At 57.2% G+C, this 69,372-nt stretch overlaps 2 protein-coding genes across 5 annotated transcripts in view; one reads left to right on the top strand and one right to left on the bottom strand.

Moving 5' to 3' along the window:
• The first annotated feature begins 19,563 nt into the window (after positions 1 to 19,563).
• On the top strand, positions 19,564 to 24,216 carry PCK1 (phosphoenolpyruvate carboxykinase 1). The gene is made up of 10 exons (XM_047853297.1): positions 19,564 to 19,649; positions 19,826 to 20,084; positions 20,568 to 20,749; positions 20,898 to 21,101; positions 21,241 to 21,428; positions 21,770 to 21,932; positions 22,375 to 22,599; positions 22,694 to 22,825; positions 23,191 to 23,286; positions 23,431 to 24,216. Exons 2-10 carry the CDS (start codon positions 19,861 to 19,863, stop codon positions 23,883 to 23,885), a joined length of 1,869 nt encoding a protein of 622 aa, XP_047709253.1. The 5' UTR covers positions 19,564 to 19,649; positions 19,826 to 19,860; the 3' UTR covers positions 23,886 to 24,216.
• Positions 24,217 to 57,002: 32,786 nt separating this feature from the next.
• Positions 57,003 to 69,372, bottom strand: part of ZBP1 (Z-DNA binding protein 1) — a 15,420-nt gene continuing 3,050 nt past the window's right edge. For 3 of the 4 annotated variants that reach the window (XM_047853993.1, XM_047853995.1, XM_047853994.1), the window contains 7 exons: positions 67,963 to 68,184; positions 67,361 to 67,426; positions 66,810 to 66,983; positions 65,425 to 65,589; positions 63,612 to 63,818; positions 62,392 to 62,625; positions 57,003 to 58,145 (listed from right to left, as the gene is read on the bottom strand). In XM_047853993.1, coding sequence (XP_047709949.1) covers positions 57,904 to 58,145; positions 62,392 to 62,625; positions 63,612 to 63,818; positions 65,425 to 65,589; positions 66,810 to 66,983; positions 67,361 to 67,426; positions 67,963 to 68,184 — 1,310 coding nt within the window. In that variant the 3' untranslated portion in view covers positions 57,003 to 57,903. The remainder of the gene's footprint in view (positions 58,146 to 62,391; positions 62,626 to 63,611; positions 63,819 to 65,424; positions 65,590 to 66,809; positions 66,984 to 67,360; positions 67,427 to 67,962; positions 68,185 to 69,372) is intronic. The other variant, XM_047853996.1, reaches the window with a different exon arrangement.

Below are 69,372 nucleotides of genomic sequence, written 5' to 3'. Positions count from 1 at the left end.
ACGAACAAACGCGCCCTCTCCCCGTCCCGGACACGCAGCTTTCTGGAGAACCGGAGTGGAGGCCTCGGCGTTCAAGTGAACCCGTACGCCTTTTGTCCTACGGCCTAACTTAGAGCCTTAGGAGTGCTTGCTTCCTGAGCGTTGTCTCTGGCCTGTCTCCAGCAATCTGTCAGGAAGTTATGGACCGAGTGCCCTTCAGCAATTAGGCTGGACTTGGGTTGCTTTCGAAAGATGAATTTAGAGGCAATTTTCCAAGCACCAGCAGCCGTCAAATAAACAGAGACAGAAGACTACTGACTCCTTGCCTGGGCACCGACGGGCCCTCGGGCCAGTGGGAGCTGGGTGCCGGGTCTTAGTGACGAATGCTGGGAATCGGCGGCTTAGAAACCGGTTCGCTTCCTGCTGCTTTTGCTGACACGGGGGAGTGCGGGGCAAGGTCTGGCTGCTTGAGGGTGGAGTTCGAACGGGGCCAGGCGTGGAAGTTAAGCTGAGCGGAAGCGACGGAAGGGGCAGGCTTCAAGGACATCTGTGCTCTTAGCGGCATCGCGATGTTCATCTCGTGTGATGGAACGCTTCTGAGTCTGCATTGTCAGTACAGACGTTAAGGCTGTAATGGCTATTGACGTCTATTCTAGGTAATCACGCCTGGAGATACCACGGGGCATTTTTCACAGGGGCTCTAATCTGCGAGTGGAAGTTTCTCGGTACGGTCACTATCTGCAAAAATGTCAAACTTACACGCGCTAATATTTATAAGGTGGCATTTGTGGGTTTGCATTTTTTTCTTTTTTTTTTTTTGCCGTTGTTTGTGTGACATTTTGCTTTGTTAATTGCTGCGTTTTGTCAGGGGTTGATGTCGCGGGATGACTGATGGCACAGGGTGGTGGGGCTGGGGATCACCCTGGAGCTGTTGTGCAGGCTCCGGGTCTGACTTCCAGCCTTGAATGTCCAGAAATATGATGGTCAGGACCCCATGGTGGAACATCCCAGACCCACCATTGCATTGGTGTATCGACCAGGGTGCCGATGTCTTTATTTCCAATAAATGCTCCCTTCCTAGAGGGCCAGACCCCTCTCTGCCATCCGGGTGGCCCATTCCTCACAGCTACCGGGGGTAGGGACGGCCATGATGGGATGGAAGGACAGACCTGGTACAGAATCCCAGCTCCAGTAACGACCCTGGTGACACCAAAACCTTTCCGAGCCTGTTTCCTCAGTTGCACGACGGCTACCATGCTTCCTACTCTCAGGGCAGCTGAGAAGATTAAACAAGAAGATGTGTTCAACTGTTGGGTCCAGGAAGAAGCACTGAATGGTTTTAATGTGACAGCCAGACGCAGGGGTGACTTCGGAGCCCGTGTGTGGATTCCTATCCCAGCCGCAGTCCCCTGCAATAAGCTGTTTCGTATTTCTGAGATTCGGTTTCCTCATCTAAACGTTGGGATCAAGGGGAGCCTAGGGGGCTCAGTCGGTCGAGCATCCAACTTCAGCTCAGGTCACGAGCTCACAGTCCGTGGGTTCGAGCCCCGCGTCGGGCTCTGTGCTGACAGCTCGGAGCCTGGAGCCTGCTTCGGATTCTGTCCTTCTCTCTCTGCCCCTCCCCCACTCACGCTCTGCCTCACGCTGTCTCTCAAAATACACAAATGTAAAAAAAATAAATAAAATAAACGTGGGGGTCGGGATGTTGTCTACCTCACAGACTTGCTGCTGCCTTGAACTCGATACGGTGCGGAAAGCAGGTGGCACAGTGACCGTGTCGGCCGGACCCGGTAAGGAAGGGCTCAGCTGAATGGAGGCCGCCATCGTTATCATAATACTTCCAGCTGTGGTGGTAGAAATTGGAGCAGCTTCGTGGCACCACCAGCACCAAAAGCAAAACAGCCTCGAGACGAAGGTCGCTCAGTGAGAACAGAATCGAGCAGAGAGGTGGACTGTCTAGGACAGAGCTTCCCGATGCTGGCACCATTGACGTTTGGGTTGGATGATTTTGGGGGAGGGGGACGTCCTGTGCAAAACAGACGGTTTAGCAGTGTCCCTGGCCTCGGCCCACGCGATGCCAGCGGCAGCACCCAGTTGTGACCCCCAGAGATGTCTCTGGGCACTGCCAGATGTCGCCCCACTTGCAAAGCACCGGGCTAGGCGACCACTTCACCCCAACCCCGGAGAAGCCTGTGGTCCCACTGCATTGCCCACACCTGTATACACTCTTACCTGCCCGGTGTTTTCCTCTAGACTTAACCTGTGCTCTCCTTTGTCCATTAAAAAAAATTTTTTTTTAATGTTTATTTATTTTTGAGAGAGAGACAGAGAGAGAGACAGAGCGTGAGTGGAGGGGCAGAGAGAAAGGGAGACACAGAATCCGAGGCGGGCTCCAGGCTCCGAGCTGTCAGCACAGAGCCCGACACAGGGCTCGAACCCACGAACCGTGAGATGGTGACCCGAGCCGAAGTCGGGCACCCCTGGAGTAACTTCTTTAGAGGGTGCATTCTTTTCCGTGTGTGGATGCTCACAACGGGCGGTAGCATTACAGCCTCGGGGACGGGAAGGAAGCACGCCAGACCGCAGATTCCTGTGTACAATGGGGGCCCTGATTTACCCCCAAGTTGGGCGTTTGCAAGCGGATTAACTGAGATTCCATAGTTTCCCCCCTCTTCCCTCTCCTTGCCAGTGATAATCTTATTCTAAATTGCAGAGGCACCTTGTCTGGCCTCTCGGTATTTACCGCAAAATGGCTTTTAAGGACAGACCTTAACTTAATGTGTCTAAGCTCTGGGTTTTTGCTCTATTATCCCAACGCGTTTATTTGTCTGCATTACTGTCCAATTTAGAATGTTCCTTACCAGCGGAACGCAGTGGTTTGTAACTCTCTTTATCACGACTGGAATCGTTTGTCCCATTGTAATTTGGATTAACGTCTGAGAAGGCCTGGCTCAGTGGGTACAATTTTAAATTATTTGCCAATTAAAAAAAGATATTTTATTACTTTCAAACCAAGCAAGAAGTGGCCTGGCAAACTATGACTTCATAAAATAAATCCTTTAGGGAGATATTAAGGAAACAGACAAGAGTGACTCAGAACTTCATTTTGTGAGCTCCGTGTTGATTGCTGATTCTATGTCCGTCTACGATACCCACGGAGAGAGAAGTGCGTACGTCGTCCCTGGTCTGCCTAATGTGTTTGGAGACAGCCTGTGCTCCTAAGTAGTTTCAACAGTCACCAGAAATTTTGTTGACCCTGTTAATTTGCTCAGCAAAGCCTTTCTTAAAAGATCTTAAGAAGTAAACTTTAACCCAGCCTCTGTCAGAATTACTAGCGGTGGATATGGAGCTGATGTGATTTGCCAGCTCACCGCTGTTTCGTCCTATTCTCTAGGGCAGTCGTTCCACATTTCTGAGCTGTGCAGTGTTCGTATCATGACACCATTTTTGTACCCAGTGTTAATTCGGTCCCGTGTTACCTACTGATGTTTCATTGGAAGATAAGTGATTCAAAAGGAAATTTTAATTCCCGTTCACACATACCAGCGCTCTATCTGTCCCCAGTGAGTTGAATCATTGCTGTGAGGTCCACCGGAAAGCTCGCGGGACTGGACATCAACAGACCCGGGCCAGATTCAGGTTGTGTTTCTAACAAGCCATATTAATTTCTTGGATATTCAGCTTCATTATTTTTGAACAGCTTTTGATTTTCCTACTTCTCCCAGTGGCAAAGATTGAATTTGGGAAGCGAGCGGGCGGGGGGGTGTCCAAAGACGGAAGGCAGAAACGTTCCGTACGAAACCCTGTCAACAGAGTCTCGTGGATCTGCAAAACGAGAATGGATGGGTTGGCATATCAGAATTTTAAAAAGATCTTTAAGCGGGTGTACGGAAAGGGAGCTGTAGAGGAAAAACAGAAATGTCACGGAGGACATTTCACAAAACATGCTGCCATTTAGAGATAATGTCAAGTTTAAGGCAGAAGAGCAGTGCCTGCTAAAGAGGATTGGAGAGGGGCTGGTCGACCCAGAGATACTCAGTCTCTGGTCAGGTCAGGACTTAGGGCCAGACAGGCAAGAGAAGGCTGGGCCAGCTGCAGTTGGCTAAGTTAATGGAGCATCGTTACAAGATACAAAGAGAGCGGTCTGTAACATGAACCGGTATAGCCCCCGCGTCGAAGCCACCCCAGGGCCCCTCTGCAGAGGAATGGATAAACAAAATGTGGCACATCCGTACAGCGGAATACCATCCAGTCATAAAAAAGAGGGAGGGACTAATCATGTTACAACATGGATGAACCTGGAAAATATTATGCTGAGTGGAAAGAAGCCAATCACAAAAGACCACACACCGTATGATTCCATTTACGTGAAATCTCCGGAACAGGCAAATCCATGGAAATGGAGAGTGGATTGGTGGTTGCCAGGGACATAGGGGGAAGTAGGAAGGGAGGGTGACCACTCACGGGGGAGGCGCTTTCTTCTTGGGGGACGAAATGTCCTAAAAGTGATCGGGGTGCTGGTTGTGCAGTTCTATGAATGTAGTAAAAACCACCGAATTGTATGTATACCTTTTTAAATGTTTACTTATTTAGTTTTTGAGAGAGAGCGTGCGAGTAGGGAAGGGGCAGAGAGAGGGGGAGAGAGAATCCCGAGCAGACTCTGTGCCGTCAGTGTGGAGCCCGACTCGGGGCTCGATCTCACGACCCACGAGGTTATGACCTGAGCCAAAACCGAGAGTCGGACGCTTAAGTGACTGAGCCGTGCAGGTACCGCCCCAAAATGTATAGTTTTAATGTGTTTTAGGGTGTGTGGGTTGTATCTCAACAAAGGCATTACGGAGAGAGAGGGAAGGAGAGGACAGACACCCCAGGGACGAATAAACGAGAGAAAGCAAAGGGAGCGAGCGTCATAGGACATTAGGACCAGAAACACTTGAGACAGGATTTTAGAAAATCAATAGACGTTCTTCCACATCTGACTCTTGGTTTCGGCTCAGGTCGTGATCTCACGGCTAAGAGTTCGAGCCCTGCGTCGGGTTCTGCCCTGACCACGCGGAGCCTGCTTGGGATTCTCTCGCCCTCTCTCTCTGCCCCTTCCCCACTCATGCATGTGTGTGCATGCTCCCTCTCTCTCTGTCTGTCTGTCTCAAAAATAAATAATAAACATTAAAAAAAAAAGTTCTGCCTCCAGGTGCTGAGATGCTGAAAGAGTTTGGATTTTAGAGCCAAGACAGCAGGCTCCACGCCTCATGCAAGCTTCTCACCCTCCCTGGACCTCAGTTTCCTCATCTGAATATTGGGGAGTCGAGTCCTGTGCTCCTTTCCAGCCCTTCCTACCCATCGACGTCCAAGGTTCTGTTGCCAAACTCTTCCTTCCCTAGCAGCCCCTCTCCCCAGAAAATCCCACCCCAACACCTTGTTGCTGTAGCAACAGAAAGAGAACGCACTTTGTTAGGGAACTGTGATGTTTTATATTTTGGGTTTCCTTTGCGGGGCGGGGGGCGGCATCCTTAAAACAACAAGATTCCTCATTCTTAAACTGTCGCACACGATTCTAAAAATAGAAACCCACGCTCGGAGGGACCGTTGGTATGGTGACCGTTGACCTGTACTTGCGTAACCTTCTAGGCTGCACGGTCCAGCAAGGTCAGGCTGAAAACAGCAGTGTCTTGACTTGAGTCTTGGGTCTAATACCTGCCTGTGGGACCCATCGATTCCCTTCTTTGCCTCCTTGGTTCCTGTTTATCTCTTCCGATCTTATTCGAAAGGACTTGAAAGCATTAAGTACCGAACTTCATTTGATTAAACTGATTGCTCAGTGAAAAACAAGACCGTCACCTGGGGGGTGCAGATCAGACTGTTTTCCAGGCCTTAACTGAAGCTGTCATCTGAAAGTTGAAGGTTGAGGGGGCTGGCGAGGAGGAAAGAACAACGGCGAAGGAGTTACGTTACAGCCAGTGAAGGTTAGAAATGAATCACAAGATCGGGGTAGGAAACCAAGTAATAAATTAAGTGCATAATAGCGGGTTGCCAGGTAGACAGTGGGCTAATACTGAAGTGACAATTGAATACAGCGGGGGCTGAGCGACAGAGACGAGCAGGCAAGATGGAAAGCCAGAGCAAGACGTGATAAAAGCCGACACGGAGGGGGAGAGCAGAGGAGGCTGCCACGTTGTCTTAGGAGAAATTAAGAAGCCAGACAAATTATAAGTGTACTTTCATTTTGGAAACATGATCGGAGAGCCTGAGATTTGGTGCTCCCGGGGGTGGGGGGGGCGGCGGCGGTGGCTAAGTGGTGCTGGGGGCGGGGGGGGGGGGGGTCCTGTGGGTTGGGCTCTCCGACGCGGCCGGGGGACAGTGTCACAGCTCGCAGGTGTCAGTGAAGCTCAGGGCCAGCGTGACGTCTGAGGTTGCGCTGGATCTCCTTGGTTCTCCACCGGGAGAGAGAATAGCCGAGAGAGATCAAGGCCGCGGCCATGATTGTCGGCCATGATTGCACATCCAGCACTAGGCTCCCGTGGGTGATCTCTCACCACGGCCCCACGCAGTACCTGCCGCCCCTCTCCCCGAATTTCAGATGAGGACGCTGAGGCAGCTTGCTGGACCACACAGCAAGGGCTCTGTGCTTCCAACCTCCCTGGGCCCCCTTCTGAAGCCACCGCCCACGTGGTTACATGTGCCTTTCCTCGCGAGGGCCGGAGCGGAGTTTCCAGGCACAGGGAGGGGTTTTCACGGACCGCCTAGACTTGGACGGCATCCGTGTAGCTTGGCACGTCACCAGAAAAGAAACGGGTGGGTCGCTCTCAACTCTTGGGACAAATTGCACAAAGGACCCCGCCGCCCTCCAACGCCGCCAGTGCGCCCAGCCAACCCCGGGGGATCTGGCCAAGACCTGTGGTTCAGGCGAGTTTCAGGTGCACAGAGTGGTTCAGTCATGGGGTCCCGGCAAGAGTAGGGTCTGGAGAGACGGGGGCTCCTCCGCGTGCCCTCGAACCCACACCGAGTCATGCGCCATCCGCGGCCGCAGTGACCTCTGCAGGTTGAGGAGAGACTCAGACTCCTTCTAGAAGGTTCTCTGCAGTTCTCAAAGGTCATGACCAAACGAACAGAGGAATACCGACTTCGAAATTATTGCCAACTTCTAAGCCAGCACGCTCAGAGGGGGGGGCCTGTGAGCTTCCCGGGGCAGGACCCAGTTCAGACGCCATCCCATGTCTCTCTCTGCCCCGAGGCAAGACCTCTGAGCAGGTCGGTGACAGGTCCTCACTAAAGGAGACACACAGCAGAAAGAAGGAAGTTTCCAGCGGACTGCCCAGGCCAAGTGCCGGTTTCACGAGAATAATAGAAGGCGTAATTTGTTTTCTGAGTGTAATTTTATTCTATCTTAATGCCAACAAGGTAAGATAGATTTCCTCTGATTTTGTACTCGCCCTCTTGTTTTTATAATACCGTGCTATTATAATAACCATTTTACTGCAAATGATAAAGTCCCTGCATTTCATATGTATTGTCATATTCTAATTTACCACCAAAACTTTGCTTTTCATCTCCCCTTAATTTTTATACCTTCACTGTTGAAAAAATTTTAAGTATTTTCTAAAGTGGCTCATTCAGGCCTTTTACTGTGGACTCTCTGCCACACACCCCTATTTCTGCTGTCATCTCTCTTTTCAGATGGTAAATTACTCTGAAAGTTTTAGTGAATAAATGAGTAAATTAATTAATAACGACCAGAAGAAGGTCCCATTAAAACAGCGCGTGTTTGAGGTGCTCAGCTGACATCTGGCGAGCGGTGACTGATCGTCTTATGACAAAAGATGAACTTAAGACCCCCCCCCCTCCCTCCCCCACCTCTCTCCTTCCTGACTCATAGGAGTTTTTACCGGCACGGTTATATAAGCGAACAGAGCATAAAGGAAATTGTTTAATTTCAAAAACACAAATGAATCACTAACATAAAGTGAGCTTTTGGTTTCACGTCTAAGGTGACTCATGGCCCGGTACCGTGTTTTCGGAGAGATGAGCTCAGAACAAGTTTGCGTGCCTGATGTTTGAGTCAGGGATTCTGAAATGGAACAGGTAGACAAATGAAGACACAAATGTCACGTACGTAATAAGTGGCAGGAAGGAAACACAATAAGGGACCGGGTGTTGGTGGGTGCCGCGAAGTGCTGACCCCTGAATGGCAAAAAGGCCCGGCCACGCACACCAGGGGGCAGGGCTCCTCGGGGCAGAAGGCAGAGCAGGAGCAAAGGTCCTGAGGTCAGAACAAAGGTGGCTCAAGTTGAAGCCCCAGAAGGGAAGCTGACTTGGCGGCGATGGCCCTTGCAGCTCCCGAGGACCGAACCGCAATCTGATACGGACGGTGGAGTTAGCAGACGGGCCGGGCCGTGTTACTGAAACAATGGACTGGAATGTTCAGGATTCTTCTGCTCGCTTCTTGGGGATTGTGCTCAGATCTGTACCGATAAGCATCCCAGGCACCCAGAAGGCGGAATGGAGCAGTGATGGGCGAACCCGCGGTAACTGAAATGCCTTTCTGTTACAACGCCCGCGGCCAGAGGCGACGCGGTCTCTGTGCTCACGGAGGTGACGTTCGGGCCTCCGCTTCCCGCGTATACGCTTAGGTTTCACCTGCGGACTTGGACTTTCTTTTTCAGAGGAACAACATGTGTCACTTGCAACTTTTTTTTTGACATGACAATAATGAGACACATAAAGAACAATGAAGAGCGAAGCGTTTCTGAGTATATTTGGAGCAGTCATTACCTCCACAGTGCCTTTCAAATGTCACCGTGGGGTGTTCGCCTGTGAGGAGCAAAGCCTAGAACTTCTCCCCTCCTCTCCCTCCAAGTGTCTGAGAGTCTTTGAACTCCGTGTTGAACAAGGGCAACTTGCTCCGAAGTTAAAGTGCTCTACGCCTTCGTTCCGAAAAACCCAAACTGACGGGGCCCGTCAAAGCCTCGAGGAGACCCTTCCTTCCCTTTTCGGTGCCTACCGAGCTCGCCCCTCTGGAAATGTCCGACATGCACTCATTTAGGCAATGTGACAGCTCAGAAGAAGACCCCTGATGGCCATTGCCCTCGACTGCGAAGAGTACAACAAAGAAAGTCCGAGAAGGTGTGTTTCTTTCCCCCCTCCCCCAAGAATTTAGCGTTGATCGTGCACATGCGCTACTTTCTAGTGGTGGCCTCCTGAATGCAATTATGTAATCTGGCTCTCTCTGCAAGTGGAAGCTGCGAAAACTCGTTTTAACACAAAGGGCGCCTGGGATTTTCACCTGAAAGGAAAAAACAAAGCATTAAGGCTGCTGGAACAGGCTTCACACATTCAAAACGTACGCAGCCGTGTCTAAACAGAGATGTTTTTGAGATGAATCATCAAACGCATATTTTACGGGGCGCCTGGGTGGCTCCGTCGGTTAAGCGTCCGCCTCTTGATTTCGGCTCAGGTCGTGATCTCGCGGTTCGTGGGTTCGAGCCCCGCGTCGAGCTCTGCGCTGACAGTGTGGAGCCCTGCTCGGGATGCTCTCTCTCCGATCTCTCTCTGCCCCTCCCGTGCTCCCTCGCACGCGTGCGCATGCTCTCTCTCAAAATAAATAAAATAAACTTAAAAAAAAAAATCATCAGACGCACGTATTTTAAAAACAGGTTTTGACCCAAAGCACCCGAGTCTCTCACGGACCGCCCCAGGACAGTTCACTACAAACCCAATCTTGCTTGGTCGTGGCTCCTTACGATTTTTGTTGAAAAATGCTCAATGCTCAGAATGCTTCTACAGCTCTTTGAACTTGCATCCCGAGGTTGTGGTTTGCTGAGCGGAAGTTAACGTGATCTTCCGCAGGGGCTGCTCCACGGCCAGCCATCTCGTTCCCAAGATGCTGCAGGCCTGGGGAGACTGACGGCGGGCTTTTCAGTTGGCAATGTTCAGGTTGGCTTGGGGTAACGGGCCTGTGGGCAGGGTACCGGGGGCACAAGGGGCTCCATGGTCTTTCCTTCTATAGCATCTGCCTCTTTCTTTGCTCCCTACCCTTGGGCAGAAATGTAGAGGCCACCTTGCGAAAGGCCGGCCTCGGTGTCAGGTGAATTTTAGACGCCCCTCCCCGCCCCCACCGGCACCCACGTCATCAGGGGTCTGTGGCCACCTCCGTGCTTCTGGAGAATGAGGTGGACGATCGAGAAACCCTCATTAAACCTGAATTAAGAAGCCTTTGGCACAGCCCCGGGATAGGAAGCGGCTCTCTGAAGGAGAAAGTGTCCTCTGTGGGAGGAAGTCAAGTCGGGCGAGCCTGAGTCACCGTGCGTCTTTGTGATGCAGTCAGTGTTGCTGAGTTCATTGGGGAGGAGACTTATAATGAGCTGCGATGGTTCCTCTGGCCGGGCTCAAATTAATTTCTTCAAATGTTCCCGTTAGTTAACAGTGATTGATAGAGTGAAGATATTATTAACAAAAATTAGGTGCCCAGCTCGGGAACGGACTTTGGTTCGTGCCTCAGCACTCAGCAAAGGGCAAGCGGAGAGGGGGTATTTTCGGCAGCTTGTGGTTGGAATGAGTCGGGCAGGTGGAAGATGATTCCAGCCATTCGTCAAGGCTGTCGAGACCCGTCCCTCACCAGAAGTTGTGCCACCATGCCCCAGGAGCTCCCACGTTCTGCTGATCGGAGCCAGTTCGGCCGTAACTCAGGACCTGGAAAACGGCTCGGGCTGTTTAGTGCACCTGTTTCGTTGAACGCGCGTCCGTCTCGCGGCTCTTGATGCTTGCCATTATGAGAGCGCGCCGTGGGACTTCCAGAAAAGTAAACAACACAGCTCAGAAAAATGGCTGCTCGGGGCGGCTTCGAATCGGTCCGAGCGCTACGTGCTCCGGGGAGCTGATGAGCAGGGGAACGGCAGCGTGAGCAGCGAGAAGTGAGCAGGTTATTCTGCACGTGTAATAACATAAATCTGACTCAAGGAAATGAGCGAGAGGAAGGGGAGACAGGAAAGCAGATGGAGGAAGTTAAATAGAAAGCCGAGGTGATAGCACCATTACTCTGTGGGCAGGGATTTATTAGCGAGTGGGTACATTTATTGGGTGTATTTACCGCCTGCACAGAGCACTTGGTGCTTGGTCAACTGCGTGTCGAACTGGGATCCCCAGCTGGGCTTACCGAGGGGGAGTTTGCTGTGCACCTACTATGTGCCAGGCGGGGTTTGTGGTGTGGAGGTTGTCGAAAGAAGGGAGAACACGGACTCCCAGACGTTGGGGGCTTGGCCTTGGCCTTTTTGTCCCCTCCCTGCCACGCCCAGCACCCCAGAGGGTTCCCCTGTTCCACGAATAAAAGAATTCGTGCCCGCCCGTGGCATTGGTGCTTAGTCCTTTCCAGCTACTTAGGAGCGTTTTGCTCAACCGCGCCGATCCTGCTGTCGACTTACCAGACCCGATCCTTGGAACTACCCCATGAAGCAAGTACTGGGGTTATCCTCAACGAACAGAAGAGGAAACTGAGGGAGCGAAGAGAGGGTAGGAGTGTGTTGAAGGATTTTTTTTTTTTTTACCTCGATACCCTGGGTTCGTTGTCTCCGCGTCGAAGAGTGAAGAAGAGGACAGAATTAAATGAGCAGCAGGCAGAGGTTAATCAGAATATACGAAAGTAAGAATAGCGGGAAAGCTCTCTCTTTGCAGAGAGGGGGCGTTCAAAGGTGAACGCCCCCGACTGTAGGCAAGGGTCTTTGTTTTCTAGGGTTCTGGTCACCCCCGCTTGCCTTGGCCTCGTTCCTTCTCAGGTCCAGCCTTCTTGGCTGGATCGCTCTCGGTGCTGGGTCATCCACTCCTGATTGGCTCGGCTCCATTGTGTGAGAAACCGGCCGGTGGTCATACTGTCCCTCCTATAACGTGAGTTTTATGGTTCACCTATTTTAGTCAGGTATTTTGATGGTCGGATTCCTGAGGGAAACCCGAGGGGGGGTGGGTAGTGCCTGTTACATTCTCAAGAGGAACCGCAAGGCCTAAGGGGGCTTGCTGTGGTCAGACACTCCCAGCATTGTTCCAAAATGTGTGTTTTTCCCCACCCGGGGACCTCAGGTCCTAACCTTTCCCTCTCTGCCAAATTTATCCTATCTTTGCCCTATCAGAAGTTGGCTAAGGCCACATGGTCAAGAGAGAAGGCAGGTCTCTGCCTCCTGCGTGCCGTTGGCTACGTTCTTACTGCCTCCCCAAAGGACACCACGGGCCCAACCTGCAGGTCAAAGCGCGGAGCCAGTCCCTGTTTCTGATGACCTTCACAGCCAGATAGGATCAGTCGCTCGGCGAGGTTGTCCCGCCTCTCGAGAAGTCGGTCTCTGGAAGCCCAGACCTGCCCACTGCTCCCCAGCCCCGAACAGTTGGCCTGCTAGCTGGAGAGTGAGCCCACGGGGCTCGGGAGCTGAGGCCAGCCCCGGAGACGTGCCCATGCCCTAGACCTTGCCGGTCCTGGCCGTGCCAGCTCTGGACGAGGCAGAGAAGGGCTCGGAGAGAGGACTCTTACCTCACAGCTTCCTTGTGCGAGCCAGGGAAAGAAACTGACCTGATCTGGCCGGCTTTCTGCAGAATGGCAGGCCCGAAGTCAACCTGGTTGGAAATGAAAGAATCCCGGGGTCTGCTACGTATGAGGGTCCAGAGGGACCCCCGTCCGCCCCTTGCCCTGCTCCTGCTTCACATGCCGACTTCCTGACAAGATAAATTGTCCCCACCCCCGTTTGGCTTGTGACTCCCCGCACCCACGGCCGGTTTCTCATGCCTCTGACAATTGCACTTTGTCTCTGAATACCCGAAACACGAGACCAAGACTTCTTTCCCCCTTTAGCACTTATCTTATTTGGTTATCTCTTCAAGGCAACGAAGGCCAGTTTGGGGAGGGGGGCTTGTGGGCAGGCATCTTTTTTCACCAGGCTCTGTGGTCCTTGTTTAGACAAACGGGGTTTTCTGCGTGTTTTGAGGACGTTGATTCACCCCCAAAGGAGACCCCTCTACCCAGGAAGCGGCCTTTGCTTCTGTACCAGACTAGGAGAACAACAGTCCTGAGGGGCCTCGATTTCTATATAATTCAACTTGGAAACATTTCAGGGTTCCACAGCTAAGTTAGAAGCCCCAGCCCCCGATGAGACCTGCTGGCTGGACCCCCACCCCGGGGGGCTGTCGTCACTGAGTCTCCGTGGGATGAATTCTCCCCCCCGGGCGAGAGGAGCTGGGGGCGTGTTAAGACTTACTGAGTTTCAGGAATTATTCCCAGCACGGACCAGAAAAGGCATTTTTGTTCTGAGCCACATTATAGGCAAGCGGGAGAATCTGCATCGTTATCGGTGAGCGCAAGGGGAGGCTGGTGTTCGGTTCCAGAGCAATTATCGTTGTTTCCCATAGAGTTAACTGCGCCGCAAAGTGGATCCGTTTTCTCGCTGCAAAATAAGGGCGTTGGATTGTCTTTGCGGTAACCGTGCAATTAGTTCTTTTCGCCCCGCGCTTTGCCGGGTGCTGCCGTCTTTTCTCTGCGAGTGCGTTTGCAACGGCATTTCACGGCAAATCTGCTCTCACTCTGTTGCAGAGTCAGAGGATATGCTGGCTGACTCTGTGGCACCTGAACTCAAGGGCCCCTGTGAGTCAGTGTAGAGATGAGGAAACCGAGATCGGAGAGGATAAGTGACCCGTCCAGGGACACTCCACGCCAGCCCTGGGGACATCTGTTTCTCCGGTCGTCTAGAATGAGCTCCTACGTGGGACATCCTGGGGGATGTACGAGAGTCCACACACACACACACACACACACACACACACACGGGGCCCTGCGCACCGCCAGCCCCCAGCCCCCCATCAACACTAAAAGTCGCACACAAACAAAACTTTGGAACCGAGGGAATGTTGAGACACGAGTGATTCGGGCCACAACTCGGGTCTGCTCTGTCTATAACATGCAGCTTGAGGGAGAGAACTAAGGCGGGGGTTGTAAGATCAGGGCAGACCCTCGTTTTGTCTTATCCCGATGAGCTGTCACTTTCCACCCAATGTAGTTGTGCACATATGCTACCTGGCCTGTGGCTTCGACTTCCCGCGTGGAGACGTCCATGCCTCACGGAAACAAAGACCGCCCCGGCTTCCAACAAGAAGAGAGGCTCAGCCGGCACGGTGTGGCCAGTTTTCCAAAGGAGGAGAGGGGGAGAGAAGGCAAAACCAAAGCCACCACGGACCTCAGGCTCCGTGCCAGTGAATGTGGACAGAGATACCCCAGCGGGACTTTATGGATGGAAATGGCCTTGGTATGTACCTTACCCACCTCCACGCTGTGCAGGCGAAGAGAGTGACACCGGGTTAAATTTCCGGGGGAGCTGGGACTAGAATCAACTCAGGTCTCCTGAGTCTGGGTTCTGGGTCGCCTGGGCACGTGAGCCTTGTCTCCCTGAGGACGTATTTGGCCGCAAGCCACAGGCCGCCCGATCCAAATGGCTCAAAGTGGTGTCGCTGTCTCACGCTGCCCAGAATAGAGCAACGCTGGGCACGGAGTGGGAGCGGTTCTAGACTCTGCTTGTCCCGACGTTGACGGTGAGTCTCCTGCCATCTCCTTGTGCCACAGCCTCCGCATAAGCAGCCGGCATCCTGCGGAGGTGACACTGCCCTCTGAAGGGCGAGGCCACTCCCGGGATGGATGTGGCCTGTGATGTCGAAGTCCCCCACGTGCATCAATTCTGGGTGGCGAGCGCCCCTTGTATGCCTCGCCATAAGCCTGACAGAGAAATCTCGAAAGAAAATACACAAGGTTTTATGGAGCCACTATTCCCACGGGCCACTAATGACTGAAACGGGAGATAACCAGCCCTCTAAGAAGGTCCGAGCACCTGGTTATTAACATTCACTTAACAAGCCTTACGTGCCCATCTTCGCGGCAAAGATCAGGCTTTGTGAACGTGCACCGAGCAAAGTGGTTTACCCCTAGATTCACTTTTATTTCTTCACCGTGGAAAGAATATGCCCACAAAACCGTGGCCCTCCTGAGGGAAGATTCCCTGAGGATATAATTTGCTGTCTCTGCTGGGTGAGTGCACATTCAGTCCAAGATTACGGTCTTCGGATGTTGCCAGGCTGTGGAGAGAAGCGAAAAGGGTTAGGTCACAGGGTGGTGGGTGGGTGGAGGGTGTTGGACACCTGCCCACATCCTAGGGAGGGCTTCTGAGAAGCCTCTGCTGTACATCCGCTCCCTACACCCAGCCATTGTTGGCACACCTTCAGAATAGAAGACTGGACCTCAGAATCGTCGTGGTTTCTTAACTGAGGGAAAATACACATAAGACCAACCCGTCTTACGGGGCGCCTGGGTGGCCCAGTCGGTTAAGCGTCCGACTTCGGCTCAGGTCACGATCTCGCGGTTCGTGAGTTCGAGCCCCGCGTCGGGCTCTGCGCTGACAGCTCGGGGCCTGGAGCCTGCTTCGGATTCGGTGTCTCCCTCTCTCTCCGTCCCTCCCCTGTTCACTCACTCTGTCTGTCTGTCTGTCTCTCTCTAAAATGAATAAACATTAAAAACTAAAAAACCCAACCCATCTTCAAGTGCACAATTCGGAGGCAGTCTCTGTCTGGTTTCCGACACCTTGAATCCCCTCCCCGAAGGAGACCCCCTCTCCCCGTTAAGTGGGATTAACATAATATTTTCAGGGCTTTTTCCACTACGTGATCCTATGGCTCCAGAACAGAGACTCAACTCATTCAGCTCTGCAAAAATACCCTCCAGACTGCGAAGGCATTAGGATTACTCCATAAATGCAAAACAGGTAAATATTTGTCCCGAACAAACACAACCGGGGTGGACCGCTGGGCTTGCCTTGGCAGATGATTGCGTGGCAAATCGTTGCGCAGCTGAACATGTTTTCCTGCTGTTTGGAAACCTCCATGGCTGGGCCAGTCAGCGCCCTTGGAGGCCACAGAGGCCCGAGTTGACTTGCACACATACCTTTGGATCCAGGGCGAGGCGTGGGATTCACACCGCTAGTTTCTCATCACCTTCTGGAAAACGGTTGTCCCTTTTCGTCTTTACCGAGGGAGGGTCGTGGTTCCTCCGAGTTCAGATTCCTGAACCGAGGGGCATTTTTGCGGTCACCCCGATCAGTGGGGCAGGGGGCGGGGTGGTGAGGGGAGGCCACGATCGATCGTGCCGTTAAGAGCCTCAGCTTGGGAGGATGTCCTGTTTGCAGCCTCGGAGCCTCCCCTGTTTTACGTCGCCAAGAAAAGAGTTGCTTGTGATTGGTGGATTTTGAATGTGCTCTGGCTGAGTTTCTGGTTCAAAGATCCAATCTGGACGCCCAGTAGGTGCCACCGATGGAGTCAGAAGGGCTGCCTGTGAGGAGGGCCTGAGCGCGGCCCACGGGGCCCTCCTCCGCTCAGCTGTGAGGAGGCTCAGTGGAATCCTTCCACGTCCCTCAGAGCACAGTGTGGACACCACCCATCTAGACTCGCAGGAAATCCAAGCACCGGTGGGGACGGTCTTCGGACTCTCTGGGTTTGTTTTTTGTTTTTTTTTTTTTTTTATCAGCCCTCAAGTAACCAAGAAACCACCCATGCCTGTCTCCTTCAAACTGTTCCCAGCATCCTTTGTGAGATCCTACCCAAGTTCAGGGTTTCCTCTCCCACTGTTGACCCCGAAGTCGGCCGTTCCCCACTCCCAAGCTCACCTGCCCACACCTTTTGAGTTCTGGCAAGCCCTGCCCCTGTCTCCGTTCCGTCGTCACCGCTCTGCTCTGCTCGGGCATTCCGGAGGCCTGCGCCCTCCCTCCTCACACCCTCAGACCCAGCCTGCCGCTTAACCGCCACCGCCAAGTGGGTGTGGAACCCCACGAGGAGAAGTGGAGAAGTCACTTTGGGGTCTGAAGCTTTGTTTTCCCCAGTGCCTCCTGGTTCCTTCTCCTTCTTGCAACAAAAACCAGTTTTGTCTGGGACCAACGTTTTGTGTGTTGTTAAAAAGAGGAGCAGTCTTATATCTCAGGACACAGGGGGCCAAGCCACCCCCGAAAAGTCAGGGATCCCTATGGCATTTACTCCAGAGATGACAGATGCAATTCACATCGTGAGCCCAGCAGAGGGCGCCATCCACCGTCCCCAGCCACACCGGGAGCATAAAAACTGCTTGCAGGGGGTGGACCAGCCGGTGGTCTTCCTTACAATTTAGCCTACGGGGCAAATGGGGGGAAATCCAGATGTCTCCGGCCCAGCCCCTTGAGATTATTGCGTAATGAGTCCCCTACGGGGCAGGCATCCTCCAGGGAGAGAGACAAGGCGGGGCCCCATCAACAGAGGGGTAAATGAAGTTTGTCCTTACTTCTGCTGTGTCCTCAACACCTCAGCTTCTGTCCGCAACACTGCTAACAAACTCAGTGCTTTCAGGTAAATCCGCAACCCAGTTTGCCTTTTCACATCTTGATGACGGACGGTTGCAAAGGGATAATGCCAGCCTTCCCTGAGGCAAATGTGGGTAATTCGACAACGGGCTGGAGGGTGGCAGTGACCGCTGCTCCTACATTTTTTTTTAATAATTTTTTTTTAATATTTATTTTTGAGACAGAGAGAGACAGAGCATGAACGAGGAAGGGTCAGAGAGAGAGGGAGACACAGAATCGGAAGCAGGCTCCAGGCTCCGAGCTGTCAGCACAGAGCCCGACACGGGGCTCGAACTCACGGACCGCGAGATCATGACCTGAGCCGAAGTCGGCCGCTTAACCGACTGAGCCACCCAGGCGCCCCAATGCTCCTACATTTTAATCGAGCTAGCTACTTCTCTCCAGGAAGACTCAGAGCATGAACACCTTGAATTTACGGGGAGCATTTAGAAACGCGGGTAAGTTCTGGCTTCTCAAGTTTGTGTTCAACCTACGTGCTCTTTGAGGGAATCAAACCTGTTAAGGTTTTATCAGCAAAATGGGAATCTCTACCCATTTGGTGAGAGGAACCGCACTGGCATAAATGTGCGTGTTGCGTGTTTATGGTTGTGCATTTGAATGGCTAATCTCACCGGTGTCACATGCTCAGAAAGTGTCCCTTGGTCGCTGAGCACTACTTGTGCTTGAATTCAGATATGACACAAACTTAGACGGCTGACCGCACCTCTAAGAACGAATTCCAGTGACCTAAGCAGGAAGTAATTTTAAATAAATGAAAACCCTTTTTTCCTGAACGTTTATTTATTATTAAGAGACAGGGGGAGACAGAACACGAGCGGGGGAGGGGCAGAGGGAGGGGGAGACACAGAATCCGAAGCGGGCTCCATCCAGGCTCTGAGCTGTCAGCACAGAGCCCGACGCGGGGCTCGAACCCACGAACCATGAGATCGTGACCTGAGCCGAAGTCGGACTCCCAACTGACTGAGCCACCCCGGCGGCCCATCTCAGGATCTTGTATTTCTACAGTTCCTTACAGACACAGTCACGGAATTATCTCTGTACCCCCCATGGTGGAGGCAGGTAAATCCCTACCCACCCTCATCCGAGGGGCAGGGCACCCCCTGACCGTGCCGGCGGGTCCCCTGTGGAGAGTCGGGGCCTGGCTCCGTGCTCCCGACTTCTCACCCGGTGATCTCGAAATGCCAGCAAGCGGCTTCCGAGTTCATTAAATTGGACCGAAGCTCCTACAGCTTGCAAAGCACATTCTTTACAGCTGTTATAAAGGTCTCATTGCTCAAGGGTAATCTAGCGAAACCACCAAGCCCCCTTCACTCCCCAGGCGCTCAGAATTGCAAGGGCAAAATGAGAAGCATGTAGTCATCTCCACGAGGAACTGCACCCAGCCCGGACCTGCTTGGAGAGTACGCGGAAAGTTCCAGAAAAGGGAATGGCACCTCACAAGGGGCGGTACGGGGTGGTACTCCAGAGCCCCGCGTGCTTAGGCTCCAATCTGCCCTCTCTCGCCCTACAGCCAGGAGCTGGGAACAGCCGCTGGGCCTCTCTGGGCCTCGGTCTCCTTGTCAGTTCGTACCTACAAAAATTAACAAAAGAGGCGGAAATCCCTGCCCTCACAAGTTTATATTTTGGGCGGGGGGCCTACGGGGGACTCTCTGGAAGGTTATTTGCCCCCCGTTAGGTCTGACTTTTCCCAATGAGCCACGCGTTCGCTTATACTTGGGCGCTCTCTTTCCTTAGGTTTTGACTGTGGGGTGACACCTCACCGTGGCGGCGTTCTGCCAGCCAGAGGCCATCGGTACACGGAATGTGCTGCCCGGAGCCCTGGGTGTCCGGGAGGAGCTCCCGCCAGGCCTGCAGGATCCCACCTGCCCGTCAGTGGAAGGACGGACTGTTTTACATCAGCAGAGCGAACTGGGTCAAAGTTTAGTCAATCACAAGTTGTGCAAGGACTTGTCGCGGCCGGTCTGCGACTCTAGGCCGCCCAGCACTCATTAACAGCTATCTGTTCAATGATTATCTCCCTTGGGGGTTGTGGTGGTAAGCCCGTCCAGAAGCACAATGGACTGGGGCCGCGATCCAAAGTCCTGCCCCTGACGTCAGAGACGAGCCTCCCCGGGTGTAGCCGAGGGGCGGGGCCCTCCTCCTCAATGGGATTTAAGGCCGGGAGGTCCGGCCTCCAAACAGCGAACGCGGCCTTCCCATTGGGAACGGTTGTCCACCGGCCGGAAGCACCTCGTGGGAAACCCTTGGATCTCTCATCGAGATCATCCGAGAAGGAGAAAGGTAGGTAGAGCTTTTTAATTTGCGTGTCTAAAGGTTACGGAGCCGACGCAGCGCAAACTCGTTTCCTTTTTCCCGCAGCGCTTCGACTCTCTGGTGAGGTGCCACCAAAGAGACGGGCTGAGTTTCCCTGGGGGCCTCTGTTAAGTTGTTCAAGGGGCCTATGTTTTCTATTTCAGGGAAGCGTCGTGGCCCTTAGCGCAGCCCTGCAGAAATGCCTCCTCAGCTCCCCAGCAGCCTCAGTTTCTCGGCCAAGGTCGTCCAGGGCACCCTAGACAGCCTGCCCCAGGCGGTGAGAGCATTCGTGGAGAGTAGCGCCAAGCTGTGCCAGCCCGACCATATCCACATCTGTGACGGCTCCGACGGCGAGAACCGGAAGCTGCTGGACCAGATGGAGGCCCAGGGGGTGATCAAGAGGCTGCGGAAATACCACAACTGGTAAGCCGGCCCCCAGCCCCGCCGTTCCCACCGTCCCCGCCAGCAGAGGCGGACCCGAGACCCAGCGGGGGCCGGGGTGGGCCGTCGACTCTTGAAAAACTTAGTGAAATGGCCCGAACCATAGAGACTGCAGTTTAATGACATTCATAGAGCGGCTCAAGTCGGCCGTGAGATAGCATCATAGGGACACTCCCTGCGAACTCCATCCCTGACGAGGACGACAGCCAGACCCGCCCTCTCCTGAGAGACAAGCTCAGTCTAGTAACATCTCCTCGGCTGCGCCCCGGTTGGTGCGGTTGTCCACACGGGTGGGGCACCGTCCGTGCGCTGGGCACCTGTGAGGTGCGGGAAGGCACGGTGCTGCACGGGACTGGTCCGTTCCCCCCTGACGCCTGGCGGAAGGGAATCCGGTGCGCAGAGGCAGCGGGGGAGGGCGACACTGCCCCCTTTGTTCCTAACCAATTTTTTCAAAATTTTTTGCAGCTGGCTGGCTCTCACTGACCCCAGGGATGTGGCCAGAATTGAAAGCAAGACGGTCATCATTACCCAAGAGCAAAGAGATACCGTGCCCATCCCCAAAACCGGCCCTAGCCAACTAGGTCGCTGGATGTCCGAGGAGGACTTCGAGAAAGCATTCAATGCCCGATTCCCAGGGTGCATGAAAGGTGAGGGAGACAGTTGCTTGACTGGGAAAAATCAAACAGAAGCAGAGGGCGGGTGCCGGTAGGAAGGGCGATGTCGCCGTGTTGTCGTCTGTGATGCTGGGCTCATTTCTCACCCCTTCTCCCCACCCCCCCCCACCGGCCCCTCCAGGTCGCACCATGTACATCATCCCATTCAGCATGGGGCCGCTGGGCTCCCCTCTGTCGAAGATCGGGATCGAGCTGACAGACTCCCCCTACGTGGTGGCCAGCATGCGCATCATGACGAGGATGGGCACCCCGGTCCTGGAAGCGCTGGGCGACGGGGACTTCGTCAAGTGCCTCCATTCCGTGGGATGCCCTCTGCCTTTAAAAAGTAAGTGTACCCTTTCCGGGTCCGAAGTTGCGACGGCAAATGAGCCTCGCCTCGAGCCTTGGGCCTTTGCCCCGGGGACCCCCCCCCACCCCCGGGTGGGGAGGCAGCACGCTCACCCGGGCTGTGTCCTCCTGCGCAGAGCCCCTGGTGAACAACTGGCCTTGCAACCCAGAGATGACCCTCATCGCCCACCTGCCCGACCGCAGGGAAATCATCTCCTTCGGGAGTGGGTACGGCGGGAACTCGCTCCTCGGGAAGAAGTGCTTCGCCCTCAGGATAGCCAGCCGGCTGGCTAAGGAAGAGGGGTGGCTGGCAGAACACATGTTGGTAAGTTGCAGGAAGTCGTGCACCCGCACGGCGGGGACCTGGGGGCGGGGGCGCGTGCGGAGGTCCGAATGCCCACGCGTGTGCTGTTCCCATCAGGCAAGGCCAGTGTGCCCCGAGGACAGGTTTAGAAACCCCACCGAGGATTGTTAATGCCTCTTTTGAATCACTTCAAACCAGAGCTCCCTTAGACTTTCTTATTTAAAATGTTCGCTTTGACAGCTGAAGACATAGGTCTTGGGAACCTACCCTTTTGGGGCTTCTGGGCACTCTCCCAGACTGAACCACTGGCCACCGGGAGGGACCGGAGGAAGCAGACTAAGGAGGAATCTTGTCCCCAACAGATCCTGGGCATCACCAACCCCAAGGGCCAGAAGAAGTATTTCGCAGCAGCCTTTCCCAGTGCCTGTGGGAAGACCAACCTGGCCATGATGAACCCCAGCCTCCCAGGGTGGAAGATAGAGTGTGTGGGAGATGACATTGCCTGGATGAAATTTGACCAAGAAGGTGACTCTCTTAGACCTAACCGTTGACGATGATCGCACCTAGGTGAACTTTTGGCTTTCAAAGCGTGCCAGAGTCTCCACGGTATTGGGCTTTTTGAGTCTGTTCTTTCGGATCTTGCAAAGCCCTAGGGATATGTTTTCTGCGAGCATTCTTTAATTTAATATAGGATCTGGATTGAAATGGGGCCCCATATGCTGCTGCTTGTTTATACAATAAATGTGTTAAAACACTCTTGGTGGAAAACCGACGAGGAAGGAAGGGTTGTAAAGGTGTCAAAGTGGAAAATCATGCTCGGATGAGAAAAGAGGAATCTCTTCTAGGGAGGAAGAGGAAAAGAAAATATTTGAGAATTCAGTGCAAAGATTAGCCTGGTCAGAGCTAAGAATATCCGTTACGTTTTGTTTGGCATTCATGTCTACCTTTCTGGTTGACAACTTTCCAGGTAACCTAAGGGCTATCAACCCAGAAAATGGCTTTTTCGGGGTGGCTCCTGGAACCTCTGTGAAGACCAACCCCAACGCCATCAAGACCATCCAGAGGAACACCATCTTCACTAACGTGGGCGAGACCAGCGATGGGGGCTTTTATTGGGAAGGTATCGACGAGCCGCTGGCCCCGGGCATCAGGCTCACATCGTGGAAGAACAACGAATGGTCCCCCCAGGACGGTGAGCCCCCTCCTGGAGACCCCAGGGCCCCAGCCTCTAAGCACTACTGGTTTGGGCGAGATGCTAAGGGGTGCCTCCTCTGTTGCTGTTGCAGGGGAACCTTGCGCCCATCCCAACTCACGCTTCTGCACCCCTGCCAGCCAGTGTCCCATCATCGACCCTGCCTGGGAGTCTCCGGAGGGGGTGCCCATCGAGGGCATCATCTTCGGAGGCCGCCGGCCTGCCGGTGAGTCTCTCCTTCGTTCAGGCTGGGAGCATGGGTGTGTTGGCTTCCAGAAAGCGTCCATGGAACCTCTCCTTTTTCGTGACCTCGCCAGAGGGCACCAAAGATCTCCAGCTTCCAAAAATCCGGGATAATTGGCAAGGCTGGATCCTTGACGGGCTGTGGCTCTATCTAATTAAACTTCCAGCTGCGTGGCCTCGGTGGTGTAACTTTGACAGCGGTTTTGTGCGCGTTGGCTTTGGGAGGACAAAAGCAGCTCAAGGAGAAAGATACCGTTCCTCTGTGTCTTTCCATTTCGGGAGATGCCATCGCCAGCCCAGGGGTCTGTGTCAAAGCCTTTACGGGGTGTTCCTTTTCTCCTGCTACAGGGGTCCCTCTGGTCTACGAAGCTCTCACCTGGCAGCATGGAGTGTTTGTGGGGGCGGCGATGCGATCAGAGGCCACAGCAGCTGCGGAACACAAAGGTAAATCTGAGTGAACGACTCAAACCGCAGACCAGAGGGACTGGTGTGCTCCCTGTCTCCGCGTGCTGGTGCCAACGATAAATGGCGCCAGTATTGTCCCATAAGAGCATGATTTACCAGCGGGATCCCCCCCTCTGTTCATAGGCAAGGTCATCATGCACGACCCCTTTGCCATGCGGCCTTTCTTTGGCTACAACTTTGGCAAATACCTGGCCCACTGGCTCAGCATGGCCCAGCGGCCAGCAGCCAAGCTGCCCAAGATCTTCCACGTCAACTGGTTCCGGAAAGACGACGAAGGCAGATTTCTCTGGCCGGGCTTCGGGGAGAACTCCAGGGTGCTGGAATGGATGTTCAACCGGATCAACGGGGAAGCGGGTGCCAAGCTCACACCCATAGGCTACATCCCTGAGGAGGGTGCCCTGAACCTGAAAGGCCTGGGGGACGTCAACGTGAAGGAGCTCTTCGACATCCCCAAGGGGTTCTGGGAGAAGGAGGTGAAGGACATCCAGAAGTACCTGGAGGAGCAAGTTAACACCGACCTGCCCTACGAGATCGAGAGAGAGGTCCTTGCCCTGAAGCAAAGGATCAGCCAGATGTAATCAGACCCGAGAGCTTTCCTTTCAAGATCAGCCCCCTTTCCAATGCAACCGGGAGCAAGAGAGAGTGGGATTTTCTCAGTGGACACCACCCATACCACTGCCATGACCACACCCATGGGCCGATTCAAAAGACACACTGTAATTTTTCAGATAAGACCACAAAGTACGGGCTGGTAACTATGGGATCGGGAAGGGAAGTCTCAGCAGGTCTCCAAAATTCACTATCCAGTGCATGTTGGTTCAACCCTAAGGACACCAGGCATTCAGTCTTTCCTGTTTTTATCTCTTTAGCTGTGTCAGTTAGCTGGAATGCACAGAGAAAACTACTTGAACTGTGTGTGTGTGTGTGTGTGTGTGTGTGTGTGTGTTTCTTGTTATCTGAGATGTATATAATACCTTTGGAAAAATCGCGGGCAAGATTACCTACTAGTTGTGGCTAGAAAGAAACGCTGCTTTATTATTAATATGCACGTTTAAATTATTTTTATATACCCCTGGTTACGTACCTTCACGCGATTTCAATGTTTGCCCCTAACACTTCTTGGAAAAATCACAAAATAAACTTTTATAGAAAACATGGATTCGTTCACTTGGTGTTTCTGATCTGAACGAGCGAGAAGCAAGGACTCTCTGATGAAACACGTTGGGGTCCGAATCCCCTCCAAAGGAGGTGGGGACATCAGGGTCATCCCTGGGGAGGGAGGGAGCTGGGGGCGGGGGGAGGGAGGGGACAGAAAGGAACCAGTTAGGAGAGATGAGCAAAGAAGATGTCACCCACAGGTGGCATAGTATCACGCTTGGGGCTTTCTGAATTAACCCCAGATAGTATCTAGAAGCCACTGACCAGTGGGTTTTAACACTGCAAACCTTGAAGTGAATGGTAGGCCTTGTGTAACTGAGTGGGAGAGTTTAAAACGTGCTTCCTGGCAAAACTTTGGGTCTGGGGGTTCAGCCTTCCCCGTTACATTGAGGCTAATTTCACGCACTTTTGTCGCTACACTCTTGTCGACCAACACTTTTCTCAACTGCCATCCACGAGGGAGGAGAGTAGAGAGAAAGCCGAGGGGAGCTCTGTGGCACAAGCATTAATTGAGCACCTTCTGTATACAGAGCAGCGTGCCCACAGCGGGCCACCCTGAGGAGAGCGGGTGGTGTGGTTTGGCCTCAAGCCCCTCCCCGCCCCCCCCTCCCCCCCAGACTCGGGGTTGGCGGCATTTACTGGGGGGTCAGGAACAGTGCAGACCCGAAGCTGGATTTGCACCTGCACAGCACACATGCGTTGTGCAGGCAAACACAGCACCCTGCACCTGCCGTCCCCCTCCCAGGGCGCAGCTGGTTAGAGTGACTTCACCCCTCTGAGCGTCCGTCGGAGCTGGGAGATCGCAACCAGAGTTGTCTTCCCCTTTAAAGAGCTGAGAGCTGGCCCGGCCCTCCCGACAAAGTGTCATGTTCCAATACCAAAGCCACTGATGGGGAAAAAAAAAACCACTTCATGGAATTAAGTGTCATCTGCTGTATTAATTTAAATCGGTGGCTTTCAAACTTGTTTTTTCTTTTCGCTACAGAACCCTTGCTTGACGCGTGCTCTGACTCAGACACCGAACGCCGGAGGGAGACAAAGCAAGGGAGCGTCCACCCCCGGGTTGGGGGGGGGGGGGAAGCTGGGACCCAGGTTCCCGGCTTCTGTTTCCCTGCCCGCCTGGTAGCCTCTGAGGCAGTTCCCTGGACCCCCCAGAGGGGCTGACAGGTACAGTGGGGGCGTCTTTGTGAAGATGTGTGTCCTGGGGCCCAGGGTCCTGTCCTAGGCCCCCAGCAGGCCTCTGGTTTTGTGGCCAAGCTGGCCCTCCTGGAAGTTTTTACGCTCCTGCACGGCATCACCCACGTGCCCCGGGGACTGGCATGTGAACCTGTTCCCGCCAGGCCCTGGAAGCCTGGGGATCAGCCTAGAGGAAATGCCTTAAAGAGAATAGAGGTTTTCAGGGGACCACAAGGACTCAACAGTTGCCATTGGCCCTTGACTTGTTTTCCCCAAACGGCCAAGCAAGTGCTCCGTCCACCTCCAGGTCCTGGTTTCTATGCCGGGAGCTCTGGCTGTCGTGGTCAGGATGCTGTGACCTTATTTGCCAATGTCACCTTGCGGTGCCCCAGTCCCTGCGGGGCGGAAAGACGGGCAGACCGGGCCAAGTCGGTTTCGAGGTGCTGATTCCTGCTCAGCCCCCACCCTCCCCCCGGCACGCAGGAGCCCAGACCACCGCTGGGGCCGATGTCTTCCACCGGAATCTACCACAGGGGCTGTCCCCCGACTGGCACGCGTCTCGGGGGCTGTGCTGGAGTCTGGGTTAAGGACTAGAACCCGGTAGGCACACAGCAAACACTGAGGTGGGACAACAGACCTGCCTTTGAGCTCCCTGGAGGCACCCGAGGACCACGTGGCAGGTGGGCGGGGGCTGGGGTGCTAGGCAGGGGCACATTTGGGGGTCGGCGGTTACAGGTCTCGTTCTTCTTGCTTTCTCTCCTCAGGCCCACCCTAACCCGGAGCCCCTGGGGTGCCACACGGCCTGTCCTTTCCAGAGCTTTAAGACTACCAGGCACAGGCCCCAGAGGGCTCCCTTGACCCGCTCCCCTGCAGAGGGCACCGGATCAGCGACCTTGGCCGTCACGGTCAGCAGTTGCAGTAAATAGGGGACCAGGTTCCCTCATCCATGGGAAAGGGCCTGCCTCCGCCACGGCCGCCCCACCCTCCCACCTTCCCCCCCCCCCGGGATAGTAAACACTGACGACCTTGGACCCGTCCCAGCTCCGCCTCTGGCCAGCAGTGTCACCCGAAGTGACCCTCACCTGTGTCATGGGACAATAACACCCCCTCTGGGGGCCGATGAGGATAAGACAAAATAGCCCAGCTCTGGACTCGGGGGTCCAGAGAGTCTGGAGTGAGGCCCCACTCCACCCCTTCCTAGCAGCGTACTCTCAAGTGATTGCACGAAACTCTGAGCCTCAGTTTCCCCAGCTGTTAAATGGGCATAATAACCATAACTTCTCAGGGGGTTGGGAAGGTCAGACGGGATGCTGTGAGCAAGGCATCTGGCACCCAGCGGGGACACGTTTGCTCTGTCCCGGGCCTTCCGTGAGGCTGTGTTGGCACAACAGGTGGGCGGGGAGCTCACTGCCCCCCACGGCAGCTGGCCCCTGATGCCCAGCCCTGGGCTGGCTCCGGGGAGAGCTATCTCTGGGAGCTACACAGGGCAGCTGGGGGGCAGGATGGGGGAGCGCACAGTGACCCAAGCAGCCCTCACACAAGGTCAAGGACACGCAGTCACCCAGACCAAGGTGGAGAGAGGATTAGCCCTACACTGCCCTCAGGGCTGACCTTCAACACAGCCGGGCTGGAGCCTAGAAGCTGAAATCACCCCACCCGGCCCCTTGACTGCCTCCGGCTCACCCATCCTGGGATGGTGCGACCCCCAGACCTTCCCACCCCGCCGAGGGGCTCCCAGACCTGGGTCTGGATTTCTCTCTGGTCATTGCCCCCGCCGGTGGGACCCGTCCTCCCCCAGTGCTGACGCCCTAATGCTACACAAACTCTCCCCCAGAGCTCTGCTGCTGGGCAGGGGCAGAGGATCCCCTCAAGCTGAGAAAACCCTGAGTCAGCTGACCCCATCCCAGTGAACTACCGGAAAGCTTCCTCCTCGGGGTGAAAAGGGAACTTGAGATGGAGATGACGTCCAGAGGGAGTGAAATAAAGAACGTGACTTTTTCCTGCTTTTTCTCAAGTTTCGCCTCGTGTTTTCCCACCCGGACTCGGACAGCAAGCTGAGCACAGGGGGCCCCTTGAGAGAGGTGCCACACACGGGTTCTTTCAGGGACCACCTCCCAGGACGGCTCTGCGGATGACAGGACGTGAGGGGTGCACTATGGACGTGGCTCTGATTCTTAGAGGGCTGGTCCCCGCACAGTGTTCTCTCCGCCATCCGTGCCCCCCCCCCACCCAGCAGTGGGACAGAGCCCCGAGGTTTCTCTGATGCCACAGAGCCGGGATTTGGGGCTGCCGCAAATCACCAACGGACGTCACCGGTCCGCACAGTAGCACCGTGGCGGGGCCAAGAACACATTTGCTTTGCTGACACCTGTCACCGTGTCTGCACGGACGTTCGTTCCTGGGGGCTTGCTTGTCTGACACCTGCTCGGTGCCGTGCGGCCCCCTGGTAATGGGGCGTGTAAATGTGTGAATGCATGCCGGGCTCGTCAGCCCGCCGGGCAGAACCTTTCTCCAGGCGAAGCAATTTGCAGCAAAATGTGCTGTAAATATTTGTTTGGCCCAGGAAAATGACTTTAATTGCATAATTAAACTCGTGGTAGGTGTTTCTTCCGGACAAAACGACTGGGGAGAAGCTGAGACCACAGCTGTCCCTCTGAGTGCGTTGAAGACAGGGACTAAACGTCGGTTTGCAAAGATTTGGCTCTGCGTGCACCGCCCCCCCCACCCCGCTCCTTCATGCGATGGGGGTTTTGAGAACAGTCAGGGTGGATGAAGGAAGGGGCTTGGAGGCTGTTGGAGAGAGGAGGGGACGAAAAGTTCCCCAAATCAGAGAACCAACAGCAGAGGTACCCCGAGGCCCCCCGGACAGGAAGTGCACTGAACAAAAGTTCTAGTGAGCATCCCACCTCCCACGGAAAGCTGGTAACTCGAGCAAATGATCGATTAATTGGAAAAACAATAAGCAGACTGAAAGAAGTTTGTTCCAGAAGAAAATAGTGCCTCCCAACCACTGATTAAAACCCAGCATTCTTTGCTAAAGTAACCACATCAATTCAACACTAAGTGAAAGGTGCCCGCCACGAAAGACACGGCCACTGATTGATTCCGTTTATAGTAAATGTCCAGCACAGGCGAACCCACAGGGATAGAAATTAGATTTGTGTTTGCCTGGGGCCAGGCAGGGGGAGGCATCGAGGAACGAGGAGGGATTGCTAACAGGTACGGGCTTTGTTTTCGGGGTGCCGAAGATTCTCAAATGAGATTTCCACGAAGGTTGCAGACCCTGTGACTATATTAAAAACCGTGGAATTGTGCGTTTCAAGTGGATGCATTTTCTGGTACGTGAGTTACAGCTCAAAAGGTGGTTTTTTTTTTTTTTTAAAAGAATACACTCAACGAAAACAGAGGTGTCTCTTAACTCACCTTAGAAACCTGTTGTCTGCCAGAGGGCCTGAGTCGGAGGCCCACGCTCACCTTGTCAAAAGGGGACACGAACGAGGAAGAGGGAGGCAGGGTGGCAGGAGCAGCCCGGGCAGATTCCGAGAAATTGGAAAAAAAAGGACAGACTGTTTTTATTATGGAGTTCAATGTCATTTAATGCCAGGCCCGTGAACCTCTCCCAGTTATCAGGAGCACCAGAAGAATCATTTCTTTCACCGACTTCCAGGAGACGCGGGCCAGAGGACAGAAGCCTGGCAAAGCCATGAGGCCAGCAGGTGGCAGTGCTGGCACCACCAGGAGCCTCGGATCCCAGGCCGGCTTGCGTTGGCATTGAGTCCAAGGCCGTAACCACACACATCGGCACAGAGAAGAACCCCGGAGTCAGGAGACCCGAGACCATCCCAGCTCTGAGAGCAGATCAGGAAACTCACCCAAACTGACTTGGCAATGGGAGGGAGGGTTTGGCTCATGTCACCACATCAGGGAAGGTCTAGACACAGGTGCTCCCCTGAACACCTAGGGCTCCAGCCATGTAGGAGGGTCCACTTTCCTCCCCCCTCCCCACCACCACCCCCCGTAGCAGAAGCGCTTGGAATGAGATCCGGGTCACGAAACCAGTACCCGCCGCAGCCACTAGAATCCTGGGACGGTCCCTTCCTCTCTGAGAGCTACCCGCCCCCCCCCCCCCCCCCCCCCGCACAGGAGGGCCCTGCCTTGCCCCCTGGAAGTCTTTCTTCCTCCCACCTGTCATGGAGCTGGGGCCTGGTGGCTCTTCGGAGGGACCCTAAACTTGGGGTTTAGGGAGCCCAGGTCCAGGTGTGGGGAGAAGGACAAGGCGGAGAGGACGAGAGGCCCTGGGGGGCATGAAGAACAAGGTCGGCCCACAGAGAGTTCACCCGAAGCCCCTGAGCTGGCCTGCGGTCCCACCCCGGGAACGCCCGCTGCTGCCTGTTCACGCTCCATCGCACCATCTGCCCCTCACATGCTGCTCAACGCAGCCGATGCCAAGTCCCCAGGAAGGATGGAGTGACACCAGACACCCAAACTCACCGGCGCCCCCCAGCTTCCCATCCCCCCTCCGTCTCCCCACGGGCCACGGAAGGGGGGTGGGAACTCCCAGCCTGTAGCTGGTTTTGCCTTCAAGGACACGGGGAAAAGCCCAGGCGGGGAGTTGAAAGAAGCCCTCAGCATCCCCCGGGAAGACAAAGGGGACCCACTCAGGGGCCCAGGGGCAGTTCCAGGACCACAGCAGTTACAGGCCACCCAGCGGCTGGAAGCCTTGGCTGCCATCCAAGCACTGACCCCTGCAGGGTTCAAGGCTGCTCTTTGGGTCCGGGTGAACACAGCTCGCCCTACCCAGTGGGAGCCCCTGGCTCACGGTGGAGTTCTCTGCCAGGGGCTGAGGGCCACGCACCCCCCGGCCGCCCAAAATGGCCCCGGGGGACGGGTCTCTCCAGGTTTGAGCCTCCAGGCTGAGCACGCCCCCGGGATTAACATAAACCTTCCTCCCCTCAGTGAGTAAAACTCCCTGCCGCTCCCCCTGCGCGCCCCCCCCCCCCCCCCGCCCCAGGTGAACTCCAGTCTGGCCTCGGCAGGCACAGAGGCTGCGGCGGTCTCAGGCCTCAGCGAGGGCTGCGTCACCACCAAGAGCAGAGACCAGGGGCACCAGAGGCCCCGGTGACTCATCAGGCAGCTGCTGTCCCGTTACGTAAAGCAGAGCTCAGAGCCATTAGCCGATAGGAGATGAAATTTACATTTTGAATTAACTTGGATCATCAGAACGCTTCCTCTCGACCCAGGGAAATTAAACATCAAGTCGGAGGGGCTGTGGGCTGGGGAGGTAGAGGCCCGGCCAAGCATGCTAGATTGGCTTTTGGTTTTTCTTTCCTTTTCTTTTTTTTTTTTTCAACAGGCTGCAGGCAAAAGGGGACAGGAGGACACCACCGCAAAGTCAGCCTCGGAGGCAGAGGGAGATGGAAAGTGGAGATACTCTTTCGCTCTTTTTCCCTGGACAGAAGCACAACAGACCTGCGTGGCAGAATTAAATTCTGACCTGTCTGGTTTCCTCTGTCTCTTCCTCCTCTAATAGTGGTTATTTATTGAGCACTTATTATGTTCTGGCACTTAGCTGAACGCTTTGGAGATAAGGCAGAGTGAATCTGTCTTCCCCTTGCCCCCCCTTCCTGATTCCCTCCCGCCCCCCCACCCCCCGCCGCCCGCATCCCTCGTGGGGAGGCAGCTGGAGGGAAGAAGTAAAGAGACAGTTTTATTAACAATCAAGGCTCCCCGAGTTATGTTAGGAAATTTGTGAGCTTTTCAGACGCACTGCTCAGGAATGAGAGGCCCCAAAGTCCCGTCTGGCAACCAAGCTGCCAGCTGCCGGAAGCCCACTGCCCTCCCCCCGGTGTGTGTGAAGGGCCCTCCCTGGGGTTTGCACCGTCCTCTCTCCCAGCTGCCCGCGAGAGTCTGCATGGCTGTCCAAGTCAGAATGGCCCTCGCAGGCTGGGGTGAAGACAGCCGGCAAGCTGGAGATGTTGGCACCTTCCCGTGGCCTCTGGGTGTGTCTGTGACGGGCATCTCGCAGGATTGGTCCTTCCTGGAAAGAGACGGTATTCGCATGTCCTTCTAGCTTCGAGCTGTCCCTCACCGCCACCCCCCCCCCCACCAACAGCTCCTTGGGGTAGGTCCCTGATCTATAGGGCCTTCCTGGATTCGGGGGCGGATTGATCCCCAGGACAGGCTTATCGCTCAAGTTGCCTTGGGTTGACTTGCTCCAATCTGAGGTCCTTCACATCCCGAACCCAGATGGTTGAGGAAGTTCAGCCTCCCCTGTGCCATGGGTGCTGGTTCTCGTAGGGAGGCATGTGCCCCGGGCCCCTCTGTGGTGTGGGTTCTGTCACGGCGCGAACATGGGAGCGAGACCGGAGGCCGGAGGCTGGGCTGCTCACTGCTCACCGGAGGGTCGGTTTTTCCCGCTGTCGAATATGAGAGACTGTGCTCCTGATGAGCGAAATGCCTATGCAGCTCCCAGCTGGCCAGGCCTCCCTAGAATGGCAGGCCTCCAAAATCAATCCGTCACTTTCCAATGAATAGTTATTGAACGCCCTCTGACTGCCTCACATTTAGAGCCGGCCCAAGTGCTTAGGTGAGCTGATCAGGACTGTCCTTCCTAATGAATTGGTCCCACAGGAGCCTCTGTCCTTTTCCCAGGGTCACTGAAAAACTTCAAGCCTCCAGTTATCAGGAGCGCTATTTCCTGCGACCAAGAATCCACAGGCACGTTTTTTGCCCCGTCCAGAATTCCTGGATGGCCAGCCTCCTGGTCCACCCCCCAGACTGTGTAATTCTGCCTGGGCAGCCGGGCACGTTTGCAGTTTGCATTTGCCTCCCTCCCTCCTCCCTCTTTGTTTCCATCCATCAACCCAGCCCCTTATCCTTCTGCTTAACTATCTGTTCCTACACCCTCCAACCATCTAGGCCTCCACACGTCCTCCTCCACCCAATGGACCACCCACCCTCCACTTAGGGGCTCATCTGGCCTCCGTGGGGTCCATTAGACATAAACTCTGCAGCCGCCCTGATCCATCCTTCCATCTTCTCAAGGTGACGCAGCCACCAAGCTGTGGGGGCCAGAATCTGAATGAGCTCTGCCTCGTGTTTCCACTCTGCCCTGCACCCCCAAGACAAAGTAATGGCTAAGCCTCACAGAGCAGAAACACCGGATGGCTCCCAGAGGTGTAGACACATTGCCACAAAGGTTCAGAGGAAGCGGCAGTTGAGCGGTGCTCACGACATGAAGTCAAGTTTGGAAAGCCGGGATCTAAAGGGCAAAATAGAGGGGCTCCAGGGGGACTCGGTGGGGGAGGATGTGGACAAGGATCAAGGTGGGTGGAGGGTGGAACGTTGGGGGACGGGTGCACTGTGACTAGGGAGTAGGTGCCGTCTAGACGGTCGGGGGCTGAGCGGATGGAAGTGTGGCTTGGTCAGAGCAAAAGGTGTGGATGGTGGGAAGAGGGCCGCCCCCAGGCTGGACCAGATTATGGAAAGCCAGGTCGTGCACCTGAGCTGGGATTCATTTTGTTAGTGCAGGGGGGAGACGGGAAGCTGATGATAGAAAGTTTGCAGTGGGAGAAGCCACGACGCAGAGCAGACCTTGAACTTATTTGCTTTGGGGTGCTGGCTGGTGCCATCCTCCTCGGCCTGGGGAGATGGGCGCAGACCCATCTGCTGGCCCAGGGCTCTCCCCGTCAAGCCCACATGGCAGAACTCGGCCAACAGGGATCTTGAACGACCCGAGCCCAGAACACGGGTTGGCGTCGGGAGCGGGACTGACCGTGGGCTCGCAAAATGCCGCTGTCCGTGGTCATTCCATAATGGTCATTGCAGTCCCTGCCTACATCCACCAAGAACAAAATGGCACAGGAAATTGAACAGCTTCCCAGGGTCTTGCCTCTGGCAGGGGAGAAATCTAGGTCTTGTATGGTCTCAGACATAAGTGCTGGCCTGCTGCTATGCTAAAAATTTCAGCATCCGAAAAGTTCCAAGCTAATTTTCAGGGGGGAAATTAGGGGAGAAGTGTCTTTTAAAACTCAGAGAATCTTGTGTTTAAAAACTTGGTTGCCAGGGAAACTCTTTCTCCAATACTTCCTTGCCACTATGTTATAAATGAAACCCCCTAACTGAAGGGTAATTAAGGTAATTGGTAACACTGCTTGCAGAGAGAGAATGTGGCACAGCAGTTGGGGGGGAAAGGGGCCCCCAACTTTTTAGGGCACACACACCCCTGAGCCCTGGGGAAGCTGGGCTCATTACGGCACACAGGGGGCTTGATGGCACCTTTGGAGGAGAATGTAAGCCAGGGAACAGCTGCACGCTGTGTTCTGTGAAAGGCCAAGCAAGTGATTGCTGAAAGGAAATCTTAAATGTCATGCTGCTACCCCGTTGGCTTCGAATAGGTGAAAAGCTCCGTGAGTCAGCTAATGAGCAGATTGTGAAGGCCGCAGTGTTCCGGCCCCCTGTGGCCGTGTTAATGTATGTGGTACCAGGCAGGAGCTGAAGCAATTGTTATCTGCCACCTTCGGGAGGGAGGCAATTTAGCATTTAGTTTTTGGTCCCAGCCATCCAGCAATCCATCTGTCCATTCATCTAACTCTCCATCTGTTCATTCATCCAGTTGTCCGTCGGAACGTCCATCCACCCACCATCCATCCACCCATCAGGCCCGCCAGCCACCCATTTGTTCATTCATCTACCCATCCGTCTGTGTATCTGTCTTCCTGTCTGTCCCACTCACCATCCACCCAGCCATGTGCACATGCACACATCCAACAGAGATGGTAGGAAGGAAGAATGGAAGGAAGGAAGGAAGGATGGATGGATGGATGGATGGATGGATAAGTGGTTGGATGGACAGATGGACAGATGGACGGACGGATGGATGGAAGGATGGATGGATGGATGGATGGGCGGATGGACAGATGGACGGACAGATGGATGGATAATGGATGGACAGAGGATGGATAGATGGATGGATGGATTGATGGACAGACAGATGGGTGGATGGATAGAAAGATGGGTGGGTGGATGGATGGATGGATGGATGGATGGATAAATGGTTGGATGGACAGATGGACAGATGGACGGATGGACAGATGGATGGATGGACAGATGGGTGGATGGATAGAAAGATGGGTGGGTGGGTGGATGGATGGATGGATGGATGGACAGACAGATGGGTGGATGGATAGAAAGATGGGTGGGTGGGTGGATGGATGGATGGATGGATGGATGGATAAATGGTTGGATGGACAGATGGACAGATGGATGGATGGACGGATGGATGGATGGACAGATGGGTGGATGGATAGAAAGATGGGTGGGTGGGTGGATGGATGGATGGATGGATGGATGGATGGGTAAATGGATGGGTGAGTGGATGGGGGATGGAGAGATGCGTAGAAAGATGGGTGGGTGCATGGGTGGGTGGATGAATGGGTAAGTGGATGGGTGGATGGGTGGGCAGGTGGGTGGGTGGATAGATGGATAAGTGGATGGATGGATGGACAGACAGATGGATGGATGGGTGGATGGATGGATTGATGTGTGGATGGATTGATGGATGATTAGATGGATGGATCAATGGACAGATGGATGGATCAATGGGCAGATGGATGGATGGACAGATGGATGGATGGGTGGATAGATGGATGGATGGTTGGATGGTTGGATGGATGGATGATGGATAGATACTCATTAATGAATGACTGAACATCCACTATCCATCTATCCACCTACCGTTATTTACTTGCGTAGGTATCTGTTCATTTATACATTCATCCATCTGTCCCCCACCCATCCATCCATTTACCCTTTCCTCCCTCCCTCCCTCTAGTTAGTAAACATGTACTGAGCACCCATATGGCTGGTGACAACGGCTGCCACTCACTGAGTGCTTACAGCATGACAGGCACTTTCCAGGCATGCTACGTTAGCAGCCTTGGGTGTTATTATGATCCTCATTCTATAGATGAGGCAGTAGGGGTGTTCTTAGCGCTGGCAAGAGAGGGAGCTTGGATCTTAGCCCTTGTCTCCACCCCGGGTGCAAATCCCTAGAGGGGGGGCCGTGGGTTTGGCATCATCCGTCCACCAGCTTTACAACCCTCAGAGCAAGAGGTGAAGGAGGGCGGGGACGCAGAGCAAGAATGGAAGACCAGGAGGGAGACCTCCGTCTGAGGTTCCAGGAGCCAGAGGCTCTCAAAGACCCGGATCCAGCTGGCTGGCTCTGACCCTCCCCTCTAGTGCGCGTGCACACATATGCACACCACCCACCCGGCCCCCTCCCCCTCCCTCAGGGTAAATACTGCCAACGTGGTCAGGGAGCTGGTGCCAAGGTGAAAAGTCCATAGATTACAAACCCTCGAGGTGGAGGCCAAGCCCCCGGGAAATGTTGTTCTCAGAAGCTGAGACCTTTTCCCCAGTCAGCTTCCGGCTAGTCCCTCCACCCCTTCCCAGGGAATGCCAAGTAGGCGAGCTGGTGCCCCCAGCCTTGGCCTCTGCCTCCCGCTTCACCGCCTTGCAAGGTACCTTTCCCCCAGAGCGGGGCTGCTTGTTGGAGGACTTCCTAAGTACCAGGGGGCCCGGGGCCACGCCAGAGTGGGGAGGGTCGGCCCAGCCAGCGTTCCACTGGGAGGGGGCTCACTGTTCTCATTCTCATTCACTTCTCTGTGCCTCGGCTCCCTCTTCTGTACAAGAGGGACAAAACCTACCTCTTAGTGGGAGTTCACAGAAGGGGCGCACGTCCGGTGTTCCGAATGAGCTTGGCACACAGTAAGCGCCTAATAAATGTCAGCTCTTTACGGCGATGGCCTCCTCTGTTCACTGCAGGCCTGTGGGGGAGAGCGTGTTGGACAGAGGGGCCCAGCCGTTGAGTCCGGCTGCGGGGCTGCTGTGCACGTAGGCGGCCCGGGGGCCCGCTGAGCACCGGCACCTTGCAGAGGAGAGGGTCGGACTGCGGTCGTGTAGATCTGGGAAGGGCACCCTGAGCCGACGTGGCAAGCCGCAGTCCTGGGGGACACTGCCAGGTTGCAGACACTGGTGGGAGCCGAGACCCGGGGAGGGGACGCCCCTCGGCGTGTCTTTGGGAACAGGTGTTAAGAGCCCTACGTGGTCTGAAGGGACTGATGAACATTTGTTGAGGGAGCCACTGAAGAAGAGGGCTGACCTGAGCCAGCTCCCCGCCGCCAGTGACCCGCGCGGTGCCCCGTGTCGGGCAGACATTCAGTGCCACCCGTCGTCACAGCCCGTACAGCAGGCCGCCTCTCTGGGCCCCCCAGGCTCCCCTCCGCCGCAGCCGTGACATCAGTGTCCAGCTTATGGGGCTCGGGGGGTGGGGGACTTGCCAAGGTCCCCGGATGCCAAGGGCAGGGCCGCGTTTGAACCCCGGTGTGTCTGAGCCCAGAGGGGCTCTCTGCCTTCCAGCCGTCTGCGGACCCCGGGGAGACAGGCCTGGATCCCCCCAGCGCTCCGCAGACGCTTCCAATGGTTGGGTGGCGGTCTGAGCGCCCGGCCACCGCTTGCTGAGTGTTAGCCCCAGGGCAGGCTCCGGGGCTCCTGGGCAAGCCCGCCATGCGGCCCTGGGCTTCGGGCAACAGTCTCCGTCGGGGGTCCCTGCCCAGGGGTGGGCTCTGAGGACGCCTTGGAACTGCTTCCCGAGCCCAGAGCTAAGCCTGGAACATTTGTCCCTTCCTGGATAAGCAAGCCTAACACCTGCCCCCTGGTGGGTGCTTGCCAGGGGCACAGCGCTGTGCTAGTTGCCCTCAGCGCCCCCGTGGGTCCCCCGGAAAGTCAAATGTGCCTTCGTTCTCACGTTGTGTACGAGAGACAGAGGGGAGTTGGCCGGGGGGACCCCCTTCTCCGTCCTTCCTGCATCCATCCCCAGATGATGCCACGTCCCTCCTGCCTCCGCTCCCCCCGCCTCCCACCCAGGTAGGCAGGCAGACGGGGCGCTGCACCGCGTCTCTCCAGGCGGGGAAACTGAGGCTCAGAGCTGGGAAGAGGCAGACCTGAGGCTCCCAAGTTTTCTCTTGCTCGCGCTGCAGACAGTCTGGGTGAGTCATCCAAGGTCACCCAGAGCCTCCGCCGCAAGACGACAACAGTGTTTTGACTTCGGGTCAGGCCCTCCTTCCATCCCGCCGCGCCGTGAGGGGAGGGAGGCGTGGGGGCCGCCGGGGGCCTCTTTAATTCATGAGTTACTGGCAAAGGCACAATCTCGGGGGAAGATTGATGACTGGCTGCAGGTATTGGTGGGCGGATTCATAAAGCTGTCTGCAGCGGGCCGTAAATCAGATGAATATTCAAGATTCCGCCTCGGGAGCAATTCTCCAGCTCTGGCAATAACAAGACAGATATGCCGCAGGAAGGCGGGCGCGGTGGCCTCAGGAGCCCCCGCGCGAGGCTCTTTCCACTTGCACAGAACTTCTGCTTTGCCTGGGGAGCTTGGGCGGCTCGAGACAGAGAGGAGATCGTGGGCCCCAACCCCAAAAAGCAGACCCCTTTTTACAGATACGGTTTTGGTTTTTTCTTTAATCACTAAGGTCTTTACATGCAGTGAAATACACAGGTCTTAAGGGGAAAGTGGGCTGAGTTTGGACACCTGTGTGTGACCACCACCCGGATCAAGATCTAGAACATTCCATCATCACCCCCCAGAAAGTTCCCTTGGGCCCGACGCTATGCACCCCACCTCCCCGAGCCCCTAGGCAACCACTGAGCTTCTTTCTGTCACCGGTGGAAGGTTGTGCCTTATCCAAGGCGGACAGACTTCTGGGGTCCCTGCCCAGGGGTGGGCTCATTGCCCACCTGGGTTCCTTCTCCGGGTCCAGGTTAGTGTTCTGCTCAGCCTTGTGGGGGGGGGGGGGCGCGGAACGCATTATCGGGACCCTCTCGTGCATGGCTGCGTGGCCCCCTGGAAGCCTTGGCCATGGCGGGTTGAGCCGTTCGCCCAGCGTGGCCGCCTGGCCTGTTCCCAGCTCTGCCCGTGTGGGGCAAGGCGACTGGATGCCCGTACTCAGCTCTCTGGGGACCTCCTCCTGGAGGTGGCGCTGCTGGGCCCAGGGGCACATGTCTGCTGACCTGTGCAGGGAAGCGCCCCACGGATTTCCAAGTGCGTGAGATGTTGGTGCCCGCCGGCCCAGACCAGCATCTCACGGGCGCTTGGCGGTCTGTTGTTGGACCCCCTCTGGCAGGTGTGTGGGGGCATCGGCACGGGACCGTCCTCTGTGTGATTCGGAGTCTCCACTGGTCCCGCGGAGGCAGGATTTCCCCTCCCCTGACCAGCCGATGGGGACGCAGCTCGGCTCCGGCTGAGTTCAGGGGCTCAACGCCTAGGCTCCACCTTCCACGCGAGGCTGAAGCTTCTTCCCGGGGGCCGCTGAGGCCCAGCTCAGACGGGTCCTTACAAAGCTGTCCCCCGGCTGCCCACTGCACCCAGGATGCAACCCCGACTCTTCCTGTGCTTGGCCGCAAGGCCCTGGGGCATCCCACCCTGGCCACCCCTCTGCCCTCAACTCAGGCCACAGTCCCTCCTGCCAAGCTGGCTGCGGCCTTCTGCCTGGAGAGTCGTAGAGGTGGGGTCTGCGTTTTCACCCCTGCCCCATTCTGGGGTCCCACAGCCTTGTTCTCAGGGAACCCCTGAGGGTGTAGAGGCTTCAGAGAGCTCTTCTGCCCTGCCATCTGCCGGTCCCGTCTGTCTGTAGACACGGGAGGGGGGGGGGGATGGGGGGACCCTGGGAGGGGTCACCGTCGCCTCCTGCAGCAGTCAGCTTGCTGGCTGTGGGTTAGGTGCCGTGTGCCGTCGCTGCCCCCACCGTGATCTTCACCTGGAAACTGAGGTCACCGTAATGCCAAAGACCCCCCCTCCCCCCCCCCCCCCCGCCCTTCCCAGTCTCCAGCCTCTCTGAGGACTGGAAACCCTGAGTGGTCTGGCATCTTGCCTGGTAAGGGAGCCCTGGGCCGGCTTCGGGCAGAGGCCAGCCTCCTTGAAATGCCTCCCTCTGGGGATTCACACCCTCCCAGTAAGGCAAAAGGAAGGCTCTTGCCATTTCCTCCTCTGGAGAACATCTCCCCGCTCGCCGGCTGCCAAGATGAACTTCTCTGCTAATTCTGGGCTCTATTATTTCATTGGTATCAGCTGGCACCATAGGCAGATATGAAGTTCATACTTTGGAAGGACCCGTCGGCATCCCAGAGGCCAGACCCGCCCCCCCCCCCCCCCCCAGGGCGGGGAAAGCCAACACTCACTTTGTCCGCAGCAATGCCCTCCCCCTGGTGTTCTGTCCTGGGGTGGGCGTGTTGACAGAGGACCCTCTCCCCACCACCCCCGCCCCTGCAATCTCTCCCCAGGGCTGCAGGCACTAACACCCTAGTGCCCGGGGAGGGAAAATGTCCCGGGTTATCCCTCCCCGGCCCTTCCAGCAGCCCCGATTTCTATGCATGAACCCCGGTGCCACCCACCAAGCCCTCGGACCAGCTCCCCAAAAGGCAGTCACCCCAGCTTTCTCCCCACCGAGGGAAAAGTTTCTTGTCCTAGACTTTCAAAGTCCGAGAAAGAACCTTAGCAACACAGGCACGTCCACGGGCAGACATGTGCGTCATGGAAAACTTGGAGGCTGGTGATTGGGACATCTCTGCTGCAGCGAGCCAGGCCCCCGAACGCTTGAAAAACAACATAATGTATTCCTGTCTGCAGCTCTGAGCAAAAGCTCATTTCGTGTCTTGTGTTTCCATTTCCTGAGGATTAATAGGTGTGGAGGGGGACTCGGGCTTCGTGCCGAATATTTATTTAGTCAATATACACATCAATTTAGCAAATTAGAGATTGCAAGCCATTTCTAAGCAATGCTGTAAAAATAATAGCTGTACTTTAAACTTGTAATGGATTTTGGTGTGGGTGGGGGGGTGACTACGTGCCTGGTACTTTATAAGCACAGAGTTTAGTTCTCCTTAAACTTCAGCAAATGTCTGAGTCATTGTGGGTGTTTGTTAAGAAAGCAGACATCTCAAGCCCGTCGTCTGGGGTACGCGGAAGGGGGTCTGGGGTGGGGGCTCTGAAACACACTTGGAGAAGCCAGAGTGGGCTCTGGGTGGAGGGACCCTGCGTGTAGACCCCGGCCGTGCTCCTTCTCGCCGGGTGACCGCAGAGGACGGGGTTCTCGGCACTGCCGCCCTTTGGGGCTGGGTGGTTCTCTGTCTCGGGGAGGGGGCTGTTCTGGGCCTCAGAGGATGTTTCTGGCAACATCCCTGGCCGCCCCCACCCACCAGATGCCAGATTAGCAGCAGCCCCAGTTGTGGTGATCACTGATGTCTCCAGAAATGGGCCCGTGTTCCCTGGGGGCAGGGGCACGATTTCCCCCCGTTGGGAATTACTGGTAAACAGCAAGGCTCTCAGACCCTCTGGGCCTCAGTTTCTTCCCAGAGGCCCCGCTTCTGCAGTGCAGTGAGAGCGTGGCTGCTGCCCACGAGGGCTCAGGGACCAGCAAGGACTCGCCCAGGGGCATCCAGCCAGCGCCCGGCTGAGCTGGGGGGTGCGAGCCGTGTCCTGCTTCTTGGAATGCTCAAGGGCTTCTGCTCTGCCTCCGTCAGCCAGGGGAGCTTCCCGCCCCTCCGTCTCCCCTGCTCTCTCTCAGCACCGCTGCTCTCTTGCCGGGACTTCACCGACTGTCTCCTGCTGGGATGGGGACCCTGTGAGTCGCCCCTCCTGGCTTCCGCCGTCCTGGCCCCCTCTGTTTTACCAGCTCGTGGCACGGTGTCGATGAATCAAAGAATGATAGAATGGCTCCCCTGAACGGTTGCTGAGGCAGAGCCGCTGACTGCCCCGCATCATCTACTTTCCCCATCTTCTCCAGGAACAAGGACCCCGATTTTTAGCTCCTGGGCACATGGATGTGTGACTGAGTGCTGGCCAATGACATGTAAGTGGAAGTCTTGTGTGTGGCCTTCCAGGAAGTTTCCTCACAGAGAGGGAACAAGTCCTTCCTCGCGCCTTTCTCTCTCTTGATGGCTGGAATGAGGACGTGAGGGCTGGAGCACAAGCAGCCACCTTGGTCTGTGAAGTAGAAGCTCTGTGTTGAGGATGGAGGGGCAACGAAGTCGAAGGGACGTGGGCGCTGGTGACTTCTGGTTTGATTTCTCCGTTCCACATACCACACTGAATCCTAACCGATGTTCTAGGCTTCGGGGAGTGGCCAGGACGGAGGAGGGAGCAAATGTTGTTTCTTTCTGTTCCGGCTGCTCCCACATCAATGGATGGCATGGGGCCTGGCAGTCAGAAAGAGTTCCCACCTACACTGTCAAGTCAGGTCCCCCCGAGCTCCCAAGGTCAGAGGCGAATCTGAGGTCCCGGGAAAGAGGCAAAGGGCTGAGGAGCAGAGGCAGGACACAGGAGTGAGAAATGGGCCGGGCTTCCAGCCTTGAGATGCCCACTCAAGAGCCAATGTTTCTTCCTTGTCATTACCTCTTCTCTGACTTCCACTCAAGTACTCCATTCATTCATTCGTGCATTCATGCAATGAATGCCACGCTAAGCCTGCCGGAGGCCGGGGCCTGGAGCCTGGATGATAAGGATTACAGCTTCTGGAATCCTGGGGCGAAGCCAGCTAGTCGGGGGAGACAGAACACGAAGCAGCGAACGGGGAAGGGGACCGGGGGTTAGAGTGGCCTGCTTGGCTGGGAATGAAGGGAGGCGCAGTTGAGGGTGTCTGAGCGGGGGCAGCTGAGGGTCGGAGAGACAGGAAACACGCCGTGGGAGGTGACAGGTGCGGAAGGAGGGCCGCAGGGAGCCGCCATGGCGTCGGCAGAGGGACCAACCTGTGCAAAGGCTCGTGAATGGGGAGTGTTGCAGGGGTGGGATGATAGGCAACCAGAAGGCTGGACTGGGGGGGGGCAGCCTTGAAGGCGATTCAGTTAGGGGCTCAGGTCAAGGGGACCCCCGTCAGGGAATTATCCAGGGGGGCTGGAACCACATAAGCGCCCGCCTGGGGCTTTGCACGCTGCGGCTGGTTTTCTCCGCAGCCCCTTGGGTGCCCTGGGCACCTGCCCGTGACTCCGGGAGCTGGAGGCCTTTCTCAGACCACTCGAGCGGCTCCTCCCACATGTGGGGCAGGCTGTCCACACCCCCCCACGCCCCCACCGGGCGCGGCTCTCAACCCATTTTATTGGGCCCATTTTGCCAGGAGGAAAATCGAACTGAAGCCCAGGGAAGCTAAGTCATTTGGTCAACGACACACAGGATGTGGCAGCCAGGACTTGGATCCGGAGAGGCTGTGTGTTGACCACCTGCCCTGTGGCATGGGTCCTACTTGGTTCTGATTTTGACTTGAAGGCCCCGCCAAGCTCAGGGTAGACCCCGTCCTTCAGCTGTGACAAGCACCTGGGGACTTTGTCACGAGGGCTGGGTTTGGGTAAGAGAGAGGAGAGGAGGCGTCAGATTCCGGCCACGTTTGGGGGTTGAGCCGACAGACCTGGAAACGCAGATAGTATGTCAGCAAGGCGGAGAAGCAGCAAAGACAGCCCCTAGATTCTTGGCTTCGAACAGCAGGCAGGGCCAGGTGGGGCCGGACCACCCCGCGGCCCCTTCTTGGTTCTGACATCCCGCTCACGGAGGAAAATCACGAGCCGTGTTCCACAGTCGCGCCCAACGCTTTAACGAATGGCTGCTCCCCCGGGAGTGGGCTTTCTGAGGATGGCCACCTCCTAGCAACACCAAAGGGGCTCTGCTGTGACATGGGCGGGCTCACCGCGGGTGCCCACGCGGGAGCACAGAGCCACCCTCACATCGGAAGCTGACTTTTAAAGGGATGCCCGTGTGGGGGCGCCTGGGGGGCTCAGTCGGTCGGTTAAACGTCCGGCTTCGGCTCAGGTCACGATCTCGCGGTTCGTGGGTTCGAGCCCCGCGTCGGGCTCGGTGCTGACAGCTCGGAGCCCGGAGCCTGCTTCAGATTCCGTGTCTCCCTCTCTCTCTGCCCCTCCCTGCCCACGCTCTGTCTCTATCTCAAAAATAAATAAATGTTAAAAAAAAAATGGGTGACCGTTTTTTAAAAGCATTTTAAAGTAATTCCATTGCGTGCATGCAGCTTTTGGCTGCCCAGGAAAACAATCCTCAACATGGTTCAAGGGTGTTTGTGCGGGGGGGGGGGAGGGGAGAATGGGGGATGTTTAGGACTTGTGGAAATTGGGAACGAAGCGGGGGCTGTGAGAAAGGAAAGAGTTTGGAGAGACAGCACGCCAGGCAGGGGACCGACGGAGACAAAGGACAGGAGGCAGAAAAACGACTGGCCGTGTTTGGCCCTGGCCGGCAGGGTGGCCCTCTGAGCCCTTCTAGAAGATGCCGGGGCGTGGGCCAGGGTGGAGGCTGATCAGGCTGGGAAAGGAGTTACGGGTTCACCGAACGTAGCAGTGTGACCCCTCAGGAATGACAGGTGGGGCGTGAAAACGGATGCTTCTCTCTCAGAGGGGCTTTGGTTTTATTTAATCTGATCCAACACATTGTCACTGAGGGCCCGCCATGTACAAAACCTTCATGAAGACACGATGGGGAGCCAGACAGACGTGGCCCCTGCCCAGGGGGCACCCGCTCTAGTGGGGCAGCTAAGAGACCATGGTGTGAGGTCACCCTTGGGCAGGCCCTTCTGGGGAGCAGGCTGAAACCTGGGGAGCGAACTGCCCTCAATCCCGTGGGTTGTTCTGGAAGGAAGACAGACACATTCTTGCTGCCTTGAGGAACCTGCTCGTCTACCATTTTTCTCCATCCAGAAAGGGGTTCCTCAGTTTGGGACTGACTCAGACCGAGGACAGAGGGCCCCCGGGCAGCTTGGGTGTCCCTCTGCATGTGTCCCGTGCGCAGAAAGCAGCCGTCAGGATTTAACTTCTTCTTTGTCCTGAGCAATTCGGCTCCAGCTGAGCACGCTCAGTTGAACCCGAGTCCTTCGGAGCAAGGCTGCACCTCCTTGGAAGGCCCGAAGGGGGCGCCCCCATCACGCAAGCACATCTGTGCGCAAGACGTCTCCTCCCCGCCCAGCAGGTGGTTTGTCCTGAGATTTCTTACGATTACAGACACACTGGACCTGCGAGGAGCTCTAATAAATATGAATTTCTCTAATTTGTCACATTTCCACGGATGTTCTAGCACTTGAGCAGCTGGGGCTCAGGGATGCGAGACCCACTCCTTAATTGGTCCCTAACTTAATTCTTAACCCTTCAGCGATTTCTTGCCCAGTGTTTTTCCTTCAGGCTGTGCACATGGGCATACAGACAAAGCCAGGGACTTCTATAGTTTGGGACCGGAAGGGACCTTTAAAGAATAACCAGCCCCTGTCGGGCTCTGTGAGCCAGACGTTGTTCTAAATGTTTGACCGGTGCTCATTTACTCCCCACCCTCTCGTCAAACTGTCCACCCTCCCCCCCAGGGCAAGCCACCGCAGGACCCACAGAGGAGGGGACGTGCCTTCCTGCTTGATTTCTTCCAGGGATGGGGAGCTCACTCCCCGTTCCTCACGCGGCAGCAGAACACCTCTGTACCCCACAGTGCCAACAGTGATGAGCCCCTCTCTGAGTCCTCAAGGGCTCCAAGTTTGTCTCAGAAAACACTCGAAGTCACCCTCGCTGTGATAAAGACAGCCCTTCGTGGGTCCAGACACTCCTCCCTCGATCCCGCTGCCCTGCTGTGGGTGACTCCACTCTTGGTCACCGGACCCAGTGCCTGAAACAGACCTCGGGGAGGAAGGCATCCTCTGGGGTTTACAGAATTCCGGACCTCGTTCGATATTAAGCAAGGACGAAAAAGAAGCAGGGAGAAGCATTCCTCTCTCGAAGGGCACTCACTCCAACGGGCCCGGACCCTTGAGCTGGCTCTGCGGATGCCAGCGTGTCCCGAAGAGGCTGGGGGGCGGCGGGGGGCAGGGGAGGAGTTCTGCCTGCTTGGGAGTGGTGACAAAGCGGCCCGCACATGGCACTCGTCGTGGGCCACGTGTGTCTGAGCCTCTCAGAAGCTGCCCAGGGAGGTGTGGACCGGCTGCCCCACACGTGCCCCTGACCCGTGGGGATATGGGGAGGACCGAATGAGAAAACACACACAAAGAGCTTGGAACGAGGCCTGGCAAACGCCTGAGAAATGCAGCCCGTGAACAGTCCCGTTTAACAGATGGGGAAATCGAGGCCAGGGAGGCTAAGCAATCAAGCCAGGAATACGATGGGGCCTCCTGAGCCCTGGTCCGCATCCTGGATGTTAAAACCCTGGACGCTAGCCCAGACCCCTCGGGGAATCAGGTGCATGATACAGATGATAAAAATGAGATGCTTCTGGAGGCCGTTCCGGAGAGACGCTTTCTGAGTACCGTCCATTAATGAGCGGCTATCATTGTTCTCTCTGGGGACACTATGACCGGGGAGACTAGACCTGGCCTGAGGCCAAACGGGGAGGCAGGACTTGAACTCAGGTCTCTCAAACAACCACACGGTACTGTCCTTACTGCTACTTCCTCGTGGGCAGAACAGGCAGGCTCTACACCAAGGCAGCACCTTCGCGGTGACACCCCATGGCATACCCAGAGGTGCTGTAGCTCATGCGGCATCACCAGGAAGGGCAGGGCTACCTTTGGTGGCCAAAGGGAGTCACAGGGAAATACGTGGGCTCAAAGCCTGCAGTGAGGCCCTCCGCTGAGCACCTGCGACCAGTTGCCTCCCTGCCCTGAGCTCAGCTCCCCGAATTGGATTATTGTGCCTGTTTCGCCGAGAACACCGTGGCACGGGTGGGAATGAACCCAGCCGGTGAGGCTCCCGGTCGGTCGCGGCTCCTCCCCGCCGCCACGGCCGCCGGAAGATGCACCAGCTGTGTTCCGACCGGGGCCTGGACCCGGGTGAGAGCTTCCGTGCAGAGGAGGCCTGTCTAGGGCAGGGGTCCACGCTGGGGCCGTTGCCCTAAGCGAGTTTCTGGCCCACTGGGCTCCCAGGCTTCGAGGGAGCAGCTCTGTCCCCCAGGAAAGCCTCCAGGTTCAAACTAGCCGAGGGGCAAAGCCAAGCCACCGATGCAGCCGAAGAGCATTGCCCCACCCTTGGCCTTGGGGAGTTTTGGGGAGTTCTGCTGTCCTGGCAGGTGGCGATGAGGTCCACCCAGTTTCCCCCTCACTGCCTCCCTCCCTGCTTAGACAGGGCTTTGTGAGGCCTTGCTTTTTTTTTTTTTTTTTTTTTTCACCCAAGTCCCGAGCAGTGTGGGCAGAGCTTGGACAGGGTGCGGGTGCTGTCCCCAGCTAACCCAAAGCCAGTGTCTCTGACAGCTTGGAAGTTTCTAGCAAGAGATCCAGCCTGAGCTGGTTCCATTAATCATTCCCTGTAGACTTGACCTGGTGAATTCTCCAGGCCACAGGAGAGCCCAGGCCCTAGCTGTGAGCATTACAGTGGGGGCGTTTTGGTGACGGCCCCAAGGGAGGAGGGGGTTTGAGGTCAGTAGGGAAGGAGTGAGCTCCCTCCCGTGCCTGGGGTCACACCCCCCTGCCTCACATGGCCGAGAGCCACGATGGGGTGGGTTGAGACCAGACAAGAAATGGGCAGGTGCATCCAAGCTGGGCAGGGGTCCCTGCGGAGACCGGGGTGCCTCTGTTTATTAACCCAACACTCCCCGAGCGCCCGGTGGGAAGGGATGTGCTGGCTGCAGACATGATGAAGAAAGAAAACCATGGTCAAGGCCGGTAAGATAAAGAAAGGCTGTGTTCATGGAGCACTTCCCACCCCTCAGGCCCCGTCCCACGTGCCCCCCACCCGCCCGAGTGGCCCAGAAGTGGGCGGAGCGGTCCCTGCCTCCACTCTGTGGCTCAGCAAGGTTGGCCCTGCGGCCAGGGTTCCCACACTAACAAGTTTGAACCGGGCGTCCAGCTCCAGGGCCTGAACCCCGAGCCCCTGAGTCACTTCCGAGCCACCATGGGAACAGTCCTGGGAGGGAGATCGAGAACGACCCCAGTCCGATGACCAGTTTCCCATGATGTGGTGCATGGGACAGCTGGGGACTCCTGGGGACGTGCAGGTCCTGGAGACCACTGGTGGCCAAGACCCAGACCCATTAATAGCAGCTGGGGGGGAGGCGAGGGGGCTTCCCTGGGAGGCGACTGGGCAGAGGATGGGGTACGAGGCCCGGGTGGGAAGCTGGACCCGCCCACCACACCGCCTTGTCACCCCAGACCCACGACGACGACGGCCCAACAAGGCTGTCTCCACTGGGGACCGACCAGCAGGTGAATGCCAATTCCAAAGCCACAGGCAACACCAACATGGTCCCTCCGTGGGGGTGAGAGACACGAGCCTCCCGCCTGGAGGAGGGACACCTGAGTCGAGTCCTGGCGCCACCTGAAGAAGCAGGAAGGGCGTCCCATGAGGCGGAAGGTCATGTAGAGTTGCTGAGGCAAATGCAAGGCCAAAGCGTGCCCCGCATGGAGGCAGCCGCGGGGTCTGGCGTGCAGAGCTGGGGGCAGGGAGCAGGGAGGTGAGGGAAAGGGTGGAGGCCCACGTCTGGCTGATCCCGGGGTCCATGGTGAGCCACTGAGGGATGTGGCAGGGACTGCCAGCAGCCGCATTTCCCCCAGTCCCTTGGATGCTGGGTGGAGAACAGATCGAGGAGCAACAAGAAAGTCAGGGGGAAGGCTGCTGGAGGGGCATGGCCGGGCCAGGGCTGGCTTTGGAAGTGAGGAAACGGGCAGCTTCAATGTTGCCAGGACCTTCCCCAGGAGACTTCTCTAGAGAGATCTACGTGGGTCCTGGGGAGGGCGGGATGAGCAGGGGTTGGGGACACGGAGAACCACCAGGCCAGGCCCGCCCTGCTCCCGGGGCACCGGGAGGGGGCCGAGCCCCCAGACCTGGTTCTGAGGGACCCCTCTCACCCAGGAGGGGGGAGTCCGCCTCAGGGCAGCCAGAAGGGCCAGCTGGAGGGGGGCCGGGCGGGCTCAGCGTGGGGGGCACGCTTGGGGTGTGCAGGCGGGCGGGGCTGGGATCGGGGCCTGGGGGCCGAGGGCAGAGAGGACGTTGGGGCTGGGCCTGGAGTGTCAGCAAGGGAGAGGGTGGGGCAGGGGCAGGGGCCAGCCCCCAGCTCAGCCAGGAAAATCTCCGGGCCTGGCCCGAAGCCGGAATCAGCCAGAAAAATCAATGCTTAACCTGGTGACTCCCACAGGGACATTGGCCACCACGTCAGCATGTGGACTGAGACCCGGGTCTTTGTAAATACCCCAGCAGAGAGTGAAGTCCCCGCCCAAAGCCGCCTGCCCGTCCACACGCAAGTTCATGTGCTTGTCTCCACGCGAGGGGCGCTTGGCAGTGAGGCCAAGGGAAGTAGTCACAGACCATGAGACGTTCACAGCGCACCCCCATCTTTTGGGGGCCCGAGTGCAGTCTTTGGGGGGGTCGAAGAAGCAGCCTGGCTGTGAGGGCCTCGCCAGGGGGATCACAGTCCCCTCTCACACGAGGAAGGGGGGACAGGACCATCGGGATGGGCACAGGGACTGGGGGTTGGGGGGGGGCAGGGAGGGTGAGGGAACAGCCGCTGTCACAGTTCGGAGGAAGGGGCAAGCCGTGAGCCAAGCAAGCCGTGAGCCAAGCAAGCCGTGAGCCAAGCCCCACCTCTGCCCAGGCGTGAGGCCAGGTGGGCGAGGACCCCCTCGTTACGGACCAGGAACCCCGGGCTCAGGGGGTCCCTCGCCCACCCGCCGGCTCTCCGGATGCCGCACCCGGGCTGGGGAAGCGACGCGTCTCTCGGGAGCTCGCTCTCTGCTTTGCCTTCTCTGCCAAACAAACAACGCTCGCCCGCCCGTCAGCCTGTCCAAGAACGTCAGCTGAGGGTGCCCCGACCCCCCACGGCAACCCGCGAGGCTGGGGCAGGTGGGAAACCGGGCACAGAGAAGGTGCACACTCGCCCACAGCCGCACAGCCTGGGGGAGGGTCAGAACCACCGAGGCCGCTCTGGGGCAAAGCCTCTGCCTGGAGGACGAGTAGACCAGGAGGCCTCGATTTACCCTGCGGCACTGGGCCAGGAGCTGCTCCTTCTCGTTTCTGGGCCCCCGGGCTTCGTGCGACGCGAGTCACAGAGTCCACCAACTATAGCGGGCATCAGCCCTCGGGGAAGGGGTCTCAGAACGCTCCACTCTGGCATCGGGGGATGGGCAGCACGGCCCGACTTGAGGAGACAGCCAGTGCCTTGGGCTGAAGGCGGAGGGCCCCACAAACTGTGGCATGGAATTCACAGGACAGAGAAGTCGCTGTGGACTCAGGGAAGGGGCCGTGACCAGGAAGCCTCCGTGGTGAAGGTGGAGGTTGGGTGGGGCCTGAACGGTGAGAGTTGAAAGGAGGGAGCATCTGCGTGGAGGCCACGGCCCAAGCTAGGGCCCAGAGGCTGGAAAGGGATGTTTGTGGACTGGTCAGGTCTGGGGAGCGAATGGGGGGCGAGGTGTAAGGCAGTGAGGACAAGTGGTGAAGCCAGATCTTGAAAGGGTCTGAATGGCAGGCTAATCGTCCAGGTTTCCAGCCCCCACTGGACATCAGTGCCCTGTGGGAGGTCGTTCGTTCATTCATTCATTCATTCCTGTGAAATGAGACCCTGGAAACGAGCCAGCCAGAAAAGACAGGGAAAGGAAGCCGCAGGGAGAGCATGTGCAAAGGTCCTGGGCCAGGACAGATAGACCCCAGTGACCCCCGCAGGGACTGGACAAAAAGGCACCCAAGGACACACGCTTCCGGGCAGGGGGCGACAGATGAACGGAGTGGTCACCCCCGCTTGGCAGAGGAACAGCCACACGGTCCACAGAGACAGGGTAGGGACAGGGGGGTCTTAAAATGCAGAGTTCCCGCCCTGGAAAGGACCTCCAGCGCCAGCCCCCGCCCCAGGGGTCCTGGGCTGAACTGAGGCAGAGAAGTGGAACCCCGTGACCCCTTGTCCCACTGCCCCGTTAGTTCCCAGCTGGGGCTCCGTTTGCAAAAGTAGATCTGGAGCGCCACCTGGTGGCCAGGGGCAGGGCCACGGCCCAGGTCACGGCCCACAGTGTCCAGGCCACAGGGGGGCCCGTCCCCACCGATCGTCTCCATTCTTGTAGGTGTTTGTAGCTACCCAGTTAGCACACGTGCCCGCAGATAAAGTTGAAGATCCAGAAAAAGCCGAAAGAAACCGACCGCCTGGGACCTCACAGCCCCACACCTGCAGGGACACGTTCTTTCATCGGAAAAGTGAATCACGCCCCACAGGGAGCTCTGTGGCCCCCCCGGGCTCGTTCCCCACACGCCGCTGGGTGTGGATCTCGTTCTGCGTCAGGGAACATTCTCGAACCACGTGATCGGAGCAGCAGCGCATACTTTTGGAAGTGGTCCGGGGCTGACTCAGGCCTGCTGGGCGGTTGGAGTGAGTTTTCCAGAATTTCTTGGTTTTGCTTTTGCTTCCCTTGAGGAAGATGGAAACCGCAGAGTCTTTGGTGCCGTGACGCAAAGGGGGGTCTTGAGGAACCCACCTTGGGGGCCAAACATCCTGGCCCTGGGGACCGGGCCCACCCCGGCCTCCCCATGTCTGCTCGATAGCCATTCCGTGACCTGCCCTGGGGATCCTTTTGGAGTCAGAGGGTCCTGAGTGCCTGTAAGGGACACTCAGGGAGTGGACGCACAGAGGGGACCAGTCAGATCTGCCTTTAATCTTGGGCGGTGCGCTTGCTCCTCTGAGCCTCAGTTTGCTCATCTGTAAAACGGGCAAAATCCCAGTTTGTCCACTTCATGGGGTCATCGTCAGGGTTAAACATGTGACCTCTTAAAGCACTGCCTTACAGGCCCAGAGCGGGAGGCTTGCTGTCCTCCAGGCCTGGACAGGCATCGCCAGGGGCAGGCAGATCCCGATTCCGACCTGGCCCAGCCGACTGTCAGGCAAAACTGGGGGCGATGCCAGGAGTCAGAGAAGGAAGAAGCCGTCTAGGAGGGCAAGGCGGGGAGGGAGCTCCGAGCTGTGGGTGGCTCAGAAACGTGCAGTGAGCAACACTGGCGCGGGGTCTCCTGTGAGCCAGATGTTGAGGTCATCCTGAAAACGAATTTGAAAGGAACGACGATCCCCTTTCACACACTGACATGTGGGGCTGAACTTTGACCCCAGGGTGGCTCCGAGCTTGTTCACTTGAGCCCCGCCCTGTACATAGACCAGGTGGCGTTGCGGGGGGAGGGGGGGGTGTCCACCTGCGTGGTGGGTGAACGTGAGGACCTGTGGGCTGTGTGCTCCGAGAGGTTGTCACCCCCAGCCCCACCTCCCCACCTCCCAAGCGCCATGTGGCCCTCCATGTACGAAGGATTCCTTCCGCCCCCATCTGGGCTGTCCTCACTCACTTTGCCTCCTAGGTTTAAAATCCCAGCAGGCTCTTCCCGGGCTGTGTGACCTGGGGAGAGTAGCTTGACCTCTCTGTGCCTCAGTGTTTTTACCACGTGAAAGGGGTAAGAATCCCCTTCGTCATGGACGACATGGAAGGATTGAGTGAGTCCGTAAGAGCGGGAATCTGGAAAAGGCAGCTGTTGTAGGGACCCGGGGCTGCAAGGCCACAGGCGTGGTCTCAGGTGAGATTCCTGGGGCCCCTGCAGAAGCTGGGCTGGGGATTTCCAGGGGTGCCAGCTTGCAGGAACGTTCCCCACGAGAGACCATCAGCCCTTGCCCGACACTGGGGTTTTGACTTTGGGGCCCTAAGTGGGAAGGGAGACCCTGATGAGAAGGCAGAGCAGGAATTTAACCTGGGACCTGTAGAGGGGCTTAGGGCGCCGTGAGCCCCCCCAGAGTCGCAGGCAGAACGTTGTGTGTCTGGCCACTTTTGGGGGAGGGAATGGGGCCGCATAACCACCCCTGGCCTGGTCCCCAGCTGGGACCCTGGCAATTCCCGAGCCCAGCGCGTGCTGCAGCCAGCTCGCGGCCACCAGAGGGCGCTCGGCCCAAGGCTGTGAAAAGCGGGGCCCCAGCTTTGCTGCGCCGGCCGGCTGGGCCCTCTGGGGTCTGGCTCCTGTCCTCCCAGATGCCCTCTTGTCACAGAGACCGGACAGAGCGTGATGCTGGGTGAGGGGGCTGCCGGGGTCACAACTACGGCCGTGACCCGTTGGTATCTTGGGTGTGCCCACCTGGGGTCAGCCCTGGACAGCTCAGCGTCGGGGGGAGGGGAGGGCTCCGTGGGACCACGGGACAAGCTTGTAACAATACGCCTGCCCACCCCCCACCCCTGCCCCAGACACTGGGTCGGTCTGGGGTGAGCCCGGACACCAGCATTTGTTAGATGCGCCCTGAGCTGAGTCACAGTGTAAGACCTCGGCATAAACTCTGTGGATAAGGTGCTGTCCTTATTTCTGCCCATCTTACAGAGGAGAAAACCGAGGCCCAGAGCTGCCGGGGTTTACCTGAGGTTACACTCAGGTTACTCCTAGCACCGCAATGCCACACCCCACTCATGGTTCGGTCTTCATGACGTTAATGATGGAAACAACAATGTCACCTATGGTGGGCTTTCTCGGTGTGGCTCCGCACGCATTTGGGGCTTGGTGGCTCTTTGTTGTGGGGGGAGGGTCTGCATGATGCCCCCCAGTGATGTCCCTGCCCTAATCCCCAGAAGCTGCGACCCCGTGAAGCAGACCTCGCGCAGATGGGGGGAGGGGATGGTCCCGGCTTGTCAGGTGGGGCCCGTGGCATCCCAAGGGTCCTTAGAGGAGGACGGAGGGTGAGAAAGAGAGGGAGAGCGGAAGGTGCGATGATGCTTGAGTCCGGGGTGGAGGACGGGCCAGGAGCAGGGAACGCAAGTGGCCTCGGGAAGCCGGAAAGGCCGGGAGACGGATTCTCCCTGGAGCCTCCAGAGGGAGCCGCCCTGCGACACCCTGACCTGTCAGCGGGGGCCCGTGAGGAACTTCTGGCCCTCCGCCCTGTCGGAGAGGAAGCCTGGGTTCTTTTGAACCCCTTCGTGGTGATTTGTTACAGCAGTAACAGGAAACCACCCCACCCTCTGTCTCTGGGACAACCAAACATGTCTGCAGACTTTTGCCACGTGTCCCTGGCAGAGGGGAGATGTGGGTGACACGGGCCCTGAGGGGGAACCATCCGTGCTGAGTTTCGTGCGCGTGTGGCCCGGCTGGCTGTGACTCAGCACCATCTCGTCTGACCCTCTAGCAAACGTGCCTCGATTGCCTCCCCGGCCCATTCTGCAGAGGAGAAGGCTGAGGCTCCGGGCCGTTACAGGGGCACCTGAGGGCGAGGTCGCACAGACAGGGAGGGCCTCCGTTCCAGATTGTGTCTGTGCACCCCAGCACCTCCCACCGGGAGACGGGCCTGGCTGTACTGCCCCCAGATGATGCCGGGCCTTCTGGGGGCTTCAAGGCCCAAATGGGTAGCAGCCAGACCTCCGTCCCCCCTCCAGCAGCTCGTGGAGAGCCCACTGAGGGCAACAAAAGCCATAGGGTCCCAGGTGGGGGTGGGGAAGAGAGGGAGGGAATCCCGTGTCACAAAAAGTGAAGCCAGGCGGTGAGAGCCAGGCGGTGGCTGTGGCCCAAACTGCTTCTCCAGGAGCAGGTGTCAGAGCACTGGCTTAGGAGCCTAGGGGCCTGGGGTCAAATCCCATCTCTACCTCTTGGGCAACTGTCTAACCTTCCTAACCTTGGGCAATTGGCTAACCTTCCGACTCAGAATCTGGAAGACTCCGCCCCGGGGCGTGGGCTCCACTTAGCAAGCCGCCCCAGGCCTGTTACCGGTGCTTGACCAATCCGAACCCTCTCCAGGACATCCTACCCGCAGTATCTGGCTTGAAGAATCCCTTTTCTGCTGGAGTTGCCAAACTCCAGGCCCTAAGCCTTGAGCAGCGGGCAGACACACGAAGAGAGTCTCTCGGAGAGACGGGGAGAGAGAGAGAGGCCTGAGTGTAATGCTTGAGTCCCTGGATCTAGCCATTCCTGAAGCTAGCTATCTCTTGATTTCCCAGTGGCACGAGCAAACAGATTCTTCGGTAAGTCTAGGTGAGCCACGTTTCTGTCACAGCCAAGATGCTCCCGAACGACTCCCTAGACTGCTGGCTGCTCAGAGTCCCCCACCTTGGCTGTCGGCTAACGCCCCCCAGGTGAGGGGTCCCACCTGGGCTGATCCCGAGACAAGTAGGGAAGCTGGGCGAGAAAACAGAATTGCATTTGTGAGCAGTTTGCGGTGGTTCGAGAAGACCACCTCTGACTCATGCAGCAGACTGCCCCCCATTCAAGTCCGGGGACTGCAAACTCTTGTCTGCCCAGCTCAGGGAGGAAGGGAGGCTGCGTGGGTGGAGGGCTGGTGAGAACAAAAGGCGGGGGGCTGCACGGACTTCATCATTCCCGGCTAGCTAATGGTAGCTAGTTAATTTCTCTCCTGAAGAGCCCAGCGTTGACCTTCACCTCCAGCCCCCATTAACCGCTGGCAGTGCTTTGTCAGCGTGTTTACGGCGAATTAATTATACAGAGAGGGGAGATCTCGCAGGAACCGGAGCGCTCCGGCCGGGGGCTGGCGGTGCCGACTGAGGATCCTGGATCCTCCGCTGACAGGGCCTGGTTAACCACAGACCTGGGGCAAACTTGGAGGCGAGCCGTTTTCAGCTCGCCACAGACGAAAGACGATGCCAGACGCAGCGAGCCAAAGCCAATCTCCAGCCCCTTAGACCCGGTGGCACGTGGGCCAAGCGGATATCCCGGGGGCGGGGGGAATGATCCGGGGGCCCCAGGTCAACACGGTGGCAGAGAGAACTGTCCCCCAGGAGGCCGGGCAATTCCAGCCCCTGGGGCGCCAGGTCGTCCCTGGGAGACAGGTAGGGCGGGGCTTGTACAGCGCTCAGGGTCGAGCCCAAAGTCCCAGGCACACGTGGTCGGGCACCCGGTTCCCTCCAGCCAACCTCCTGCACGTTTTCTTTGCATCGTACTTTCCAGCACCCAACCCACGGTGGAGCTCTGCAAGAGGTCCCTTGTTCCGGTCCCGGGCGTCTGCCCCGCCCATGGTCCCGCCTAGAACGTCGTTCCCACCCCACCCGACCTCGCTCCGCCAGGGGTGGGAGAATGGGCTCACGGGTTTCTCCTCCCCCAGGAGCCTCGGGGACCTTCCAGACAGTGTGTTGGGGGGGTCCGCCCTCCCCCGCCCCCCTGTGCTTAGTCCTGCTCGGGACCCATGGCGATGCCCGCCTCTCCCGCCGACTGCGAAGTGCTCACCGCGGTCAGGGCTGGGTCGCCCTCCGCCGGCAGCCCCAGGGCCGGGCCGCATGGCGCACAGGGAAGGGGGTCTGTCCAGCATTCACCGGGGGTGCAGAGGGGAGAGACCAGGGCCCCGCGCCCAGGGAATTCACCGGCCGATGCGGGGGGAGATGCGGTGGACTTCTGAGCTCCGCGCCTGTCCCTTTTCTGTGACTTTAGAGCACTGGCCACGCCCTCAAGCCAGGTGACTGGGGGTGGCTGACTGACCCCCCCGTCCTGGTGCCAGGGATAGATCATGGGACACCAGTCGGCCAATCACAGTATCCCGTTGCTCCGGCTAATGACCTCAGCTGGGAGGTGGTCCCATGACCAAAGCCATCCACCTTGGCCTTGGCTATTGGAAAGCGGTGCTCAGGGTGGGGGCCAGGAGCTGCCAGGGGCCATCTTTGCCAACCCAGGGGAGAGCAGAGCAGAGAGACGGAAAGAGGGAGGCTGCGTCGCGAGACATTGTCTGCCTTCCGGGACGGAGACGTTCCTGAAGCAAGATTCGTGCTTGGTCTTGTCTGCATGAGAAGAGTCAGCACATCCCCTTTTGTGGGAAGTGGGTCCCAGCTTTCTGTCATCTACAACAAAGTGAGTTTTGAGAGACAGACGAGTAACAAGGCAATGGCACGGGTTTGACAGGGAAGCACAGGAGGCCTCAGGGGCAGCGAAGAGACCCAGGCCGGAATGAGAGCTTGGGAAGCTTTCCTGGACGAGGTCGCGTCTCAGCCGAGACCTGCTGGCTGAGTAGCGTAGAGCTAAGGAAAGGCGGCGGCAGAGGTGAGAGGGACATACCACACTGGGAAACTGAAATCCGCCTGGCGCGGACTTCCACACTAAGGAGACGGACACATGGGCTCATCTAATGGACAGGAGCAAAGACAGAGCCTGCTTCAGGAATGGCTGGATCCAGGGGCTCAAACAATGCCTTAGGACAGGTCCCCTTTAGGGGACATACCAGAAGTGCTATATATTGGTCCGGGCACTGATCAACGTGTCGAGGAACTCAAGATCTTCCCAGTCAAGTTGAAAAGGCATAAAGGTTTGTTCCGTGACATTAAAAAAAAAAAAAAATATATATATATATATTTATTTTGAGAGAGAAGGAGACAGAGAAGAGAGAGCGTGTGGGGGAGGGGCAGAGAGAGAGGGAGAGAGAGAATCCGAAGCAGCCTCCAGGACGTCAGCGCAGAGCCCGACGCAAGGCTCAAATCCACAAACCCTGAGATCATGCCCTGAGCCGAAATCGAGTTGGACGCTTAACCGACGAGCCACCCAGGCACCCCTGGTCAGTGACCTCGTTGACTGAGTCTCTGTGATGAGCCAGCCCTTCCTCCACGAAGGCGGATGCTAGCCCCAGGGGACGTGGCTCCCGGGCGTTGGACAGTCATGGTCCAGTAGAGTTAACACAAAAGAGAGTGACGTACGGGCGTGGCATTGGGAGGGCAGTGCACGTGTAGCTGTGTATGTCGTGGGCATAACGAGTGGGGCACACGAGTCCACAATGGCCCTGCCCGGCTGACCACCACCTTCTTCTATCCTTCTCTGTCTTCCTCCCATCATCCCTCCGCGAGTGTCCTCTGAACCAACCCCACTCCGTGCCTTTGTTCTGGAAATGCCACTGCGCCCACAACCCTTCCAAGGGAACCCCATCCACCCGCGAGCACCATGCTGGCGTAAGACAAACATTCCTTGATGATTGGCCAGCAGAGGTCCCCTGGCCCGTGGGCTGGCCAGTGACTCCCACTGGGGCCCGGACGGGAGGGATCTGTTTTCTGGAAGTTCAGCTAAGAAGGGCCGAGAGATCAAAGTCAAGGTAGGGAAGTTCTAGAAAGGTCGAGTTGGAAAGAGGTCAGGCAGCCATAACAGGCCTTGAGGAAGTCAGGTCTTGAGTGACAGGAGAGTGGGTAGCCATGATGGAAGGCAGGCTAAGGTGGTGGTAGGGACAGAGGTGACCCAGCCCCGGGCCAGGCCCAGCCCAAACGCTGACCCTTGCCGCTCGCGTGTCAGGAGGCAAGAAGGCGGAAAAGGACACTTACGGAGCCCAGAAAGCATAGTACCAGAGGTTCACTGGCGTTCGCCTGCTCTTTCCGAGAGAGGCTGGCTGTCTGTTCTGGGCTCGACCTCCCCCTGGGACGCCACGTCTGGGGTTCTGTCCACCCGGCCGCCGTCTTCGGCGTTGTGGGGATCCCTGCTTTCAAGAGTCACGGCTTCTAGGTGGGAGATGAGCTTCGAGACGTTGGTGTTGAGGGAGGAGGCCGGGTCCGGAGGGAACTCCCTTCTGGGCTCCGCACCTTCGGAGAGGGGTCCTGGGGAAGACAGAAACTGTTGCCAAAGGGACACCCGGGCCCCGTCACCTCAAATAACCGGAGCGATCTGGCTCGCTGGGGACCAGGGCACTGCCCGCCCCTCCCCGGGTTTCACTGTCGGTTTGCTCACAGTGCCACAGTCTCTCTTGCTTTGTGAGCTGTCTCTGGTCCTTCCTGGACTATTTATCTGGTTTGCTCATGGCTGGAAGTCCAGGTGAGCGAGCATTTCAGAGCGGGGACAGGGGCAGAACTGCTGAATGAGGGAGTGAGTTGCTTCTTCCTAACACTGGAAAGACGGAAGAAGCTTTCAGGCGGCTGCAGCATCATTTCTTGGAAAGACCCAGTGGTCTGAGCGACTGAGGAGTACCGCACAGAGGAGGGGTCGTCTTCCAGAAGGCTCCGAGGAGGGCCAGCTTCACAGCCACGTGGCCTGGGCCTGCGTTCAGAGGGACCCTGTGCTCACTCAGTTTAAAGCTCCATTGTGTCTTGGGGCGCCCGGGTGGCTCCGTCGGTGGAGCGTCCGACTTCGGCTCAGGTCATGATCTCGCGGTCCGTGGGTTCGAGCCCCGCGTCGGGCTCTGTGCTGATGCCTCGGAGCCTGGAGCCTGCTTCCGATTCTGTGTCTCCCTCTCTCTCTGCCCCTCCCCCGTTCGTGCTCTGTCTCTCTCTCTCTCAAAATAAATAAAGATTAAAAAAAAAATTTTAAAAAGCTCCATTGTGTCTTGAGATTCGGACGTTGAACAAGGAGCTCCACTTTTCCACGTCGCACCGGGACCCCCAGATCATGTCACCCATCCGGGCGTCACAGCAGCGAGCCGGGCAGGCGGGCAGCCGAGAGCCCCCCACGCCCCTGCTGACGGCCCATGCAGGTGCCTCAGCTCAGACACCCCAAAGAGGGCGCCATAGTCCACCGCACTGACGGTCTGTGATTAACCATCCCCGTCCCCCCCAAAAGGAAAACCTGCCAGACATTACACTTCTCAGGACAGGATCCTGCCCGTCACCTGAGTGACAAGTTAGACCTTCTTCAGGCCAGCGAGGAGGGTGGGTAGGGGTGCAGAGTGAATAAGGCCTCGTCAGCACCACTGCTTAGCCCTTGGGGAGGGACAAAATTTTTCAAACACGGAGGGCTGAATTTCCTTCCATTGAGAGGGTCTTGGCCAGTCCTAAGACCACGTGGGGGTGGTCCACGACCCCTGGGGCTCCTGTGTGCCTCTGTGGAGGTTTCCGGGAAGTGAGGAAGAGGGTGCCCTCTCCCTACTGACTCCCCTCCCTGTTGGGAGCTCAAGGTCCCGGCCATCAGGCTGGCAGGACCCTCTCGCATCCAGCACAGATGCCCCTGGGCAGGTGGATGCCAGCTAGGGCACCAGTCACCAGCCAGTCTAGGGTTTCCGACCGCGACAGGGACAGTAGGACGCCTTCGTCCCAATCCCAGAGAGTCGGGAGCTGCAATCTCACCCGATCCTTCCTTCACACTGAAGGCAGAAATCCTGCCACACCCTCTCCTGCTCAGAGCTCCTTCGTGGCTCCCCGTGGCCCTGAAGAAATGCCAACGTCTCCATGGGGCCTGGAGCTGTGCTCTGGCCTCTGCCCCCCACGAAGCGTGCACGGGTCACACTGATGCTTCGGTTCACCCGCCATCCTGTTCTCACCTGTTGCCCACGCTTGTCCCCAGACCGGGACACCCTCCCCCTGCCACCACCACCTTGCTCCTGCCTGTGCAGCAGAGTTGAAGTCACCTGGCCCCACAACACCGGGGCCGGAGCTGTGGCTAGGCGGCTAACTGCAGCCCTGTCGTCCTGTTGGCTGCGGAGCCCCCTCCTCTGAGTCTCAGCGGGGTGCAGGTGACATCTCCCAGCCCCTCGTGAGGCCAAGGGCAGGCCGTCGGACTGAGACCAGGAGCGTGGGTGTGCTTGGATGAAGGGGAATGGCTGGCCCTCTATAGCCCCTCTGCCCACAGACAAGGACAGCACCGGGGTGGAAGAAACCAGGGTCTGTCTGTGCCTCCCGCCAGCCGGGACGCCCCCCCCCGCCCCCCTCAACCTTGCACACGTGCTGAGCCTCCAGCAGGTGGCGGCGCCACCCTGCAGGGAGAGGTTAACCTCTCTCTGAGACAGAATTTCACTCACTGTGGTGCCCCAGTGCTTCCCATGAGGCCTAAAATAACACCAATGGTAATGATATTGGACGCTGCCTGAAGGCACGTGCAGGGCCAGGCACAGGGCTGAGGCTTTGCCTACAGAGCCCACCCAGTGCTCGCCATGACCAGAAGCCACAGGCAATTATCATCCTCATGTCACAGATGGGAAACAGGCTCAGAGCTAAGTGCTGGGCTAGGCCGCTTGGCTAAAAAGATTTCACTCCATACACTGATTCCAGAGCTGCTCTCTGCTATGACCTCTACTGCCTTCCAGACATCAGGAAATGGGAGACTTGAGAATGACTGTGGATGGATGGACGGATGAGATGGATGGGTGTGTGGGTGGATAGGTGGATGATGGATGGATAGATGGATGGATGGACAGATGAGTGGATGGATGGATGGATGCATGAGATGGATGGGTGTGTGGGTGGATGAATGAGGGATGGATGGGTAGATGGATGGGTGGATGGATGGATGGGTGGGTGGGTGGATGGGTGGGTGGGTGGATGGATGGATGGATGGATGGATAGATAGGCGGATGATGGATGGATGGATGGACAGATGAGTGGATGGATGGATGGATGGATGGATGGATGGACAGGTGGATGGGTGGGTGGGTGGGTGGCTGGATGGATGGACAGATGGGTGGATGGATGGATAGGTGGGTGGGCGGGTGGATAGATGGATGGGTAGGTGGGTGGGTGGGTGGGTGGATGGATGATGGATGGATGGATGATGGGTGGATGCATGGGTGACTGGATGGATGGATGGGTGCATGGATGGATAGATGGATGGATGGATGGATGGATGGATGGATGGATAGATGGGTGGATGGATGGACAGGTGGGTGGGTAGCTGGCTGGATGGATGGATGATGGATGGATGGATGAACAGATGGCTGGATGGATGGATAGGTGGGTGGGTGGATGGATGGATGGACAGATGGATGGGTGGGTGGATAGGTGGGTGGGTGGGTGGGTGGATGGATGGATGGATGGATAGGTAGATGATGGATGGATGGACAGATGAGTGGGTGGATGGATGGATGATGGATGGATGGATAGATGGATGGATGGTGTATGGGTGGATGAGTGGATGGGTGGGTGGGTAGATGGATGGGTGGGTGGATGGGTGGGTGGATGTGTGGGTGGATGGATAGATAGATGGATGGATGGATGGATGGATGGGTGGATGGATGGATGGATGGATGGATAGGTGGGTGGGTGGTTGGCTGGCTGGCTGGCTGGTTGGATGGACAGATGGGTGGGTGGATGGATAGGTGGGTGGGTGGGTGGGTGGATAGATGGATGGGTAGGTGGGTGGGTGGATGGGTAGATGGACAGGTGGATGGATGGACAGATGGGTGGGTGGGTGGGTGGGTGGGTGGGTGGATGGATGGATAGGTGGGTGGATGGGTGGATGGATAGGTGGGTGGGTGGGTGGGTGGATGGATGGATGGATGATGGATGGATGGATGGGTGGGTAAATGGATGGGTGGGTGGATATGTGGGTGGATGGATAGATGGATGGATGGATAGATGGGTGGTGGATGGATGGATGGATGGATGGATAGGTGGGTGGGTGGATGGGTGGGTGGGTGGGTGGGTGGATGGATGGATGGATAGGTGGATGATGGATGGATGGATGGATGGACAGATGGGTGGGTGGATGGGTGGATGGATGGATGGATGGGTAAATGGATGGGTGAGTGGTCAGGGGGATGGAGAGATGGGTAGAGGATGGGTGGGTACGTGGGTGGGTGGGTGGATGGGTGGATGGATGATGGATGGGTGGATGGGTGGGTGGGTAGATGGATGGGTGGGTGGATGTGTGGGTGGATAGATAGATAGATGGATGGATGGATGGATGGATAGGTGGGTGGGTGGATGGATGGATGGATAGGTGGAAGATGGATGGATGGATGGACAGATGGGTGGGTGGACGGATGCATGGATGGATGGGTAAATGGATGGGTGAGTGGATGGGGGGATGGAGAGATGGGTAGAGGATGGGTGGGTACGTGGGTGGGTGGGTGGATGGGTGGATGGATGGATGAGAGAAAGAGAGAGAGAGAACACAGGGCCCACCTTGTCCCAGGCTCACCTGCATCCTTGTCCAGCTCCTCAGGGCCCCTTCTGCTGTCCTCAGACTCTGCAACTCCTCCTGGATCAGCTGTCCCTGAGATGACAGTCATTCTGTTGCCGTTGCCAATGGCAGTGTCCTCAAGGAAGCATGAACTGATGTGGACTCTCTGGATCCCATCCGCCTTGCAGTCAGGTCCTGGTTTGGACCCTGGAATTTTGAACGAAGCTCCTGAGCCAACAGTGGTGGCAGAGACTGTGGGTCAGTCAGAGACAGAGATGTCAGGAGGGCTGCACAAGCAGCTGGATGGTGGCCCCCGAACCCTGACCCCCCAGCCTGGCTTTCAAGTCCTCCCTGGCCCGCTCGCCTCCCTGAAGGTCCCCCCGGTGGGCCAGACCAGGCTTGGTCCACAGCAGAGACCCTGCCTCCCTCGGTGCCCCTGCACACAGCCTGGACTGCTGGCGGTCACTGCCCCCCAGGTGCCACCTGCACCCTTCCCCTGGGACTCGGCCACCGCCCCCTCCTGCCGCCTGCTCCCGTCTCTGCTGCTGGCTTCCCCACAGCTCCGGAATGCCGCCTCCACCTTTGGTTAAAACCTTCATGCAACCATAGCCTGTCCCCAGCCTCCCCCAGCCCCCACCTGGCCCCTTTCCTATCCAAACTTTGGACGCGACTTGCTCACAGTCTCCCCTCCTCCTACTCCCAGCTCCTCTGTGTCCTCAGGTCACCACCGACCGCTGCTGCCGGTCCCCACGGAGCTCCCCGACCTCATCGGCCTGCCCACTTCTGGAAACTCTCCTCCTGGTGTTCCCTGGCCTCTTTGCTGTCTTTCATCCCTGGCCTGTCTCTGGACTACCAGGGCTGGGGACGACTTAGCCTGGGCTCTCTGGTCACCATCGACAGTGCTTAGTAGGGCATCTGGTACTCAGATGACTCCTGTCTACCCTCCTTAGATGCCATTCCAGTCTGGCCATCTCCTCTGACTCTGCCTCAGCTGGTCTGGCCTCTGCTGCCCCGTGTCTGTTGTACAGACGAAGAAACTGAGGTTTCCTGAGCGGGGGTGGTGGTGGGGAATGGGATCCTGAGTGCGAGCTCTAAGAACCCCACCTGCTCTACTCTGTGGGACAGCCTCCTGGTGGAAGGAAAGGAGTTTCCCATCATGCCTCTCTCCCCGCAAAGACTGGCTCATGTTCCGTGCAGCGAGGGGCTGAATGGGGTGGGGCGGGGGCGGGATGGGTTACCTGGGGGGCTGCCAGAGGGGCTGCAGGCAGCCGGGCCTTCGGCCGGGGCACTGGTAAGGCTCATCTCGTTGCCATGTCCCAGCAGCACCCGTCTGAGCACAGACTTCTCCAAGCGGATGTCCTGGGGCGCCCAGGCTGCAGCTGGGGAACTCTGCGTCGGGGGATCTGCTGGTGCCATTGGAGGGAGGTGGAGGGGAGCCACGGAACCTAGCAGGGGACACAGCAACATGACCTCTGATGCCCACCCTCTGCCCACACCTCCCTAACACACATACATGCAAAGTCCTGGCTGGACGGAGAAGACAGGCCTCTGAATTCTTTGTGGCCGCTGCCAGACTGAGAATGAGCATTTCAGGCTATTGATGGAGAGCAGGGGGGCCCAGCAGAATAGTCAGTGTGGGGGTCCCCGGGTTTTTACGACTGGCGCCTCACGTCACCCGGGCACTCGAAAACCCAGTCAGTGAGCACAGCCTCTGCCCCCTAGTGCCCTCCACCCTCTGACCCCACCGGGGCAGGTGTCCTCAGGCGCTGGCATATCTTTAACGCCCCCTCAACACTGAGCATTTAGAGCCCTGACATTACTTTATTTTCTCAGTATTTATTTTCATGGTAAATGGCCTGGTTTTTAACTTCAGGTAGTGCTATAAAAGTTCACTTTAGAATAAATTCAAGTGGGGCGCCTGGGTGGCTCAGTCGGTTGAGCATCCGACTTCAGCTCAGGTCCCGATCTCGCGGCTCTTGAGTTCGAGCCCCGCTTCGGGCTCTCTGCTGTCAGCACAGAGCCCACTTTGGATCCTTTGTCTGTCTGTCTGTCTCTCTCTCTCTCTCTCAAAACTAAACATTTTTTAAAAGATTTAAGATAAAATCATAAAATAAATTTGAGTAGATAAAAAGGGAAACCATTTAACAACATGAAGAAAATAATCCGACACGGGCATGACCCAAACTGGGAGGACTAAGGTTGGGGAACCATTGATCCAGATTCTAAAACAAAGTTCCTCATTTCACAGTTGGGGAAACCAAGGCCCAGAGTGGGGAAGGGCTGTCTTGAGGTCACAGGGAGTATTCCAGCTTTCAGGCTGATGCTGTCCCTCGTGTTCCACGGCTGGTCCGAGAGGTGGCTCCATCCCCTCTCACCCCAGGGCCTGGCATAGAATAAACACTCTTCTGCGGGATTGTATTTTATCAAAACTAGGACGCCACTGGCCAGGTGCATCCCAGTTTCTAAGTCGTTAAAATGTGGGGGGAAAGTGTGTCTTAGAACAAACAAAATACTACAATGACCCCTTGTGACATTCTACTGGAGGAGAGTGAACCAAGCTATGTCTCGTGGAAAAATATCAGATCCCATTGAAATGGAGGCCAAAGGTTATCGGGATGAATGGAAAGCAGGAGAGGTTTGATCCAGGTGTGCAGGAAGACTTCCTCATGCTCAGGAAGGCCGTAAGGGATGACCTTGGAGATGTGAAAGCTGCCCTTTCTCCTCAAAGGTTGAATGTCCCCTGGGACGCCTGGGTGGCTCAGTCGGTGAAGCGTCTGACTTCAGCTCAGGTCATGATCTCGTGGTTTAGGGGTTCGAGCCCCACGTCGGACTCTGTGCTGACAGCTCGGAGCCTGGAGCCTGCTTCGGATTCTGTGTCTCCCTCTCTCTCTGCCCCTCCCCCGCTCATGCTCTCTCTCTGTCTCTCAATAATAAATAAACATTAAAAAAAATTAAAAAATAAAAAAGGCTGAATGTCCCCCTCTCGGCCCCCACCCAGAGGGAGCAGGTGCCCCTACGGGTCCCTCTGAGGGTGCCTCTGAGAGGACTCACCATTCTCCCCAGAGGCGGTTGGCTTCACTATGATGTTCCCATGTCCAATCTGGATGTCTTCCGAGTTCTCAATGGAAATATAGTTATTTGGTCCATTCTGACAGATCATGTTGATTGGATTTTGCTGGTAAATAATCGCGGGGGACTCGCTTCTTCCTCCACAATCTGCAAAATAATATTCCACCCAAGCCCTCTGCACCTCTCTGGAGGTTCCAAATACCGATGGCCGTGACAAAATCCGTTGTGGAGCTTGTTAAAACACAGGTTCCCCCACGTCCCCCCTCCCCGGGGGTCCCGAGTCAGTAGGTCCAAGGTGGGACCCAGGAGCCGTCGTGTTTAACAAGCCCCGCAGGGGTCTCAGATGAGCCTTGCTTGGACGTCACCACAGCGGGTCACCCTATCTGTGCATCTTCTGCTGACCTCAGGAGGCTCCTGGGAGCCTCACTGCTCACCTCCTCCTCTGCGGGCGTCCCCTGAGCCCCAGGACCCCTCTCCCTTTAGAGAAGGCCGCGAGGTGGCCATCCACGGGCTATTTCTGGCCACTGGATGAGCTTTGTTTGGCTCACCGGACATTTTTAAGAATTCAGAGTTTTCACCAGTGTTTAAGATCTGGCCCTGTCACATGCGACCGTGCCAGGGACGCTGAGACCCCCTTTGGGGGCCGTGAGCTGGGTGTCAGTCCCATGGGGGCCAGGTGGGCACCTGCCGGGGCCTCTGCCGCCTCCGCACACAGGGTCACGTCCCACCTTTGTGGCCCCTGACCTCTTGTGTCTTTGTGGGTCCCTTTCTCCATAAAAAATATTCAAAATTACATTTCACGACTGTGTTGGGATGAGAGACAAATATAATCTAAGCTGGGGTCGTGATTAACCATTTATTATTATTACAACATTCATCTTTTCTTCTGATGGTAAGAGAAATTAGAACATCCTCGTGGACTCCAAATGCGGGGCTCCGCGCCCGCCGCACCTGGTGGAGGGGTCACCCGGGACCCCACCCTGTGGGTGTCTGAGCCCAGCCTTCCCTTCCAGCAGCTTCGAAACTGCACGTTGGGCAAAGTGTTGAGAGAAACTGTTAGCAAACTCAGGGTGAGCCCCACATCCCGGGGCTGAGACAGTTAGGAGCGGGCCACCTCCTTTCCTGGCCCCTTGCTTTCTGCAGCTGCAATCTCGGGCCACTCCTCCAGGAAGCCCTCCTTGGTCACTCCCACCAGCACACCTGCCCCCTTCTAGTGATCCATCCGCAAGACCCCTGCAAGCCTCTGTGAAGGTCTGGCGAGGAAGGTGGGGCTGGCAGGGCGCCCAGGCAAGGACCACGCGTCGGATGTTACGCTCTCTCTCCACCACCCTGCCCCACCTACCTGGGGGCAGCAGGTAAGGACCTACCTGGTCGATAAATCGACCATAGACTTGATTTCTCATCAAGACTCAGAATGTGCCTCTTTCTCATATCATACAAGTGTGGGTTGACTTCTTTTGCTGTCTTCATTCCCAGGGCCCGGGCGATGATCAGGGCCTTACAGGGCCCGGCGCCTTCCAGAAACCTATAGATGGCTTTCTCTGCGAGGCAGGGCGGTGGGTGGTTAAGGGGGACCCCGGAGCTTGAACCTGTCTGCTCCACTGTCTGCTGGCTGTGCAGACGTGGGGGAGCCCCGGACCCCCTGTGCCCAGTTTCCCTGTCTGCAGGACGTGGTAATATCACAGCACGGAGGTCGTTCTGTGGCTCGGGGGCCGACGGGCAGTGGATGTCGGCCACTGATCGGAGAGATGGCGCCTTGGCCACGCGCGTCCTCTGCTGTGCGGGCTGAACCTCCCCCCCGGATACCGTGTGGGGACCCCTCGGTGGGTGAGGCACGAGTAACATCTCGAGGGGCCCAGGAGGGTTTGGGGTCAGGGGCCCCGGGGCCCGGCAGCTGAAAGGAAACGGGGGTGCTTACGCTGTTCGCTGAGCTGAGGGTCAGGTTCCTCTGGAACCGCGGCTGCGTCCTGCTGGGGCCTCGCCGCTGGAGAAAGAAAGGTGGGTGGGGGGTGGAGGGGCAGGAGAGGGGACGGGGACTCCACGGGACCAAGGTGGCCTCCGCGTCCAGGGCCGAACAAGTCTGCCTCCAGACCCGCCCTGCCTCTCCTCTGCCGACCCAGCTCTCTGGGCGGAGAGCAGGCGTGCCCTCCACCCGTCTCCACCATCAGCCGCTGTGGGCGCCTGACGAAAGCCGGCCCTGTTGGTCTCTGCCCTGCGGAACGACGGAGGAGCTAAGTCTGTTCTATTCTTATCGTCGTCGCGCCCATATTGTCACTATTCAGGCTCTGCTGAGTGCCTGCCACGCGCGGTCACGAGGCTGGGCCCTTTCCGCCTCGCCCCCTGGCAACCCCAGACCTGCTGTCACGTCCGGTGGTCCGAAAAGGAAATCAAGGCACGGCCAGGGGATGCCACGCACCTTCGAGGGGCAGGGCCCGTATTTGAACCCAGGCCCGGACCTCGCTCGTCCGCTGCCGGGACTGCTCGCGCTGGGCCCACCCCGACCCCCGGGGGGCAGGTTACCCTGGCTGAGCTGGGCCGGCTCTGTGGGGACCACTTCTCCGGTCCCTCCCTCGCCCAGGCGCCACATCGCCAGGCCCGCCAGGGAGACTTTCGACTCCTTCTCCATCCGGTAGAGGACTTGGTTGAACTTCTTCTTGGGCACTTGGCATTCCTTTGCCAGCTGGACGGACTTCACAGGGGAGCCAGCGTCCCTCAGCACCCGCAGGATCCTCTGCTCGAGGTCTGGGAGAAGGAGAGGGGGGCAGAGAGAGAATGGAGCCTCCCTGGGATCAAGCCAGGGCCGGAAGCTCGGGGCGGGGGGGGGGGGTCCCCGTGCGAGGGGTCCAGGGCAGAGGCAGGGGCGGAGACCCGAGCAGACATTCACTAACAAGGCCTCTGTTCGGTGATGGGCAGATGGGCTGCTCGGAAATGACCTTGGCCAGGGGCACTTGAGTGGCTCAGTCAGGTAAGCGTCCGACTTCGGCTCAGGTCACGATCTCACAGTCTGTGAGTTCGAGCCCCGCGTCGGGCTCTGTGCTGATGGCCCAGGACCTGGAGCCTGCTTCGGATTCTGTGTCTCCCTCTCTCTCTGCCCCTCCCCTGCTCGTGTGTTCCCTCTCTCTCTCTCTCTCTCTCTCAAAAATAAACATTAAAAAATAATTTAAAAAGAAAGAAAGAAAGAAAGAAAGGACCTTGGCCAGACAGGCTGATGGCCAGAGGAGGCACCCCAGCCTTCTGAACATCCTCTGCCTGGTGCGGGCACTTGAGGGCAAGGGGCGGGGTGTGGGGGGAGGGGAGCACTCAGCCCTCAGACATCCTCAGAGCACAGGGGAGCGGAAGGTGGCAGGGTGGGGTAGATTGAGGGCAGAGGAGCAGGAAGAAGCGGGAGGGAGGCAAAGTCCCTCCTGGGAGGCCTGTTGTCGCCGCCCCCTGCGCCCTCTGTCCGTCCTCGGGGGCTCCCCTTCCCCATCAGTGGTGGTGGTCATCCAAGCCAGAAAGCTAAAGACATTCGGACACGGATCTTCCTCCCCAAAGCCCAGGTCCAGAGAGGCCTAGAAACACTGTTCCCCGCTCTCTCGAATCCCTTGTCTCCCTCTGTGCCCCCCTACCCCCCGCCCATCCCTTGACAATTCCACCACCGGCAGCCGGACCCTTCCCTCGACAGCCCTCGTGGTCTTTCCAGCCTACTCACCCCCGGGCCTTTGCCTTTGCACGTAATGCCCCCTCTGCCAGAAACACCCTCCCGCCTCTCTACGCCCCCCAACATCCACTCAGCCTCCGGGTCTCGCTCAAGCACCATCTCTTGTGGGGAGCCGTCCTGGATGCCCGGGGGAGTGGGGTGCTGTGTATGCGGGTGGGGCCCTTGCAGAATGGCTCCGGGGACCCCCTGCTGTGATTGCGGGTCCACTGTAGCACCTCTGGTGTCCAGCA

The sequence above is a fragment of the Prionailurus viverrinus genome, chromosome A3 (assembly GCF_022837055.1).
Source record: "Prionailurus viverrinus isolate Anna chromosome A3, UM_Priviv_1.0, whole genome shotgun sequence".
Lineage (NCBI taxonomy): Eukaryota > Metazoa > Chordata > Mammalia > Carnivora > Felidae > Prionailurus > Prionailurus viverrinus.
This window is presented reverse-complemented; position numbering and strand designations above follow the sequence as displayed.

Coding starts and splice junctions, on each gene's coding strand:
- PCK1 (XM_047853297.1), top strand. CDS start 19,861: ATGCCTCCTCAGCTCCCCAGCAGCCTCAGTTTCTCGGCCAAGGTCGTC. Junction 21,102..21,240: donor ATGCCCTCTGCCTTTAAAAA/GTAAGTGTACCC, acceptor CCTCCTGCGCAG/AGCCCCTGGTGAACAACTGG. Junction 23,287..23,430: donor AGCAGCTGCGGAACACAAAG/GTAAATCTGAGT, acceptor CTCTGTTCATAG/GCAAGGTCATCATGCACGAC.